Source organism: Colias eurytheme, chromosome 2 (assembly GCF_061535395.1).
Source record: "Colias eurytheme isolate Ceu_HAF_F1 chromosome 2, ilColEury1 Martin Lab GWU primary, whole genome shotgun sequence".
Classification (NCBI taxonomy): Eukaryota; Metazoa; Arthropoda; class Insecta; order Lepidoptera; family Pieridae; genus Colias; species Colias eurytheme.
Window position 1 is genome coordinate 13,427,876 of NC_142981.1, and position 72,089 is coordinate 13,499,964.

General features: G+C 40.3%; 5 protein-coding genes and 1 long non-coding RNA gene across 6 annotated transcripts; 5 read left to right on the forward strand and 1 right to left on the reverse strand.

Moving 5' to 3' along the window:
* The first annotated feature begins 7,721 nt into the window (after positions 1-7,721).
* LOC149910805 (dynein axonemal intermediate chain 2-like) lies at positions 7,722-12,046 on the forward strand. Its single transcript, XM_090108657.1, has 7 exons — positions 7,722-7,918; positions 8,020-8,167; positions 8,274-9,008; positions 9,136-9,314; positions 9,472-9,604; positions 9,915-10,019; positions 11,766-12,046. Exons 1-7 carry the CDS (start codon positions 7,722-7,724, stop codon positions 11,961-11,963), a joined length of 1,695 nt encoding a protein of 564 aa, XP_089964783.1. The 3' UTR covers positions 11,964-12,046.
* A 2,439-nt stretch (positions 12,047-14,485) lies between these two features.
* Positions 14,486-40,568, forward strand: LOC149910806 (uncharacterized; the record flags this gene model as incomplete). Its single annotated transcript, XM_090109756.1, has 9 exons — positions 14,486-14,768; positions 15,139-15,302; positions 15,502-15,679; positions 20,623-20,774; positions 20,865-20,938; positions 21,015-21,144; positions 22,532-22,815; positions 22,996-23,142; positions 40,478-40,568. Coding segments are annotated over exons 1-9 (1,503 nt in total), but the record flags the coding sequence as incomplete, so codon positions are not given.
* A 13-nt stretch (positions 40,569-40,581) lies between these two features.
* LOC149910807 (uncharacterized) lies at positions 40,582-40,831 on the forward strand. The gene is made up of 2 exons (XR_016458235.1): positions 40,582-40,652; positions 40,724-40,831. It is a non-coding gene; the product is annotated as an uncharacterized LOC149910807 (long non-coding RNA).
* A 1,346-nt stretch (positions 40,832-42,177) lies between these two features.
* LOC149910808 (uncharacterized) lies at positions 42,178-43,044 on the reverse strand. Its single transcript, XM_090109766.1, has one exon. It carries the CDS (start codon positions 43,042-43,044, stop codon positions 42,178-42,180), a length of 867 nt encoding a protein of 288 aa, XP_089965892.1.
* A 10,408-nt stretch (positions 43,045-53,452) lies between these two features.
* On the forward strand, positions 53,453-54,703 carry LOC149910809 (uncharacterized). Its single transcript, XM_090109380.1, has one exon. It carries the CDS (start codon positions 53,453-53,455, stop codon positions 54,701-54,703), a length of 1,251 nt encoding a protein of 416 aa, XP_089965506.1.
* An 11,727-nt stretch (positions 54,704-66,430) lies between these two features.
* LOC149910810 (uncharacterized) lies at positions 66,431-70,103 on the forward strand (the record flags this gene model as incomplete). The annotated part of the gene is made up of 3 exons (XM_090109772.1): positions 66,431-68,260; positions 68,325-69,032; positions 69,213-70,103. Coding segments are annotated over exons 1-3 (3,429 nt in total), but the record flags the coding sequence as incomplete, so codon positions are not given.
* Between the last annotated feature and the right edge of the window lie 1,986 nt (positions 70,104-72,089).

The following is a 72,089-nucleotide window of genomic DNA, read 5'->3' on the forward strand; positions in this document are numbered from 1 at the left end:
TATACACGCGACACAATAGAATTGGGAACACAAGAAAAGTATAACTTCATAGAAAGCATTATTACAAACCAGTTACAATCAATTACAAAAACTAAACAAGAACCTAAAAAGTGGCTATCAACAAGTACTATGAAACTGCTACAAGAAAGAAACCATCTAATCAGCACAAGAAATATACAGGACAGAAGAAAACATATCACAAAAATTAGCAAAGAAATTAGAACCAACATAAGGAAGGATAGAAGGAAAATAAGAATGGAAGCATTTGAAAAGTATATAGCGAAAACAGGTGGAGTAAAAAAGGCCTATAAAGAATTATCCAATTCTCTGGACTGGATCGTTAAAGTAAAAAGCAAAAGGGATAAGTGGAATCATCGTAGAACAGACATATTAGGAGAAGCAACATCTTATTATAAGCAACTTTATGAATGCAATGTTACACAAGGTGAAGTTAAATTAGAAGAACCTTCAGATGTTCCTGCTATCTTGCAATCCGAAGTTAATGCAGCAATTGATACGCAAAAGGAAGATAAAGCACCGGGACCTGATGGAATACAGAACGAAATTCTAAGAAAGAGCAAGGTAATTTTAATACCCATTTTGACAGACATGTTTAACAACATCATACAAACCGAAATTATTCCGCATCAGTGGACAACTACTAATATCACCCTGCTATATAAGAAAGGAGATAAACACGACATAGGGAACTATCGTCCAATTAGTCTTATGTCCAACATCTACAAGATTTTTGCTAAGATAATTCTAAAACGAATCGAAAAAAGGTTAGATGAACAGCAACCTATCGAGCAGGCAGGATTTCGAAAGAACTTTTCAGTTATAGATCATATTCACGTAGTGCGTCAAGTTTTGGAAAAGTACAACGAATATCAACTCACTTATTATATTGCGTTCATAGACTATAGCAAAGCATTCGACTCTCTCCTGCATGTGAAAATATGGGAAGCTCTAGTGGAACAAGGAATTGATCACAAATACATTCGGCTCCTACAAAACGTTTATAGTAAAGGCACAGCGAGGATTCAACTTGAAAAGAAAGGTATTCCATTCAAAATTGAAAAAGGTGTAAGACAAGGAGACCCCCTATCCCCAAAACTCTTTTCTGCCGTATTAGAATCAATCTTCAGAAAGCTTAACTGGGAACATCACGGGATCATGGTGGATGGAGCATCGCTGACGCACTTAAGATTCGCCGACGACATTGTGCTATTCGCCAAAACGTCAGGGAGCCTAAGCATAATGTTAAAAGAACTTGCAATAGAAAGCGAAAAAGTAGGGTTGAAATTGAATCCGGCGAAGACTAGACTGATGACAAACGGAAACAAGAACATGATACAATTAGAGAACACCGAAATAAACTACACCGACGACTTCATCTATCTAGGACAGATCATAACTCAAAAAGAACCTATGTACAAAGAAGTCCAGAGAAGAATCACAAGCGGCTGGAAAAGATACTGGGCCTTAAAAGAAATAATGAAAGATAAAAACTTTCCCATAAGCACTAAAGGTAAATTATTCAACACCTGCATATTACCAATCCTTATGTATGGCTGTCAATCATGGGCTCTCACTCAGGAAACAACAAGCAAGCTCGCTATCTGTCAACACGCCATGGAAAGAAGTATGTTGAATGCTAGGAAATCCGACAGAATGAAGAACCATGACATCAGGAATAAAACTAAGAGCATAGACGTAGTTACTAAAATCAAAAGACTCAAATGGAGGTGGGCGGGACATATGATAAGAGACCAGGACAAGTGGAGTAAAAGAGTGACAAGATGGTATCCTAGAGATGGAAAAAGGAAGAGGGGCAGACCGCTGAAAAGATGGGATGATGATATCAGACAAGTGGCAGGGGTTATGTGGAATAGAGTAGCTCAGGACAGATCGGAATGGAAACGGTTGGAGGAGGCCTTTGCCGATTGGCAAACAGATCTTCAGAAAATAAAGAAACACCAAATATTAAAATAATTAAAATAGTGAATAGTTTGTTAGTTTTTGCAATTGTTTCATTTTCATTATATGTATGTATTAGACTTAAGTTTGATCTGAAATAAAAGGCTATCTTATCTTATCTTATCTTATCTTATCTTATCATCAAAAAAAAAAAAATTTATTTCTCGATTTATTTTTAAAAATTTATTACGGCCATTTTACTCATTAGGTTAAGTACTTTCGATATCAGTTTAAAGTTTTTTGTTATCTGTAATACTTACGGAAAAATCGCCTGTGCACACTTAACGATTACACCCTGTATATGTACGTAGATTTCAATCTATACCAAAAAATTTGCACACAACGGCTTATTTCCTCAAAAACATTCAGCAATCGGAAAATATGATTAGGATCCAATCCATCTCAATATCGGCGCCCCGGGTCCCTGCAGGGGACTGAAGGACCTGCCGTAACCCTTGCCTGCCGGGCTGCCGGGGTCTTCACACAGGTGACAAATTAAATTGCAATTTTCTTGAAAAAAACCCTAACAAAATCGCGTCGTTGTCTGCCATGTAGAGATTTCGGTAGCTATGCATCTATTTTCTCTTGTGGATTTCAATTTTTTTCATTTTTTTTGTTACTTCTGTCTGATAGATTTAGGGGTGTAAGTTTTTTGTCGGTGTGAGAGATAGCTTTGTGCAGAACGGAATCTAAGGTTTTATTGTGAAAGTATGAACGTAAATCATCACTACATAGTATAAAACAAAGTCGCTTTCTCTGTCCCTATTTCCCAATGTCCCTTTGTATGCTTTAAATCTTTAAAACTACGCAACGGATTTTGATGCGGTTTTTTTAATAGATAGAGTGATTCAAGAGGAAGGTTTAAGTATATAATTAATTAGGTTTTAGACAAAGCGGGCGAAGCCGCGGGCGGTAAGCTAGTTAATAATAATTTTACGAAGCAGGTTTTGTATATCGATAATACCCCGTCCTCCTTCGGCTGTAGGTAGCGTCAGACGTTCTATTGCAGATCTTGGAAGGTGTTTCCGGTATTTAGTGCTTAAAGTATTTATAATTCGTTGAAGTTTTTAAATTGTGTTTGAGACCAGTTCCGAGAATTGTTCCGAAAGAGTAAGTGAAGATAGTTATAGCAAAGGAGTTAATAGCTTTGACAATATTTTTTAGCGTTAAGATGTGTATTCAGTATTTTATGTAAGTACTAGCGGTCCGCCCCGGCTTCGCCCGTGGTACATATGAAAAATAGATGTTGGCCGATTCTCAGACTTACCCGATATGCACAGAAAATTTCATGAGAATCGGTCCACCCGTTTCGGAGGAGTATGCAGACTAACATTGTGACACGAGAATTTTAATATAAGATTAAGTAACCTAGCTCTAAAGCATTTTTCAATTTCGATTTTAACCTGTTTATGGAGAATATTTTGATTTTGGTAGAAGCCTAGATATTTATATCCTATTTGGTTGTCATCTGGCTGGAAAACTTCGTCATTATGTAAAGTGTATGAATTCGATTCTAATTTACCTCTTTAAACACTCTGTATCTTACATAATATTATTTTATCAATACCGAAATTCATCTGTAAGTCGGAAGAGAAAACTTGCGTTATATCTGCTAATTTGTTGATTTCAGCTAAATTGGAGGCGTATAATTTTATGTCATCCATGTACATTAAATGTGTAAGTATGAATTGATTATTGTTGTACTTTAAACGGAAACCTACATTATCCTTATTAATTAGAAAGCGGATATACCTAATGCTAAACAAAACCAAAGAGAGCTAAGAGCATCCCCTTGAAATATGAGGTATATTTAGGCGAATACTTATGGGCGCTGTTTCTGTAAATTAAGTTCGTGTGTGGAGTCTTAAAACTGTCTGCCAATTATTATTCATAGTGCTTCGTAAAAAAAGTGTAGGATCAATTTTGTGGTGTTAGAGTATATAATATACTTATTATTTTTAGAGTGGTGAAATTACCCAAAAGTGAATTTCATCAATTATAAATCTATCCTTTACATTAATTATTGTTATGTATTAATAAAGTAAGTAATAAAAAACAACAGAGAGACTACACTATACTTTATATATTTTTTCAATAAATTGGCGCAATAATTTTGACATAAGTAGTTATAACTTATAATAAATCTTAATAAATAAATAATAAAGACGCAAATTCAATTTAGTAGACAGTGATTGATATTTATACCGACCGCAGCTCGCAAGTCAATCCATCTTGATGATTAACATCAAGCGCTGGCGGCGGGCCGTGCGACCGCGGAGTGCAACGCGCTGTGCGTTGCGGTGCGGCGCCGCGCGCCGCAGTTCGTTCGTCAAATTTTTATTGGTTTCTATTTTTTTTTGAGATAAGGTGGGCGGGATTTGCGGAGTTTGTGGAACATGTGGTGCCTGCAGAGTGTGTGCGTCGTGCAGATCATGCGATTTGTGCGGTGTGTGCGAGTTACGCGAGTCGCGTGGTGATGAATGATGTGTGTGTGAATGTGGAACATGCGGTACGCGTGGTGGTGGCACTTGAGGTTGCTAACGAGTGTTTTGAGATTTATTTTGTAGACGCGGTACAGGTGAAGCGTGCGCACCGTCCGGAATATGCGGGCTGACGGGGATAAGAGACTTGTGCAAACTGTGGGGAACTTTCGGAATATGCGGTGGGTGAACATTTGATCTGCGTGACACGCTTGACCCAGATGGAGTGTGTGGAGTAGGAGCGGGATTGGGAGGCGAAGCTGTGAGGTCCAAAAGCACACGATGAAGTCTATCGATATCTTGCTGCTGGAGTGCCACCTCTCTTTGCAATTCCTCAAGAGACAGCTTAACAGCCAACCATTCAGATTTCACATCAAGAGCCTAATACATGCAAGCAAATTAATTTTTATCACGAATTGTATCCACTACCAAACATAATATTTTTTTAAGTGACTTAGATCGGTTCAATTCTTTACAACTGTACATTGAATAAATAAAAAAAAGCACCCTAATAGTCCCACCATACAAAGTGCTTAACTTAAAGACTAAGTAAACGAATTATTACCTTAACTTCCTTGATAGCAGCTTGTCGATTCACCTCAAATATTATGATTAGTGATCCCATAGTAAATATAACTATTTCGCCTAAAACGAAAAGATTAGGAAAGCTTTAAAAAATAGTATAATATTTATATTTCCATTTCGCTCATTATACAAAACTTTTCTACAATTTGTCTGCATTTATTGGTACCTACCAGCTATTATAATATTACTTCACTTTTGTGTGAGTAATAACATTAGTATACATAATGTTGAATAAGCACCGATGAGGTCGCCGCCGAGGTCGATTGCCCGCTGGCGCGGCAGCGGCGCACGCGGCCCCGGGCGCAGGCGCGTGCCGGCCAGCCGCAGCGACCACGCGCGCGCCGCCCACTCACCGCGCCGGAACAGCTCCGCCACGCGCACGCACACCTGCGTGCCGAAGCGCGGATGCGTCTTGGCGAGCGTCTGCAGCGCACACACACCGTCATCTCGATACCGACCCACCCGTCGTAGCCCCGATCTTATCGTATTTGTAACAAGTACCACATCAACTATATCGAACTTCTTTCAATTAAATGACACACATATTCATCACACCAAAAAATAACTAGTTCACATATTTTTTTTTTATTATTATAGGGGATACATTATTGATTAATAACAAATAATGAGCTACCGAAACAATTATAATACAGGCTACAGCACGTCTGTGAACCAAAACATGTAAACTAGATACCCAATTGAAGCATAAGTATAATAACCTTAATTCTGGCGGCTATAGGAGAGCTGAGCTGTCGCGCCAGCAGAGTCGCCAGCTTGAACATTGGGAACTGGTCCGCGACCATCGTGTCGTGGTTCCTTCACATTGCGCGCCTGTACAGCCTGTTACCTGTGTTCATGGTCAGCATAATGTATATTTTACACGACCAATTTCTCCTAAAAGACAGCCTCGTTCTAGCTTTGTCAATGCTTCATTTTATTGACGTATTTTTGACTTTAACATAAACAATGTAATTCCTGTGATCATCCTGTGATCATGTACGCAATCCTTGACGCAATCATAAAAAATAAAAATAGAAACCTTATAGAAACTATCGAATATAATATTTAAGTTCTTTTAGGATGTAGACTAGGAATATCATAATTGAATCATCATTTTAAAAGAGTTTCTTGCCGGTTTTTCTCCGGCAAGCTTTTCGAATCGGTGGTAAATGTTAAAAATAGGTTATGATCACGTTATGATGATTCAAAAGTGCTAGAAGAAGTCTCATAGAATAAGTAAATGTTTGAGTTTGAATTATGCATACTTTAATAATTGCACGCCTCATAAGCGAAGCGTTGAGGTGGGTACTACTGTCACTTCGCGCAAAACATCTGATTTTTCAAACTTAAAATGTCTTTATGTATCATACATTGCACTTGTAAGATAAAACATACACACACATATTAAGAAAAAACACTATTTTTAACGTTCATGATATTTTTGATGTCATTTTTGTTATTTAAACTAGTTAAAAAACAGTTTAAAAAAGTTCTGTCTTGGACGTCCGTGTGTCTGTATGTGCGGATCCTTTTTCTTGTTAACACGATAGCGACCGAAATACTTTACTAATCGAGTCTTTTTTTTTCTCTTACGCTTGAGTATGCTCAGGAATAGAACCCTTTCATTTTTCAGGGTCTGATTCGATGTGGTTTAATTGTTATTAAATAAACAAAAATAATAATTAATAAATATTTATTAAAAAAAAATTATGAGGCGTGCACTTTTGGATTTTCCAAATTATTTAAATCTATACTATATACTATAATATTATAAAGAGGAAAGGTTTGTAATTATGTATGGTTTTCACGCATAAACTACTGGACCGATTTCAAAAATTCTTTCACCATTAGAAAGCTGCATCTTTACTGAGCAACATAGGCTATATTGCATTTTCAAAAAAATTAGAGATCCTTACCAAAAATGCAATAATGTAACCCAAGGTGTAAAAAATTCCTCAATAAAACTTCTGTCATCGCGTGCGCTGCGGAATCTATTGAAGATAGAACAAAAAATTGTTCTAAAGTATTATAGAATGGATCAATATCTACAAGAAAGTCCGCGATACCATATGTCCATCTTCAGTAGTTATGTTACTACAACAACTTTTTTACGTTTTCAAAGTAAATAGAAGTGCCGACAGTAATCAAACCATGTTATCCATACATACATATATGTTAATCCTTATCCAATTAAATGATGTTTTATTATAGATTGTTTCAATACCAGCAAAATACTTTTTAAATATACAAAATTTGAAATTCCATTCAAAAGATATAACGAATTTTTAAAAGTGTTTAATACAATGAGCAGACGTAGTGCGGGACGGGGTAAAGGTGATTTTCATGTGATTAAAAATTAAACCTATAGTAGACTTTTCACTGTCACGATATCGCTATCTATGCGGGCGAAACCGCAGGGCATTGCTAGTATTATATAATATTGTTGATTTGTCGTCTCCAAGGAGTATAAAAACAATTTTTTTTTTTAATATTTTTACACAGTATTTTTCACAGGTATTTTTAACTTCTGAAAGATTGTACTTGTCATGACAAATTATGATCTGTCAATATTTTGTGTTAAATTTATCAACGATCAAGTGATACTTTTTTATTTTTCTTTCTAATAAATAAAATCTACATAATATCTTTATTTTAGCTTTATTGTGTAAAAAAATCATGGAAATAGCGTACGCATACACGAAACGGCGTTGTGACTTCGGGCGGCAGCCGCTGTTCTGCGAGCAAGGCCCCGAGATGTGCGACACCATCGGTACCAACGTGGCGGAGCACAAGCAGTACATCCTGCGCAACCCCGTGCACCAGCCCACGCAAAACACGCCCTGCTTCTCCGAGCATTACATCAACACCATACGGTACGAGACTCGACTGGGGTCGCCCGAAAAGATATTCCCGATTTATCAAACAGTGGTTCGAACGATCGTTATTCTATTTATCGAGTTGTTTCCGATTGCAGGGCAGAATATACTACTACGGGTGCAAACCATGCGGAAGGGGGTTGGCCGAAAGACGTTAATGTTGTGGATCCCGAGGCTACTCAGCGATATCGAAGAAAAATTGAAAAAGATGACAACTACATCCATTGCGTCATGTCATTAGCACCTGTTAGTTATAATTTTGTATACTTAATACTTTTTTTCATTCAGTATTGCATAAATTCCGTCTTTATATCATAAGAAATAAATATTTAAAATATAAAAACATTGGCAGGGAATGGACCACTACGTGATGCAAAATAATGCTATCGATATGTATCGCACGTACTACGCGGAGATGCCGTCGCTGCCGGCCGTGGAGCGCAACAGCTGCCGCACGGTGAACGTGTACCGCGACGCGAGCGGCCCGCGTCCCGTCAGCTCCATCAGCTGGCAGCCGGATGGGGGCCAGCGTTTTGCTGTCACCTACTGTGATGTCGATTTCAATCGCAACCCGCGTTCCTCTGTCGTGTCCTATATTTGGGACATCGAGAACGCTAATAACCCTGAAGTTATATTCACTCCGACGTGCCCGCTCCTAGACTTGCAATTTAACCCGCGCGATCGAAATATGCTCGCCGGAGGACTAATAAATGGTCAAGTGGGAGTGTGGGACAGGCGACACGACGGCGACGCCAGCGTCAAGTGCGCGCCCCATGTGGCACATCGCGAGCTGGTCCGCAATGTCCTCTTCATTAATTCCAAGTCTGGGCAGGAGTTCTTCTCGTCCGGCCCGGACGGCGCCTGCAAGTGGTGGGATATTCGCAACATGAGCGAGCCAACTGAAGAAATGATAATAGACGTTGTAAAATCTTCCTTTGACGTCCAATCGATGGCCAACTCTAATGGAGTTAGCACACTCGAATACGAGCCGACCATCCCCACGCGTTTTATGGTCGGAACTGAAAACGGCTTTGTGATAGGCGGAAATCGAAAAGGGAAAACGCCAATGGAAAAATTACCAGCAAAGGTAACGCTTACAATTATTGTATTAACATTTATATTTTATACTATCACAACTTACAATACAATCAACGCAAAGAGTGATCATCTGTTTTATATTAGTTTCTGCACTTTATCGAATTCTTTGTTTTTAGTTCGAAGCCCATCTTGGCCCCGTGTGGTCCTTGGAGCGCAACCCAAACTTCCTGAAAAACTTTCTAACGGTGGGCGACTGGACGGTGCGCGTGTGGAGCGAGGACTGCCGCGAGTCCGCCGTTGTTTGGTCTCCTCCTCACCGCCACAAGATCACCGCAGCCACTTGGAGCCCTACTAGGTTATAAGTTTTTATAAGAACTCAGTATACTTTGAACTTTTCTATGAATGTCAGATCTGAAAAGAATTGCATAAGTAGCTGATGGAGACAATTTAATTTATCCGTTTATAGTTGTTGTATGTTTGGATAATCATACTTACAACGGTTAAAACGTTAGATTATCACTGATGCTGGTGACACAGTGGAACGGGCTGCTGGCGACGTGGGACCTGCTGCGGCGGCAGCACGAGCCCGTGCTCACCATGCAGGTGTGCGAGGAGCCGCTGCTGCGCGTGCGCATGCACGAGGGGGTAAGCGCGCTCTTCCTATAATGCTAACATATTCAGTCTCCAAATTATCAGAATAAGAAAAAATTCAAATGGAGAAGAAAATGTTTAAAATCGGCACTATTATTGTTTAATAATAAAAGCACTATTACAGGCAAATCGAATACTAACCGTGGATTCTCGTCAAGCGCTTTAAAAAAAATAATAGTTACTGATGATAATGTGGCGTCACAATTTAAATTTTAATTTCTTATAAAATATTATTGTCTAAAAATTTATTGTGTGTAGGTACGTTATATATACGTTGAATTTTATTTTTGTCGTATGTATGAAGGGTACTCTTGCGGCTTGCGGCAGCCGAAAGGGCAACATCTACATGACAGAGTTGTCACAGAACATGGCGCACTCGGACAAAAACGATAAAGTCCTGCTCACTGCTGTAAGTTCCCTTCCCTACTGTCCCACTACCTCAGCCATATTATAATAATATACAGGGTGTACCAAAAAGTAGTGATGAACGGAAGCTGAGAGGTAGAGGACCTAGAGGGCTATCCGAATCACCCCCATGTATGTTATGCGATTTTTCGTATTTTCGGAGTTATGACGTTTTTTTTCAATTTTTCACCTATCGCCGAGTACGATGATATTTTCACTCATGCTGACGTCAATGATTGCGCAAGATGCTTGATTTTTTTTGTGTGCTAAGCTGAAAGATAGGCCAATTCAGTATGGTAACATTTACTATCGTTAGATCTTTGAATGGAATAAAAAAAAGAATTAAATGGCAAGAAAGATAAAATTACCCAGTATGTTCACCACTTCAAGGGCCCGTAAAAAAATAAAATCACATAAAAAAAGTTTTCCGTTTGACTTTTAAAAACTTGCTCTATCTATCAGATAGCTACCCTGAAAATTTCATTTTATTATTCAGAAGGCTTCAATCGAAAAATTTAAATCTAAATGTGGTAAGTGCAAAAATTGAATTAACATTATGATCATTAAAACCAATAAATAGGTGTTTAATTACCAGAAATTTTTAAAATAACCCCGCTGTTGCTCAATGCAAGTGCGACATCACCGTAAAAAGTTGTCTTTTAAATGTCTGAATGCCCTTTTATCATTTTTAATGGTTTCTTCTGCTACTATGAATTTCCGGGTTATTTCGTCCAAATTGTGGCATTCTCTCAAGTAGCCGAGGTCTTTTTAGTATTCCCATTGAAACAAATCAATGGGGTTTAGGTCGAGGGACCGTAGAGGCCAGGCTTTAAGGCAGGCGTCACCGGCGCATGCGCAGGCTGCAACGATCAATCCATCTTTCAGGGTATCTTTGCCCTTTAGCCTGGCCTGCACGGTCTCCGGACATAAACCCTATTGATTTTTTTCCGTGGGTATACTACAAGGCGAGAGACTGCCACAATTTGGACGAAATAACCCGGAAATTCATAGTAGCAGAAGAAACCATTAAAAATGATAAAAGGGCATTCAGACATTTAAAAGACAACTTTTTACGGTGATGTCGCACTTGCATTGAGCAACAGCGGGGTTATTTTAAAAATTTCTGGTAATTAAACACCTATTTATTGGTTTTAATGATCATAATGTTAATTCAATTTTTGCACTTACCACATTTAGATTTAAATTTTTCGATTGAAGCCTTCTGAATAATAAAATGAAATTTTCAGGGTAGCTATCTGATAGATAGAGCAAGTTTTTAAAAGTCAAACGGAAAACTTTTTTTATGTGATTTTATTTTTTTACGGGCCCTTGAAGTGGTGAACATACTGGGTAATTTTATCTTTCTTGCCATTTAATTCTTTTTTTTATTCCATTCAAAGATCTAACGATAGTAAATGTTACCATACTGAATTGGCCTATCTTTCAGCTTAGCACACAAAAAAAAATCAAGCATCTTCCGCAATCATTGACGTCAGCACGAGTGAAAATATCATCGTACTCGGCGATAGGTGAAAAATTGAAAAAAACGTCATAACTCCGAAAATACGAAAAATCGCATAACATACATGGGGGTGATTCGGATAGCCCTCTAGGTCCTCTACCTCTCAGCTTCCGTTCATCACTACTTTTTGGTACACCCTGTATTTCTTAATAGTGCAATTTATTGCATCCATAGTTATAAAATGTATTGTGTATTATTCATAACGTGAAGTATAACGTGTCGGTACAGATATTCGAGCGCGAAGCAAAGCGTGAGCGCATCCTGGAGGCGCGCATGCGGGAGATCCGGCTGAAGCTGCGGCAGGCGGAGGAGGGCAGCCCGGCCGCGTCCGTGTCTGACTTCGACCCGGCGGCTGGCGACCGCGACCTCGCCGAGGCCACTGCTGACTATATGCAGGCCGTCAAGAAGGAGCTCGCCGCCATGTAGCCGAACCTCCCCCCCCCTCCCGGCCCCGCCTGACTCTTGTTATACAATACAGGGTATCCCAAGAAGTATAGGTATACTGAAGACCTAGAGGGCTATCCGATTGAGAGGGTTGCAATTTTTCGTATTTTCGGAGTTATGACAGTACGATGAGATTTTTATTTAGTGGCGTGATTTATTGCGCTAGATGCTTGATTTTTTTTGTGTGCTTACCTTATTATTTAGTATTCTTGGGACACCCTGTATATTATAACATCGTTGCGTTGCACGTTCTTAGATAATATTTCTTCGCGTTAACACTTATTACGTAATGTTACTTACGACGTTGTTTAAAAAAAATGTTATTATTACTTTACGAGTTACGCTATTACGCATAATAGTAATAAATAATATTTTAAAAGTAAAATCAAGTATTTGGAATAAAAAAATTGTTTATATTTTAACAAAATTAACGATAAAAATGTGACAATGAAATGATATATTATGTAATATTCAAACCTTATATAATGTAATCCCACCACTTGTAGGTACTTATTGTAATAAACTAATAAGCCATCTAGTCACTACTAATTAGAGCACTACATTGTAATGCAGTAATTAATAAAATATCCAATTTTAAAATTACCCTACTGTTTGCAGTCACTCTTATTTTTTACCATACTTGATAGACTTAGGTACTCATTTTTATTTTTCAATGTAGGTTACTATATGAATATAATTGCAAAATGATAAAATACTAAACATATCACTTAAGTAATTTTTGAAGTGAAACTTCTTTATCGGGGGTGGACAAAAATTTTGTGTAACATTTTTGCGTTACGCCGCGCGCGTGACATTTTTGCGTTACGCCGTACTCGTGACATTTTTGCGTTACGCCGTACTCGTGACTATATACATTATACATGTTATATTAAAGTGATCAGCAAAATCAAAGGGTTTGTTTTAATTCTAATTCCAGTGAATTTCTAAAAAAAGTAAATAAGTAATTACATCTATTTTTCTAATACTTAGGTGTAATAATGGTATTTATTTTTCTAAGTTATTTATGATTAACCTCACTTTTTGATTGTATTTTTCAATACACTAACACGTGGGTGGAATTATGGTATCAATTTTTTCTAATACTTGAATGTTGATTGTGGTATTTATTTTTCTAAAATTGTATTTAAAGTTAACCTCAGTTTTTGATTGAATTTTTTAAAACACCAACACGTGGGCGAGATCATGTTATTTATTTTTCAAGTTATTTAAGCTTAACCTCTGTCATAATATGTATATACTATGTGCGTCATTAATTTCTGACTGTTTCGAGATTTCGACATTAGGAATTTATATTTATTACCTCTATTGTTCGAACAAAAATAAGTTACCGCCTTTAAGAACTTGCCGACAATGTAAGTACAGTATTGTTTCTTAGAAAACATTTTAGGAGTATACGATAATAAATCTATGACTCACGTTAACACGTGTTTGCTTGATTGGTGTTCAATTATGATTTTGTGAATTCAATATTTATAAGAATAAACCTCAAACTCTTTATGTCCAATCAAAATCCGCCTAAGTCGAAATCCTTTATAAGTTGAAAACTCTATATAACTCGAATTTTTTGGCGTCTCCCTTGGTCTTTTGAACTACCGCACGAGCTGAGCGAGCGAAGCGAGCGAGTCGCGGCAGTGGCCGGCGTAAATATTCAAATAGGTAGCGAGGAGCGAAGCGACGAGCATCTTAGGTTAACTTTTGAACTACCGCACGAGCCGAGCGAGCGAAGCGAGCGAGTTGCAGTAGCGGCCGGTGTAAATATTTAAATAGGTAGCGAGGAGCAAAGCGACGAGCATCTTAGGTTAACTTTTGATTTTTGAACTACCGCACGAGCCGAGCGAGCGAAGCGAGCGAGTTGCAGCAGCGGCTGGTGTAAATATTTAAATAGGTAGCAAGGAGCGAAACGACGAGCGTGTTAGACTAACGTATTTCTGTAATATTGTATACAAGCTGTGCCGCGCGGTTTCACCCGCGTGGCTATGCTCCTGTTGGTCTTAGCGTGATAATATATAGCCTATATTACTCGTGGATAATGTAGCTTTCGAATGGTGAAAGAATTTTTAAAATCGGTCCAGTAGTTTATGAGCCTATTCATTACAATCAATCAAACAAACAAACAAACAAAGTTTTCCTCTTTATAATATTACTGTAGATAGTAAATTATTTTTTTGAAAAATAAGGTCATAAAGAAGTTTCACTTCTTACGTGTGTACTCTAGTACACGCACACATTTTTTTTCCTTTCGAATGTTCACCAAATAATATATGTATAATTGAAAAAGAAATTGATCATCGATTTTATTTCTCAAGAATGCTAAGTGAGTATATAAAAAATTGTCGATATCGCCGTATTTTATACGCGAGAAACGTGAACCGGCACCGCGACCAAAATAGATCAGCGCCACACGCGTGCGCTCTCGTCCGCGCGTACGCAATAAGAACAGTGTCAGAAAGCGACCGCTCGGATCGTCTCTCATCTGTTACACAATGTTCGCGGATAGATCAAAGCTCGCCGACAACCCCTGGCAGGGCGAGGCCGGGTGCACTCGCGTTGCTTTGGATTGTGTGTTCGAGAGGCTGGCGCCGCGCGAGCTGCTGCGCTGCGGCGGCGTGTGTCGCGCGTGGCGGCGCGTGGCCCGTGCGGGCCCGCTGTGGCGCCGCGCGCTGCTTCCGCGCGCCGGGCCGCGCCTCCTGCGCGCAATCGCCGATACCGCGCGCGCTAACCGCGACACACTTGTCCCGCCCGATGCTCGACCTGATTGCACGAAGCGTAATCTATTCTTATTAAACCCGAAATTTGGAAAACGACCTAAACCCGAAATTTGGAGACGTCAAAAATGGCACTGAAAAGCTAAAAATAAAATAACATAATTATTATTGTTAGCGCTACATCGACGACCTAATTTTAAAGATTTTCTTGATATACTCTCCATAGTTCACAATCCAATTTAATTTATATGGGGCCACCTGTGAAGTGTGAAATAATATTATAATTTAGAACAAAAAAAATCTGATACCCCAATCATGTAAACTGACGCTTTCCCTGCTTCAATATTTTTGTTATTATATTACTATTTGGATAATAATGAATAATGAAAAAAAATCCATATCAATAGCGCGTATTCAAATTTATATTTCAGAATCATGGGCGTCATGGAACTGGGTCTACGAGGGTATGCTGTCAATGGCCCGGTGGGGACGCAGCGAGAGCCTTGCGCCCGCTGCCGGCGCCCCGCTCGTGCACATGGCCCTCAACTCCAGCGACACACGCCTCGCTGTTCTAGCCGAAGACGGACAACTATCGGTAGAAGTCATAAACTAAACAAATTATACACTTCCTTATCTTTCCTCGAGAATTGCTCTATCTATTAAAAATACTGCAACAGAATCCGTTGAGTAATTTTAAAGATCTGAGCATACATAGGGACAATGAACGGAAAGCAGCAAGCAACTTCGTTTTATAGTGTGTACCGATATAAGATAAGATTTAAATTTTTGTTTAGATTTGGGCGCGCAGTAGGGCGGGAGAGACGGGGCATTGGCGCGAGCACTGGAGTGGCTTGGCGAGCGCTGAGTGGCGCGAGGCGTGCAGCGTGCAGTGGGCCCCGCGCGCGCCGCGCCTGCTGGCCGCCGGCGCGATGCTGCTGGCTGACCGCTGGGAAGTTCTAGTGTTCGACGTCGGTACGAACTTGCACACTATTTTAGAATTAGAATTGGGCGCGAAGAAGCAGGGGAGCGGCGGGGCGAGCGCAGAGTGGCGCGAGTTTATTTAACAAACATAATAATATGTATATTATTCGCCGAATCCCTACAAATACAAAAGTCATGTCAATTTATATGTTACACCCTGAACCAGTCAATATCCTTATTATCTGATAAAATTAGTTAATAAGGATATTGACCGGCACCCTTAGTCAATAACCTTATTAACTGACTAGCTGTGCCCGCGACTTCGTCCGTGTGGAATAGTGACTGTATAGTAGCTTTACTACTTAACTTTTATTGAGTAAACACGTACTACCATAAATAATTAAAAGAACTGTTAGTAAAATTTATGACTAAACTGAGCTAAAAAATAAAAAAGAAATGCCTAGTTAATTTTTTACGTAAAATTTCTTTTAAATTATGTCATATTATTTTTTAGGCACCAGGGTCGAGGGGAGCAAATTTATTTACCTTCCTTTCTTGTTAAACTATGAATTTAAAATTTTCAAAATTTGTCGACTTTGACGGCCCCTCCTTTAAAAAAAATGTACTAGAGTGCCTTGGCAAGTGCCACTAAAAGTTGGCGCATTTAATCAGGATTGTAAAATAGTACAATATGTACTTGTTAGTTTCATACTAAAATAAATGAATGAAAAAATAAAAACGTCAAGTAACCCGATTTTTGCTAACCCATTTTATTCAGTTAAAATGTTTTTTATTCGCACAAACTCTTGGTAGGTTCTTAGTTTTACGGCAAAATGATGAGAGAGATGGATAGTGGACATGTTTGCCATGAGTGAGCGAAACAGATAGTGACGTCATTTTTACCAAAGTCAACAAGTATTGTACTATTTTACAATCCTGATTAAATGCGCCAACTTTTAATGGCACTTGCCAAGGCACTCTAGTACATTTTTTTTAAAGGAGGGGCCGTCAAAATCGACAAATTTTGAAAATTTTAAATTCATAGTTTAACAAATAGTCTTCAATTCAAGGAAACTTGGGGCAATTGTGTCATTATTTTTGACTGTGATTCTAGAAATTTTATTTAGGGTTACGGTTCCAAAGTTTAAATAAACAAAACTAATAAAAATTAACCACAATAACCGAAAAATAGTTACAGGTTGACAAAATTTATAGGTTTTTCTTAAATGCCCTTAATTTTCAAAATGCATGGGATAGATTTTTTTTCAGATTTTTCTCATGATGGTTACAATCAATCCTGTCGCCCCGTTTTGGCTTGACGATGAGTTTTAGGACACCCTGTATATTATCACGCTAAGACCAACATGAGCGGAGCCACGCAGGTGAAACCGCGCTAAACCCAGCTTGTATACAATATTACAGAAATACGTTAGTCTAACACGCTCGTCGCTTCGCTCCTCGCTACCTATTTAAATATTTACACCAGCCGCTGCTGCAACTCGCTCGCTTCGCTCGCTCGGCTCGTGCGGTAGTTCAAAATCAAAAGTTAACCTAAGATGCTCGTCGCTTCGCTCCTCGCTACCTATTTGAATATTTACGCCGGCCACTGCCGCGACTCGCTCGCTTCGCTCGTGCGGTAGTTCAAAAGACCAAGGGAGACGCCAAAAATTCGAGTTATAATATAGAGTTTTCAACTTATAAAGGATTTCGATTTAGGCGGATTTTGATTGGACATAAAGAGTTTGAGGTTTATTCTTATAAATTTTGAATTCACAAAATCATAATTAAACACCAATTATGCAAACACGTGTTTACGTGAGTCATAGATTTATTATCGTATACTCCTAAAATGTTTTCTAAGAAACAATACTGTACTTACATTGTCGGCAAGTTCTTAAAGGCGGTAACTTATTTTTGTTCGAACAATAGAGGTAATAAATTCCTAATGATCAAGTTATAAAGGTTGTAAAATAAAATAAAACGTTGCTATGTTCGACATACAGAGGGTAGAGACTAGAGATTTCAAGTAATGGAGGTTTTGGTTTTTGAAGGGAAGGGAACAAAACATTTTTTCGAGATTTGGAGGTTTTTAACTTATCGAGGTTCGACTTAACGGGGTTCTACCGTATATAAATATAATAGGTACAGTGAAATTAGTCTCGAGAAATTTTTGCATATGTAGTGGTGTGTATATTACTCAGATCTTAGAGCGCGTTTCCATTATATCGTTCTAGCCTATACAAAAATGTTTCGATATCCTAACATTACTATTTAATTTTATACTTATCCCTAGCAATACTCTGATTTATGTTTTAAAGAAAATGGTTTTGACTTTATAAAAAAAATAATATATCATTCAATTTTACGTCCTTGAGCCAATGACAAGGCGAATACCGTGAAACAATAAAATATCGTGTTCATAATAATTTGTTTCGTAATTAATATTTGACCATAATAATTACGAAACAAAACAAATAAATAAATCGTCACTTGATAGTGGAAAGTGGAAACACACACAAAACCAGAATAAACCAGTTTACGCTGTCCGCAGGTGCCTCTCCGGCGTCAGTCGCTTGGTACCGTTAGAACATAAAGCACACATTAATTCATTCGAAAATTATAATTATTACGTAGTTTAATTGTTAAATTTTGTATTTGTTGATTGTTGTTATTGTTTGTTATTGTTGTTATTGTTTGTTATTAAAGTGAAACTTTTATTACATCGTCTCAAACTTTTTGGTCTGTGTAGCGCATGTCGCGTGTATCGCGGCTGCCGAGTAGGTATACCTACTCGGCAGCCGACCGGCACGCGACATGCGCTACACAAAGCAGTGTTCGGAACCGTTCGAACAGTTTCACTTTTACCGTGGTTTACATTTTTGGCCGGAGAACACCTAATTCATACACGTCTTCACTGAAGTAAAAATCGGCACTGCTTGTAATGTTTGGAACTAATAAAATATTAATAATACTAATATTATACCGGGTGTCCCACTGTTGGTATACTAAGCTCAAAGGAGGTTATAGTTTTGCATACGCTGAGTACGTAAAAAATACTTAAAAAATTTCAAACGCATTTTTTTTCAAATAGATGAATTCTTAAAACTCTATGTGTACACCCCTATACTCGGATTTTTAATTAGATAAAGTAAACTGACGTTTTCTGTGTTGACAGTTTTTGATGAAATAAAAATAGAGTTGTCACAAAGTGAATGGTTCAAAATCGGGAATGAATGAAATTGAATCGATCGTCTAGTGAATATTTAGTGTGTAACAATATAACACCAAATAAACACAACAATGACAACAAACACAACGTAATTAGTTACAATTAACGAAAAAATTAAGAAAACAGTAACGTAAACATCGTAAAAATAAAAATAAAAAAAATGATTATAATTACATTATACTAGTAACTTATATCTTATATAGCTTTATATATTACAATTAGAAATAATGTTATTTTATAGTTTGAAATGATGAACTATTCACACTCATTGTTCATTCATCTGATTGAATGAGAACTGAATTCCTCACTATTACTTTAAATGTGGCAACATTATTTTACAAAGTGACATTAGCTGCTGTCAGTTTACTTTATCTAAGGGCGTATTCAGAAAGAAAGCTTGAAACTTATAAGCGCTTATCGGCGCTTATAAGCGCTGGTAACCCGCGCAGGAAAATATATGAACATGCGCTTATAAGCGCTGATAGGCGCCGACAAGTTTCAACAAGTTTCAACAAACTTGTCGGCGCCTATCAGCGCTTATAAGCGCATGTTCATATATTTTCCTGCGCGGGTTACCAGCGCTTATAAGCGCCGATAAGCGCTTATAAGCGCTTATAAGTTTCAAGCTTTCTTTCTGAATACGCCCTAATTAAAAATCCGAGTATAATAAGCAACCCGCCTAACTGCCACCCGCACGTGAGCTATCTTTTAAAATTATGTTTTCATAGACAAAATGCTCACATTAGCGAGGCGGTATATGCCGCCTGCACGAAGTTAGAGAAGAAAACATGGATTTTTAGGAAAACAGTAGCAAAAAAAATTTAACGTAATTTTTTTTAAAGTATTTTTTATGTGATCAGTGTATGCTAAACTACAAATCCCTTCGCGCTTAGTATACCGATAGTGGGACACCCTGTATACTTGAATAAAAACTAAAAATAAAATGTTGTTTTTTTTTATTTGCTGACCATACACTACTACAAACGCAAAAATTTCTCCAAGCTAATTTACCTTTATATGCGTAATTAATTTCTGACTGTTTCAATATTTGGTGGAAAAGAAATAGTGTGTAAATAAAATTTGTAAAATTAAATGTAATTAAATGAACTAATGAAGGAAAATAAATGAATAATAGTAAAAAAAAAGCATAAAATAAAATATTCTATATTAAAAATGTGTATCGATAAAAAATCCGTAAAAATAAAAATCCGTGTAAATTAAGAGGCAAATATAAAAAGTGAATAAATAAAGATCAATAAAATTAAACAATTGAGTAAAGTTATATATTTAAAGGCAATACAGGGAACTTCTCAACGTGTTATCTAAAAATGAAATTATACTTTTACTCAATTGTTTAATTTTATTTACACACTATTTTATTTTGCACCAAATCTCGAAACAGTCAGAAATGTCACGAGTACGGCGTAACGCAAAAATGTCACGCGTACGGCGTAACGCAAAAATGTTACAGTAAATTTTTGTCCACCCCCGATAAAGAAGTTTCACTTCAAAAATTAAAATCTATTCAAACCTATATTGACTGAATGTCTGCTCTTTAAATCAGTTAATAAGGTTATGGACTAAGGGCGTCGATTAATATCCTTTTTGAGTGATTTTATCAGATAAAATCAGTCAATAAGGATATTAACCGACGCCCTTAGTCAATAAGGGCTTAATAACCGTCAATAAGGATATTGAGTGGTTCAGGGTTTTGACTGTAGCATATACATAAATGTGAAGTCTTACATTAAATACTTTTCCTTAGACGATTTTCGTGGAAAAATAATATGTAGAGCCGCCTGCTCTGCGGGCACGTCCTGCTGCTGGATGGACGACGACAGCTTCTTGACGCTGCGCGTGCAGCTGCTCGGGCCGGGCCAGGCGTGCACCACAGTGTGGCTTAATGCCGCTGCGCAAGTATTTCTTATCATGTTATAATAACATTTTGACTACTTTTTTGTTATGATATTCTTCGACTGATATCACACGTTTTATTATTTCTCACAGGAGACGTACTCCGAACACGCTGGAGTTGTAATGCCTCTGCTACGAATTTATAATGAAGCTGCCGCGAATATCACGTGAGTAGTTTATGGTAATTTTTAGTATTAGAGGAACATATCGGCTTATTACAATGAGTCTTGAAATTATTTTTAGACATATTCTTATTGCAGATGCTCCTTTTAAACTTGACGAAAAATATGCGTCAGTAGAAGAAGAAAATATGGAAGAAGGCGAGTGCGAAGACAATATGCCTCAAGCTGCTTACTTTCGCTGCCTTCGTAAGGTGAGGATCAGTTTGGACCAATTAAAATATGATAATATCATAATAATAGACATGTCGACACTAAAATATAATAATCGATAAATGATCAATCATCATAATATTATAAATGATTGATTTAGTGTTTTTAAGGGAAAATGTGTATATTAAACAAATTACGTCGTTTGAGTGTATCCGCGCGAGCTTTATGAAAGAATTTCTTTTTATTTTCTTGTATGAAACATTAACAAAAACTTAGTTGGGCAGTCTTATTTATGTGGATTCACGCTGCAGTCACAGTATTACCATTATTTCCTACAGTAGTGCGACGAATGTACTTGTGCAGAGAAACGGAGGGGAACTGGCGGGGGTCGGGCGACGCGGGCCGCGTAAAGCAAACACGCTTAGTTTGCTTTACCTAGCGCGAAAGGATGACGCAGTCGTATTTTTTGTGTAATAATTTTATTATACATTACATATTCTATTATGGCGCGCACAAACTGTTCGGTTTACGGATGTAAATCTACATTGAAATCCCAGAAGGAAACAATATTTCAGAAAGATTGTATTAATTGTATCTGTTGAATTAAAATCAAAGCTATGTATATGCTGTCCTCATTATTTTCTAATCAGATTGTACATCCCAATGCGAATGCATTACTTAGTTAAATGTTATAATATACAATTAAGAACATCCAAAAATAAAGTGTCCACGTAAATAATATTTAGCAGTGCAATATCTGTAATTATATATTTATGAACAAATAATTACATCAGATTTAATAATCGCAATTATTTTGAATGTACATATGAATAAAGATTTCATCATAATATTAATAATCACAATTGTTTTATTTCCCATTTGTTGCAACCCTAGCGTATTTTCGTGTTGCAGCGTAATTACCTACGCTGGCGGCGGCATCGCGCGACATCAAAGGCGATTCCTTACTGTAGGAAATAATGGTAATACTGTGCTGCAGTACTGCACATCATGTCTTATAAACTTTTAGCTTTTTTAATTTAAAGATAAATAAACCACCACGTTTCATAAGCTTTGGAATGCATTTCTTTAACACGAATTAATTAAATAATTTGTTTATTTTCTTTGCGCTGCATAGAGACAATAATTACATGTTACCTAGGCATGACGTCAGTACGACGCCATGACATCTGCGAGCAGTTAGAAAAATAAGAAAAATTGCATTATCATTGCTAAAGTCAAATTTAGTAACGAAATAAAGTCATGCCTATAATTATTGTAAAGTATGTATTCTTCTTCGAGTTAATTATGTATTTAATTCATGTCCTCTAGATGGCATGCCTAACAAATGCAATAGTTGTCGTCTTTGTGTAGTATGAGTATCGACACAAACTAGACAACCATCTCTCATCATGAAAACCATGTTGGCAGGATGATCGCAGTCAGTCAGTGAGAATGCTGATAGCGGCGGGCGGGTGTCCGGGCGGGGTGCGCGGGCAGGCGCGGGCGCTGCACGGCTGGAGCGTGCCGGCGCAGCTACGCGTGCCGCCCATCCGCGTGCGCGAGGAGCTGCGCGAGCGCGTGCGGCTGCGGCGGGAGCGCGCCGACTCGCCGCCGCAGGACCTGCCCGAGTCCGCCGTGCGCGCGCTCTGCACGCCGCCCGCCGCCCTCTGCCCGCTCGCGGAGACCGTGTTGGGGATCGTCGCTCACCCCACGTAAACTACGATCGATTCAATTGTACAATAGGATAAATCAAATGGACAATGCGAACAAAGACCCACGACTTAGAAAGAAAGTAATCACTTTCTAGTGACAAATGACGCAGAAACATGCGCAAAAATGGTAGGAATAAACAAGACGCAATAGAAATAAAAAAATAATTTTGTCTGATTCAGAGGTGCCTGCGTGTGGGTGAGCAGCACGGCGGGGCTGACGTGCGTGTCGCTGCCGGCGCTGCGCCGCGTGCTGCACCTCCCCGTGCCGAACCGCGCCGCGCCGCTCTACCGCGTGCAACCCGCCGTTAGCGATGACTACATTGCAGCGTAAATATCATATTACTGTTCCTCGTATCATTGTTTAATTTTAAATTAAAATGTGCCTACACATTATTGTATTGATGTGAAAAATAGGCGCACATAAAATCAATTTCTGGAGTGGCGACGTATGCCGTGGTGGTAGATATACGTCAATAGTGTGTACGGTGTTTCATATCTGCCAGGCGTCCCTTGATGGCTCATATTGTTTTCAGGTAAATTAGCTTTTGCTTCCAAAAATTAAGGACTGTGATTATGAGGACTGTAAAATTATTATGAAACAGTGTGAATTCTATATGTATGTCCCATAATTCAAACAAATAAATATTTTTTTTGTTAATATAGGTACATGTTACACGTCTTGATCGATGATATACAATATACACTTGATATAGGCTGACTAACCTGGCGCGTTCACAGTACTCACTGTACGGGCTAGCCGTACATCCTGACTCAGCGCTTTACACGATCCTATTTCATTATGGTGACAAGAACATCTTCACCCAGTTGGTCTGCGCTCGCGGCTCGTGTAAAGCGCTCGGGGTGTACGCGCTATATCAATTAATCTCATTATCAATCAACTATCAAATATATCAATATCATATTATCATCATTAGTTTATAGCAACCAACAATAAAGTGATCAAAGGCAATAACTTGTTTTACATCATCAGTAGAAACTATCAAACTATCAATTTATCAACTAAAGGAGTGTATGGGATATCATATCATATCAATCAGCAGCCCATACATCTCTCTTTTTGGTTCTTCGAGCGAAAAATAAATATCATTTTAATCATCATAAGGACTATCTTTTTGGTCCTTCGCAGCCTTGGACCTCGCGTGTGGACATATTGTGTGTGTGATCAGTGTTGTGTTAGTGTTCACAAGTGAGGATTAGTATCAAGCAGTGAGTCTTTAAATTTTTTATCATGTCTAACGCCGAAGATTTGCTTCAAAATCAACAACAACTATCAAATACCATCGAAAACATTTATAGTAATTTTAAAAAGGATGGCGCGGAAAGGAAAACCTTCGATTACATAAAAAGAAGGTTGGATGTGCTAGATAGACACTGGCACGAATATCAAGAGAATCATAATGCTTTATGTAATATCGAGGTCATAAGATCTCATAGTTATTTTGAAAATAATGAGTTTGAGTTAGCGCAAGATAGATATAAATATATCAGGGGAGTAATTTCTAATTATAATCAAGGCAAAGAGGAAAGGCCTAAGACACCGTTATTACAACCTGCTAAACCTCTCGGTGTCCCAGGGACCTCTCAATCTCAGTCATCTTCTAAGGTACTAACTGATCAAATAATAAGTAGCAAAACTGACGAAATGATTCGTAGACAGATAAGTTATTTTAAGGCTTTTGATCATACAATATCAAATATCATTTTGGATGATGTTAACGAAAAGTGGGAATTCGATCATTTATTAAAATCAATACAGTCGCGCTGGTCTCTAATAGACTCTCTCCATTGGGAGTTGGACAGTGAGCTTGGGGGTAGAAACTCGGAATACGAGAATACCTTTTTATCATATGAACAAAAATATAACGATATCATCAAATCGCTTAACAAAAAATTATGGTCTATATCGCATAGGGAACAATCTACACCACATATAGAAATACCAGTATTTAGTGGTAATTATCATCAGTGGTGCTCTTTTAAAGATGTATTTAAAGAAACAATTCACGACAATCCATCATTATCATCGGCGCAAAAAATGCAATTCTTGAAAACAAAAGTTAGAGGAGAAGCTGAAAGGCTTATTCAGCATCTACCAATAACCTCGGATAATTATTTAATATGCTGGGATATACTTAATAATCGCTACAATAACAAATCATTAATTTTCCGTTCGCATATTGATATTTTATTGAATATACCTGTCGCTCAACAAACATCATTAAATCATATCAAACGGATACATGATACGACCATAGAAACTATCAACGCTATCAAAAACTTAGGTGTCGACGTAGGATCGTGGGATCCATTAATCGTACATTTAATCGCCCAGAAATTGGACTCCGAGACGCATAACGCATATATCAATACTTTAAAACAGCCTCGAGAATTAGCAACATTAAAAGAGTTTTTAACATTTCTGGAGAACAAATTTACATCATTAGAGTCATTAAAAAAGAAACCTGAGATCAAGAATTCATATCAACCATTTTATAAATTAAACAAAAATTTTATCAAGACATCGTTTCCCACAAGCAATAAATTTATTTCCCATTCCCATCAAAATCGCAAACAAGAAGACCCATCAGTTCCCATCAGTTCGCAGAAACATCATAAATGCGAACTTTGCAAAACCAACGAGCATTGTCTGTTTTACTGTAATAAGTTTTTGAATATGACACCGCCAACAAGACGCGGCACGGTTACAAGATTGGGTGTATGCGAAAGTTGCCTCTATTCACACAATGGTAAACCATGTTTTTCTGAAAAAAGATGTTTGAAATGCCATGGGAAGCATAATACTATCATACACGAGGCGTATGAGATTTCCATTCCTAGTTCTTCGAAAATAGCAAGCCAGGGTTATCAAAAACATGAGCCGCAACAGGTGCAGAGGAATGCTCACGTTTCGATGCAACGTGAAACACCTGAGATTCTTTTAGCGACAGCCATATTAAAAGTACAAGCAAACGACGGGTCATTTATCAAAATGCGGGCTTTAATTGATCAAGGTTCTCAAACCTCACTTATCACAGAACACGCTGCTCAAATTTTAGGACAACCTCGACAACAATGCCGTGGTGTAATATCAGGTGTCGGTATCAAGGAGAGCAATTGCAAGGGTGTCATATCAATCACATGTGCATCAATTAACAATCATTTTCAATTTGAAACGGAAGCATATTATATCATGAAAAACCTAGTGAATAACCTGCCTAATAGCACTTTTTCGAAGCCATTTTGGCCGTATATCAACAATATCAAATTAGCCGATCCCGACTTCAATATAAGTCGCCCGGTGGACTTGCTATTAGGGGCAGATATTTATTCATTAATTGTTATGGAAGGAATTTGTAAAGGTAATAATAATATGCCTATAGCACAAAACACACAGTTGGGTTGGATTTTGATAGGTAGCGTGAAAACTTTACAATGCAACGTCGTCATCAATAATTTGGAAGAAATTCAAAAATTTTGGGAAATCGAGGATATCATTGAGGAGTCGCAATTATCAACCGAAGATCAACAATGTATCAACTACTACAAAAATACAACAACAAGGCGGGAAGATGGCCGTTACGAGGTTCGTCTTCCAATGCATAACAATTATTCGGAAAAATTAGGAGAGTCAAAATTCAAGGCTGTAGCGCAATTTAAATCGTTAGAAAAGAGATTTATCAAAAACAATAACATTCATACACAATATAAATTATTTATGCAAGATTATCACTCAATGGGTCATATGATACCGGCCTCTAATACGTCTAAGCCAGAGTGTTTCAATACTCATCATTGCGTGCGTACAGATAGCGACATAAATTCGAAATTTCGAGTTGTGTTCAATGCATCATGCAAAACTTCTTCAGGATACAGTTTAAATGACCTTATGCAAAAAGGTCCGAATCTTCAACAACATTTACAGTCTTTAATCATTAAATGGAGACAATATCAATTTGCTTTTACTGCGGACATAGAAAAAATGTTTCGTCAAATTTGGCTACACCCGGAAGATCAGAAATTATTAAAAATAGTATGGCGGGACTCTACTTCGGAACCTATTCGTGAATATCAACTCACGACGGTTACTTATGGTACGAAAGCAGCTCCATTCCTAGCTATGATGACCTTAAAACAGCTGGCTAGTGATGAGAGAAATAATTACTTACATAGCTCCGCAATTGAAGTCTTGGAGAACTCATTTTATATGGATGACGTCATACACGGTTGTCATTCCATAGAGGAAGCTAAGATATTACAAAACGATTTAATTAAGTTATTGCAATCAAGTGGCTTTAACTTACGTAAGTGGAAATCAAATACTACGGAATTATCACAAAATATAAAAGAATCCAATATCAATTCTAGTGATTTTAGTTTTAAACAATCAGAAACAACAAAAACGCTAGGATTAGGCTGGAATCCCGAAGAAGATATTTTTACATTTCATTCGCAACTAGAACCCTTGAAATCATCAAAAATAACAAAAAGAATGCTTTTATCAGACATATCAAAATTATTCGACCCTATCGGATGGCTATCACCGTTATCAACAAAATTAAAAATTATTTTTCAACAAGTATGGGCGGCGCATATAGGATGGGATGATCAAATACCAGAAGAAATATATAAGGAATGGATCAAAGTTAGAAACGATATTAGCGTGATCAAAGATATAAAACTACCACGCTGGATTCACACCCGTAATTGCGATAGTATCGAGTTACATGGGTTCTGTGACTCGTCTATGAAAGCATATGCATGTGTTATATATTGCCGTGTAAATAAAGGTGAAGATTCACATATAACATTATTGGTTGGAAAAACGAGACTTGTGCCCACTAGCAAGGTCGTTACATTACCTAGATTAGAATTAAGTGGAGCATTACTTTTATCAAAATTAATGAATAAGGTTAAGGAATATTTTAAGCATCATGATATCAAAATGTATGGATGGGTTGACAGTACAGTAGTTTTAGGTTGGTTAAATGGAGATGCAGCTAGATGGAAAACGTTTGTGGCAAACAGAGTGCAGCAAATAACGAAGGTCATGCCTCCAGATTGCTGGCGGTATGTCAAATCAGAAGAAAATCCTGCTGACTGTGCAAGTCGAGGTTTATCAGCATCACAATTGAAGGATCATTCTTTGTGGTGGCAAGGCCCCAAGTGGCTATCAACATTTAGTGATCAAAATAATAAGGTCACAATATATTCAACAGATCAAGAGTTGAAAGTATCAAAACAAGTTACCGCTGCGGTAACAAATCATCATAATAATTCTATCATACTAGATATATTATCAAAACACAGCACATTCCGTAAGGCTGTGCGAATTGTTGCATGGATGTGTAGATTCACCAACAACAAAAATAAATATCAAAGTTATTTATCAGTGGAGGAATTGAAACGTGCAACATTGCTTATTATCAGAAATATTCAACAGTTATCATTTGAAAGGGAAATATCAGATTTAAGAAGTGGTAATAATATACATAGGAAAAGTAAATTGTGTGAATTAAATCCTTATATCGATCAACAACAAATCATCAGAGTAGGGGGAAGGCTGCGACATGCTTACCTTGACCCTGACATGAAAAATCCTATCATCATACCGAATAACAGTCGTCTCTCGAAATTATTAATTAATGAAGCACACCAATCTACTTATCATGGAGGTGCTAGGCTAACATCATCATATTTGAGGCAGAAATATTGGATTATGGGTGGTTATAGGGCTGTTAAAAAGATAGTACGACAATGTATCAAATGTAGGAGGCATAATCCCACCAAGCATCATCAAATTATGGGAGATTTACCAGCTGCTAGAGTAAACCCATCAAGACCCTTCTACAACGTGGGAGTCGACTATACAGGTCATGTATTTATCAAATCAAACGCTGGAAGAGGTATCAAGACAACAAAAGGTTACATTGCAGTATTTACTTGTATGGCCACCAAGGCTGTACACCTGGAACTGGTATCAGATTTATCAAGTGCAAGTTTTATATCAGCCCTGCGTAGAATGTCAGCTCGCAGGGGTAAGCCTGGTCACATCTACAGTGATAACGGCACTAATTTCATAGGAGCAAATAAAATATTACAGCAAGAATACGATGAAATACTCAAAATATTTAACACACAATTTCAATCAGAGGTGGCGGATATGGGCATAACATGGCATTTTAATGCCCCATCTTGGCCTTCAGCGAGCGGTCTTAGTGAAGCAGCCGTCAAAAGTCTCAAATTTCACCTTAAGAGGGTGGTTGGCGAGCAACGATTAACATACGAAGAATATAGTACAATACTAGCTCAGCTGGAGGCTTGCTTAAATTCAAGGCCACTCAGTGCTTTAACAGAAGACTCCGAGGAGCTCGATTATTTGACACCATCACATTTTCTAGCCAGCGGTCCAGTATTATCAATATATGAAACAGAGAGAGATCTACGAACAAGATTACATTTAGCACAAAAAATATTTCAAGACATATGGAAGAGGTGGCAACATGAATATTTAACAAATTTATCAACGAGAAGCAAGTGGAGACAATCAAAAGATAATATCAAATTAAATGACATTGTAATCATTCACGACAGCAATCTTCCCGCAGGAAAATGGCCTTTAGGGCGAGTGGTGGAGTTGCATCCTGGTAGTGATGGCTACGTGCGTGTGGTCACATTAAAAACTAAAAATGGATATATCAAAAGACCTATCATAAAGTTATCAATTTTACCCGTCAATCAAGAAGAAACAGTATCAAACAATCATACAACCACGAGAAGGAGAAATCAAAAATACAATTTTGCAACCGTCGCAACAACAATTCTTCTATTTTTTATGACATTATTTACAAACACAATCGCCTCATATAATATCACTCCGCTACAAAATAATACAAGTTTATTTTTCGACGACATTGCAAAAATGCATTTAATAACAGATGACTGGAGACTCATTGTTTACTACGACATGAACCCGTATTGGCATGGCGACATGGCGTCTCGCAAGTATTTAGAATACTTAGAAACCATCTGTGTTAAGATAAAACAACATTCACAGTGCGAAGGTATCATGTATCAATTAAATCACGAGTACTCCGAGCTACAACATTACAATAGATTGTTGCTAGATCAGCGTCTGGACGGGCACGCGCGCAGACGGCGCGGCCTTATCAACGGTGTAGGTTACGTCGCTAATCAGTTGTTTGGAATACTCGATAGTAACTTTGCCGAACAGTACGAGAAAGATATCGAATTAATTAAAGTAAATCAGCGGCACATGGCTAGTTTATGGAAAAATCAAACTTCCGTTGTAGAAGCGGAATTTAATCTTATCAAAAGAATTGAATCAGTTATGCAAAATCATCATAAAAGCGTTACCAAAAAGTTAAATGAAATCGACATTGCAATGGGCGTATTGCAGTCGGAGATGCAAAACAACACCTATATCAGTGAATTTACTATGACAGCGATAATCGTTAATAATATTTTAATTAAACTTAAAAGCATTCAAGGTTATCTATTAGAAACTATCACAGATATATTTAAGGGCTTGGTCTAGTAGTGCAAACAAATGAATCCTGTCATCCTATATGTAAATAATACAAATGTACTAAGGGAAAGTTGCTCCACTTAATTTTTAAAAATTAAATCATTCGTATAATTTAATATTCGTAATAAGTACCAAAAATGACAATTTGAAACAATTTTCGTGAAAATTACACCGGGTGATTTTTTTTATCAGTACACAAAATTTGCGAATACTTTCTATTGATATCTTCAACTTCATGTTTATATAACTGATCAACTTTTACAAAGAAATTTGGACGAAATATAAAAAAAATAAGCTTTCCATACAAAATGCATAACTCTATACATTTTTTTCGACCTAAGTTTCTTAGTGAAAGTTGTTCAGTTTAACTAATAAAACGGATAAACAAATTTTGTATTTAATAAAAAAAATGTAATGTTTGTGTTAAAAAATTATAAAATAGAAAAATACGCAAATGAAAACAAAAGATATTTATTTATGACTAGCTTCCGCCCGCGACTCCGTCCGCGCGGATGTCAGTCTTCGCGTCTTCTACAGATTTATTATATTATGTATAATATATAGATTTATATTGATAAACCTAATAAATCTTTTGCTAGCATTCTGATGCTTTATCGGTTGCACTGGATTTATCTCTTTTTTTTCAATCGCTTGAATGATATAGGATGGGTCCTTGATGGGCATCGAATGCTGAAGTCTCGAATCAATCAATTCTGACAGTAGGCAGTTTATGTAAAATCCAATAATGGTCCATCATTTTATTTTGCCTAAACGTTACATACTTTTTTATATATTCTATTTTATATATTCTATTTTTAACGAATGATTCACTCCAGTCCAAACAGCAAATAAGCAGACTTCTGCTTCTGCAACGTTTAGTTGTCCCTGAATTTGGAAAAAATAGTCATGATTCTTATCTATGACAAAAGTGTTATTTTTTGCATTGTATTTCAAATATTAAATTTTTTTTTAACCGCATCTTCCGCATTCATGTCTTTTGCCGGAATTAGACATTTAACTTCTACTAGTCCCATTTTCCCTTTTGGGAGTGTATAAAGTAAATTTTTTAGATATTTCTCGTTATACTTTTAAAAAGTTATTATTGACGACGTGGTTGGCGCAGTGGTAAAGTAACTGTCTACTGAGCCGACGGTCCCGGGTTCGATCCCCGGTCAGGGCAAATATTTGTGTGATGAACTCAATTATTTGTTCTTGGGTCTGGGTGTTATTATCTATATATGTATTTATTAAATTAAATATTATATTTATCGTCGCCTAGTACCCACAACACAAGCCTTAATTGAGCTTACTGTGGGACTAGGTCGATTTGTGTAATAATGTCCTATAATATTTATTATATTATTTATTATTGTCATTTTGCTCATTAGGTAAAGTAATTTCGATATCAGTTTTAAGTTTTTTGATACCTGTAATAATAACGTCATAATCGCCTGCACATACTTATCGATTACACCCTGTATACAATCCACCATCCACATTCATAATGTTTTCCTGTCCTCCTCTCCTTTACGCTGTTCACCGATACATTTTAAATGAGTAAATCTGCTACCACTGAAGGATGTTTCATTGTGATCAGCAAATTTTCACCACTGTTGTCGATTATTTGTTTTTCATTTTTAATCAGCAATTGGGAATCATCAGTTTTGTTTTTTGCAGATTGGTGATGTACCCTAACAATACGTCGAAAAGGGAAAGCATCAACGAATTATCGTTTTCGTCCTCTTTTTTTATTCTTCACGTCTCTGTTACTTCTGTTTGTTTAGTTCTCAACCCCACTGAATTTTGATGATGTGATGATAATCCATTCGTTTTAATATTGGTACTTAGAGTTTTTTGGTAGTTTTGTAGTTAGACTAAACTAGAAATGGTGGACTAAATTTGTCAGCGCGTCTGTAAGATCAGAATATAAAACCAACATCCTGTATTTAAGTTACAAAATTAATAATCAAACAACATGCCGCTACGTTGAAAATGACTAGAAGAAAAAATTAAAATACCTCGGATCAATTTTGGAGTAAACAAATCATTTTCCCCGTATGGGGATTTCCCCGGATGAACTTGGGAAGTTCAAGTTCTCAATACAAGTTTATATTATATTTCGTATTTCTCAAACGAAAAATAAACATTTTTGGAACTTCAAAAAAATTATATTATAAGAAAATTTATGAGCTTACTTTAGTTTTAAAGAAATATACATCCCTTTACTGACACCCCGTAAAATAAAGAAATTGTTGCCAATCACCTTTGCAATCTATTTGGTTTCATTAACTTTATGTTCGAAGATAATTTTTTTTCTAGTAATTACACGCGTATTTTTTTCGTTTATTTTCCATATCGAAATCAAATGTTTAAAAATACGAATATTTGCACAAAACTAAGATAAAAATAATCAATTAACAAAAATATTAAATTTAATGAAGTAGAGCAACTTTCACTTCGGTATGAAGGAAAATCGAGCGTAGAGCACACGTCAGAACGCTCCGGCCCAAGGAGCGCGACTAAAGAAATTCGCTAGGATTTTTACTTATTATTTTAAATATTTTTTTAATATTTAAAGAGTTATCAAAATTCAAAAAAAATTTTTTTAAAGGATTAATACTCATTGGTCTTCAACCAACTCGAATAAATTAATGGAAAAAATAACTTTTAGCAGTATTTATCAATCGATTTTGTAAGGCAAAAAATGGGAAATTTAATGAATTTATAACGCTCTAATTAAGAAAATCATAAGTTTTTCGGCAATTGTATTCAGCAGTTTTTAATAACGACTATATAAGGATAATAATGCGCTGATCAGATTATGTAAATTGTAATCGGTTGCAACGTAGTGAGTGCACAAACTTAGCTCGAAATGATTTTGGGGGAAAGAGACTTATCTTGAAGGCCTGATTAAGGTAACATAAAGTAACTTTATAAATGTGAAAAAATTCACGCGCATTGCGTATATAACACTAATTGATAAACAAGAAAAAAAAATTCAGTTTATCATTTCATTAGCCGGGAAAAAATTGTCAAATAACTTGTTGAAAACGCAATTTTGCTAGACTGCAGCCTTAATGGAAAATATAACATTCACTTTTTAACCCCCAAGCAACTGCAGGAAGAGTTGAACATAATATCATCCCAATTATCAAAAGATTTATCACTACCCACTGACCCCACGAATCCATCAAGTATTTATAAATTGCTAAAGATCAAAGCTAGATTATCAAAAAAGTTTCTCATATTCGAAATATCAATACCTCTAGTCACTAGAGATACATATGATTTGCTCAAGGTCATTGCTATTCCAAAACAATTTGAAAAAAATATGATCAGTATAGTACCTATTAGCGAATACCTGGCGCTAAATATAAAGAAAGACTCATTCATAATGCTATCAGAGATCGAATTACATGTTTGTGAGAATCAAAACATAGAGACAATGTTGTGTCGCATTAACAAGCCTATTTATCATTTTAATAGCGAAAAAGACTTATGTGAGAAAGCAGAAAACTCCAACAGCTGTCTAACTGTTATGAATAAATGCAAGAATATTTTAGTTTCAATCAACAAGCCCAATAAATACTTTTATTTTTGCTGCAACAATTGCCAGTACAAGATATTATGTGAACAAAAACTTATGGCCATCCAATTAAATAACACCGGAATCATATCAATTGATCAAAATTGTTTGATAAAATCATCGGAATTTTATATTCAAACTTATAGAAAGAAGAACAATATATTGCAAATAACACCTGATATGAACACATCATGGTTATCACCTATCAATAATTTAGTAAATTTATCATTAACGGACCTGCCAGCCGATGAGAGTACAAATAATATCACATCAAATATTATCAAGATGGAAGAGCAAATTAACAACATCAAAAAGATTGATCCAGTCATCGATGGTATATCTTATCACGATATACATCATTATGCGATGATTTATCTCGCCATGGTCACCATACTGGTTATCGGTGGCATCTTATTCTGGCGGGCAAGGCGGCGAGCACGGGGCTCACCGTCTCAACAACAGCAGCAGGGGTCTCCCGCGCGAGCCAGAGGCTCGCCTCTCCAGCGGCCGCTGGGGCCGGTGGCGCGAGCTAAGGGCTCGCCATTGCAGCAACAAGTGTTAGTGAAAAGTGATAGTGAAAGTGCAAAAAGCAAAAAGTGTGATCGGTCCACTTCCCCAAACAACACTCTATCAATGTTCAATGTATAATCTCCCCCTGTGTTTAGCATTTAAGATCATATATTGTAATATCATCATCATTAGATATAAGTTCTTATTGTTTATCACCTTGTTTAGTTTTAGATCATTATCATATCATCAATATCATCTTTTTGGCCTGGGAGCATGTACGGGCTAGCCGTACATCCTGACTCAGCGCTTTACACGATCCTATTTCATTATGGTGACAAGAACATCTTCACCCAGTTGGTCTGCGCTCGCGGCTCGTGTAAAGCGCTCGGGGTGTACGCGCTATATCAATTAATCTCATTATCAATCAACTATCAAATATATCAATATCATATTATCATCATTAGTTTATAGCAATCAACAATAAAGTGATCAAAGGCAATAACTTGTTTTACATCATCAGTAGAAACTATCAAACTATCAATTTATCAGCTAAAGGAGTGTATGGGATATCATACCATATCAATCAGCAGCCCATACACTCACACTTGCAATTTCATTATACAGTAAGTTCAAAAATAAATGATTTTGATTCAAATTGTCCGTATTTAAGCAAAAAGGAACCACCCAGCAAAAACGCACTTCTGAGATATTAAAGGATTTACAAAAACATTTGCAGCTCTGTCAGATGAAGTAAAATTAAAATTTATTTTATTTAAATTCATTGATAAATTACTTATTTAAGTATGTGTATATAAATTTGCTCTGAATATTCTTAAACTTTCTAGATAATTAAGAAAATGTGCATGTGGTTCCTTTTAACATTTATCAATTGATAGGTTTTCTCTTATACAAAAAGGAACCACATCCCAGGGATTTAATGATATAAATGAAACTATGTATTTATAATATCGTAATTAAAGCTTTTATTAATAAAATATATAAAATAATACTTATATAGGACGTTTACTCGACGTTATCATCAAATTGGATTTCGAAATCCACCGTGTCTAGTCCATCTATGTGGTCTTCTTTTGCATCATCACTAATGAGACCGTTATAAAAACTGTGCATCTTGTGGAATGAGTTGTAATATGGACTGAATATCGCTAGAAGGTGAAGAAAGCTTCTCCAGAGGCAGCGACGTATAAGGTTCTTCGTTATCTTCTGTAATAAAAAGAAAAAAAGCTTTAAATCAAAACAATAAAGCCGCGTGGCTTTTATACGTAGGTATATGGCGACAGCAAAATATTATTAGTTCTTATAAAGCCGTGTCCCTACTAGACGACTAAGTATGTTGTATGTACATGCGCCATGTACAAAAAACTGGCTAAGTGCGAGTCGGACTCGCGCAACGAAGAGTTCCGTACCATTATCTATAAAAACGGCAAAAAAATCACGGCTTATTGTATGGGAGCTTCTTAAATATTTATTAAGCTATTGCATAGCTTCTATCGCGGGCCTTGAGCGCGGGGACTGAATCGAGAAATTTCGTAACGAAAAAACCTCACTCCGACGGGCTCGGAGGTGTGGCTTGAAGGCATGCTATGCAATAGCTTTACCGCGGCAGTCCCCGAGTGCCACACGTCTTTTTTTATTCTGTTTTTTAGTATTTGTTGTTACAGCGGCATCAGAAATACATCTAAACGTATTTTACCAAAATAGTAGGTAGGTACCTAGATCATCGACAGTTATTTTTAAAACAGGGTTTAGACTTTAGTAGTTTCATCTCACAATGACAGATGAATCGTAACAAAATGATCTCTTAATTCTACTCGCCGCGCCTTCGTGAACAACGACATTGTCGTTAAAATACGTAAATCCACAGAGGATTCCTCTTGTACTTACTTAATGAACTATCTTCTTAAAATCACACCACAATCGGGAATGAATCAAAAGTGGATAAAGCGTACCTGCATCTCAGATTCAATAAGTACTTAAATGCATTAAATAAAACTACTTACCCGTTGTATCTTCATTATTATCTTCGGTGTTCGTCTCCAATGCTTTTCTTACCCATTGCTTGCTTATTTATTTATTACTAAACATTTTCACATTTAATTTTAAAGGTAATTAACAAAAACAATAGAACTTACTTCGCGGAGGAAAAAAACACCGTCACGTATTCGAACTACTTCGCTGAATGTCACCTATATTGACAGATGTTCGACGTTTTACTTTAAAAATTGGAGTTTTGCACTTTGAGCTATTTAAGTAATGAAATACGTTGTTTAAAGATGAGAAGCATTGTAACAAGTCAAGGCATTTGGTTCCATATAGCGATGATGGGTTTCAGAATGTTTTACAATATTTATTTATGCATAATAGAACCAAATGCTTGTGGTTTTATTTTGCAATAAAAAATTACAATTAAATTATGTATTTATTTTACGCATAACCATACCACAGAAACCTGGTTCCATTTTGTGTATTAAAAATAATTGTTATTAATAGAAATATGTGTAATGTATAATGGTACCAAGTAGGTGTGGATCTGTTTTGTATAAAATGACATGATAGTAATATCGTTTATTTGTTTGAACAAAGCAGTCCCGTGGTGCTGTGGTTCGGTTTTGCTTAATATGGTATTATTCGTTGTTGCTGGTGGTTCCTTTCTGCTTTTAGTATACCTTGTTTCCAACGTAAAAATCATGTGGTTCTTGTTTGTATAAGAATTTAGACCACTTTTGAATGAGTATTCTTCAATAAAAGCAAAAAACGAAATTTGTCGAGTGGTTCCATTTTGCATAAATACGGACAATTCGACTCTAGTATAAGTGTAGACTTGAATTGTAAACTGGGTGCGTTGAAGATAAATATATGTTACCGGAAATGTATGAAATCAAGGAATTGTATACAATTCCTAGGAAATGTGTACAATTCCGATACCATTTAGGAAATGTATAAAATATTGTTTAAAAAACTATTTAATGCATGTGTTACCGGAAATGTATGTAATCCGTCATTGTATACAATTCCTAGGAAATGTATGTAATTCCTAAAATCGCACGGAAATGTGTGAAATAAATTATATTATACACATTTCCTAGGAAATCTATACATTTCCTAAATAGCTATCAGAAATGTAAAACATTCAAGATATTGATATGTCGCAGAAAAATTGTATATAATCTGGCCGTTTACAAACGGTCGGCATTTTGTAGTAACTATGCCGATAATTCGTAATCAGAAATTTTTGGTTTGGATAAGGGGGTGGGTTAGGTTAGGTTCGTGTTTTAAAAACTACACAGAAATAGGAGCCCCACGAAGTGGGGCTCCGTCGGCTCGCGACCGTCTTTTTGTAGAATTTTGGAAAAAGACGAATTTTCGGCATATTAAAACAGCTAGCCGTAATGTAATACGGCGGATTGAATATACGCGGGGACAGCGGGACGAGGGGACTGATTACTTGCCAAATGAAAATTTGATTTTAAAAGAATAAATATAAGTTGATTTTGTGATATTTACGTTAAAAGTTAGATAGTTGATTTTTAAAATGTTAATTAGTAAGATAATAATATGAACATAATATTATTACAATTTTACGGTATGACTGTTACCCGATTGTATCAATAAGAGCTATAATAAAAAAAAATAACAACGTGTTCTATTACAGAAAGCATTTACTTTACACATTTCCTAATACGATATTGGAATTGTATATAATTATATACAATTCCAATATCGTATTTTTATATTATAAATATATTAAATACTGTATTTCGTATATTATAAATATCTTAAATACTGCAAAGGAAATTGTTAAAACTTTTAAAACATTAAACTTAAAAAAAACATGTGATCTCTGGGGAATGTCTGTAAATTTAGTAAATAATATTATAGAAAACATTGCCAACCATTTAGCGTTTATATTTAATCAATGTTGTGACTGTGGTATATTCCCTGATTTATTAAAGTTTAGTAAAGTTATTCCTTTATTTAAAAGTGGTGACCAAGAAGACTGTAATAACTATAGGCCAATTTCTATTTTACCAACTTTGAGCAAAGTCTTCGAGAAATTAATTTTAAACCAATTATGTAGTCATTTTGTATCAAATGGTTTACTGCACGCCAAACAGTTTGGTTTCACAAAGGGGCGCTCTACCTCTGATGCGGGAATAGCTCTTTTGTCACATATATATAAAGCATGGGAAAATTCAAAGAATGCTTTAGGGATATTCTGCGACCTTTCTAAGGCTTTTGACTGTGTAGAACATTCCACTCTATTACGGAAACTAAATTTTTATGGTATTAAAGGTTTAGCTCAGGACCTCATAGCTTCATATCTTCAGAACAGGGTACAAACCGTTGTCGTTAATGGAGAGAAATCTCGCGGTGCGCCGATTAACATAGGTGTTCCGCAGGGATCTATCTTAGGACCGTTTTTGTTCTTAGTGTATATTAATGACCTACCTTATTATTTGCAGGATATGTGTGAAATAGTACTGTTTGCAGATGATACCTCATTAATATTTAATGTGGATAGACATGACACAAATGTTGACGAAGTAAACTCTGCTCTTTTACGCATATCCAATTGGTTCAATGCTAATAAATTATTAAATGCAAAAAAAAAACAAATTGTGTAGAATTTATCCTTCCAAATGTAAAAAAGGTGAAAGGGGATATTATTTTAAACGGGGAGGTATTATACCCTGTGGATTCCACTGTTTTTCTTGGTTTGACCCTAAATGAGAAGCTACAATGGGGGGCCCATGTTGCTACCACCGCTGCTAAGCTTAGTTCAGCTGCATATGCAGTTCGAAGAATAAGGCATCTCACCGATGAAGACACGGCTAGATTGGTTTATTTTAGCTACTTTCATAGCATTATGTCCTATGGAATTCTGCTATGGGGCAGGGCTGCAGATATAGAAACTATATTTATATTACAGAAAAGAGCCATACGCTCTATATATAATTTACGTGCTAGGGACTCACTAAGAGATCTCTTTAAGAATACTGGTATCCTCACTGTACCATCACAGTATATATTTAATAACATTTTATATGTACACAAAAACGCAGACTTACACACAAGAGTAGGAGATAGACACTGTTATGACACAAGGAACAGAAATAAAATTGAAATGCCATTTTATCGTCTAGCTAAAGTTAAAAATTCATTTATGGGCCAAGGTATACTTTTTTACAACAGAATTCCTCATAGTATCAAAGAGTTTAGTAGTGCTAAATTTAAAAATTATGTAAAAAACGTATTAGTTCAGAGAGCCTATTACAGCATTAAGGAATATATGGAAGATAAAAACCCATGGAGGGTTATCGCGTAAAAACCACAGGACAGTTCTCTGGCATATTATGATAATATACAGTTACATATTTTATAAAATTAAATTGTAATACTGATATGATTTAAAAGAGCAACTATGGAGTTTCTTGCCGGTTCTTCTCCATAGATACTGCTTTCCGAATCGGTGGTAAATGTAAAAAATATGTATTGACGTTTCAAAAGTGCTTCTCCGAGAAGTCTAATTGAATAAATAAATGTTTGAGTTTGAGTTTAAATGTTTTACATTTCCGATAGCTATTTAGGAAATGTATAGATTTCCTAGGAAATGTGTATAAAATAATTTATTTCACACATTTCCGTGCTATTTTAGGAATTATATACATTTCCTAGGAATTGTATACAATGACGGATTACATACATTTCCGGTAACATATATACTTACAAATCTAATTATGATAGCTCTCATAATTTAACTGTAAAATTATAATTTAAAAGTAAATCAATAATTGATTATCTTAACTATTTATTCTGATAATAATCAATTGGATAAAAGTAAAATATATCGAACTAAACATCGAACAAGAATAATTGTGGTGCGGCTAAAATTTATTATCTTCTAGGTTTAACGTGTATCTTTTCGTATGGGAATAATAACAAATGAAATGAGTAATTGTTAGCTAAATTGAACGTAGGCCCTTGGGTGACGGCAGCGATGAGGTGTGCGTGTGGACGGCGCGCGCGGCGCAGCGCGTGGCGCGCGGGCTGCAGCACGGCCGCGCCGGCTGCGCGCTGCTGGCGCTGCTGCCCGCGTCCGCCGCCGCCGACGCGCCGCGCGAGCTGCTCGCCCTCACCAGTGACGCTGTTCATGTCAGTTTTATTTTTAAGTTCACTCTTTATATAGATTGTATTGAGCGATTCAAAAATGATTCAGTTTACAGGTATGGCGCAGCTGGGTACCAGAAGTGGAAGATATCGAGCCCTGTGAAAATATAATTAATTTAGAGTAAAACTTTTGTATGTACATTCAATAAATAATTTTGAAAATGTTTTTTTTTTGTTCGTCCTAAAAAGATATTAATATCATTATAGATTTTGTCAATGGCCAGTTTTAAAGTAAATTGAACCACCTAGATTCTTCGTAACCATCCTAATTAGTGTTCAATCTCAAACATTATCGATACACACGGGTATGGCGCTAATTCAGACGAAATATCGGACTTTTGCACATATTCTCAAAATCGTAAGTTTTAACTTCTATAAAAAAATAAGTACCAACATGATAATAATATGTAACTATAATTCACAAAAATAATAACATTTGATTCATCCATACTAATATTATAAATGCGAAAGGAACTCTGTCTGTCTGTCTGTTACTTAATCACGCCTAAACTACTGAACCAATTTGAATGAAATTTGGTATGGAGATATTTTGATACCCGAGAAAGGACATAGGCTACCTTTTATTGCGAAATATGTACCACGGGCGAAGCCGGGGCGGACCACTAGTAGGAAATATAATTTAAGGAGTCATATTATTTAGAGATAATACCTAATAAATACTTACGTATGTAAAGACTAGAGGCGCGTTTCTGGATTTAGAATCGATTTGAGTTAGGTTTGAGAATACAACAAATATTTGAGCAGCATTAAAGCTTGGTTTGAAACGTCAAGTGATCGTTCGCGGCGTCAGTTGGTATTTACAAAAATGCTATCTCTGTTTCGCACTTCTCGGCCACCCCGGAGACACGGACGACACAGAAAATATATGCCCTGGAGTCTACGCGCATGCACTCTACGCGCCGCCCGCCAGAGCGGCTCGGCGGCGCGGGCGGCGCGGGCGTGCGAGCATGAGTTTTGATAATATTATGTTACGTACATTTTTACATCTTGACTTTCTTGACATTCCTCATAATGTTATTCGCGGTAAAGATGTAGCTTTCTCATAGTAAAATAATTTTTAGGTTTAGGAAACGCTTAATAATTAGCGTTTGAAGCGATACCAAAGTCGCTGATTGTTTTTGAATATTTATTTATTTTATTTATTTATTTACACTTTATTGTGCTGGCATACAAATTAATCCTTAAAATTAAAACTTAAAAACTAGTCCAGCACAGAAGGCGGCCTTATCACTTAAGAGTGATCTCTTCCAGGCAACCTACTGTGTGGAGTAATATTATGAAAGAGGAGGTAGGTAGGAAGTACAAAATATATATATAGCTATATATGTTCTATAATAAATACATACATATAAAATATTATATATATTACATATAATATAATATAATACACATTCAAATAATAAATATAATATATATATACATAAACTCATACTGTAGTTTAGATAGAAAAAATAAAGTAAAACACAAATAAATAAATTAATTAATCTTACTAATCCGAGTTAAATGCCAAGTTCAAGTAGTGGTTTCGGACTTGTTTGGCAAAGGTGGACAGCGTTTGAGCTTGTCGGATGCTAACTGGCAGGGAGTTCCATAATCTGGTAGCCCTTACGGAAAAAGAGCCACCGTAGAACTGTGTGTGGTGCGGAGGCATAGATAGCACTAACCTGTCCACCGATCGCAGAGAATAGTTATCACAGTGCAGGAATTGGAACTGGTCTTTTAGGTAAGAAGGAGTTTTGGGATTGAAGAGGATTCGATACAGGAGTTGCAGGTAATGAACATTCCGGCGAAGGCGGATCGGGAGCCACTTGAGCTTCTTACGAAAATGAGAAACGTGGTCATATTTACGGAGACCGTAAACAAACCGAATACAATAGTTCTGAAGTCGCTCAAGTTTATCCAATTGCTCAGATGTTAAGTCTAGAAAGCAAGCATCAGCGTAGTCAAGAATAGGAAGGAGAAGGGACTGTGCTAACATAATTTTGGTCGGTATGGGTAAAAAGTTACGGAGGCGTCGTAAGGAGTTAGATGCAGCGTATAATTTACGACTGATATGCTGGAGATGCTGCGACCAAGAAAGCGTTTGGTCCATAATTACACCTAAATTCTTTACTTGATTGCTGAAAGGAATACCCTCGCACCCAATTTTAACACTCGGCAGAATTCCCCAGTCAATCTCTGATATAAGATACTGACTTCCAACAACAATCACTTGGCTTTTGGAAGGATTAATCTTAAGTCCAAATTCATCGCACCATTTTACTATTGTTGCAAGTTCAGCGTTAATAGTGTTAATAGAATCGGGTAGATTACTAGGTGTAGAGTGAAGGTAGATCTGTACGTCGTCAGCAAACATATGGTAGAGAGAAGTTATACGAGAGGAGAGATTATTTATGAAAATGGCGAATAGGAGAGGTGATAAGACGCCACCCTGAGGTACACCAGCGGGGACAGCACACCAAGAAGAATGTTTACCATCCAACAAGATACGCTGCCGCCGATCACCCAGGTAATTTTGAAACCATTCGAGTACTGTAGGGGAGAAGTTAATTAGGCGTAACAAACCCAGTAAAATATCATGATTAACAGTGTTGAATGCGTTACTAAAGTCGAGAAGACACAATATGGTGAGTTGTTTATTGTCCATAGCTGAACGGATGTCATCTGTGACCTTAACGAGAGCAGTAGTCGTGCTATGACCAGGACGGAAACCGGATTGAAAAGGAGAAAGTATGCTATGAGTGTTTAAGTATGAACTTAATTGAGCATGGATGATGCGTTCGAGGACCTTGGAAAGGAAAGGTAAAATAGAGATAGGACGGAAATCGGAAAAACAGTTTGGATTAGATTTTTTAGGGAGAGGAATAACCTGAGCATCTTTCCAAGCATTTGGAAATTTGCCGGAGGTAAGTGAGAAATTAAGGATATGGGTAATGACAGGAGCAATAATATCAAGGATAGGAAGGATCATATTACGACTTACAAGGTCAGCACCGACTGCGTTCGAAGATATGGACAATATCGTCTTCTTAACTTCCGCTACAGTGCATCGTTTAAAATAGAACGGGGGAAAAACAGGAGCTGAAGTGGTAGAGAGAGAATTAAGTGTCTGTTGTATAGTAGAAACATTAAGGTTAGATGATGATGAAAAATGAGCGTTTAAAGCGTCAATATTAAAGTTATTAAGTGAACAAGCGTGAGATGATTTACCAACTCCTAAGGATTTTAGAAACTTCCATATTGAAGAGGGGTCGCCGTTCTCGACCGAGTTATGGATATGGCGTCTTTGTGCATCTCTACACAGTATGTTGCAACGATTACGGATGTTCCTATATTTTTCACGCACTTGATCCGTTTTTGCTGTCTTCATTTTAGCCTTTGCACGATTTTTCCTATTCATAAAAGATTTGATTTCAGGTGAGAGCCAGGGCGCAGGCGTATGTTTCTTTTTGACAAGTTTAAGGGGTGCATGTTTGTCATATAGCGCAGTGACTAAATGGTTAAAAGTACTTACTTTTAGGTCGATGGATTCTGCACTTATAACAGTCTCCCAGTCAGTGTCGTGTGCATCAGCCAAAAGGAACTCATTATCCATACCGGCAAAATTACGAAGCAGTACAGAGGAAGGTTTAAATTTGGGAGGACGGAGTTTATAGGATACGTAAATAAGATCGTGAAAGGAAAAAGCATCAGCAGAGCACTGACCGTGCTTGGATACGGAATTGGGAGAGGAAACAATTATAAGATCAAGAAGGGAAGGGGAACATCCGGGGAAGAAGTGGGTTGGGTTAAGAGGAAGTGTGAGAAGATTGTGAGAGTGAAGGAGAGACAGTAGTTTTCTACTTCGGTTATCACCTTTCCGTAAACACGTGTTGAAATCACCCATGAAGATAAGGTGGCTGTAAAGTGGGGACAATTCATCAAGAAGGATTTCTAAGGAGGAAAAATAGTTAATTGTTAGGGAAGGACTATAGAAGACTCCGAGAAGGATTTTTGAATTAGAAAGTAGGATTTCTATAAGGAGATGCTCGGTACCGTTATTGGATGAAGGTTGAGGGGAACAGCGTATAATATTATAGGAGATATGAGAACGAAGATAAATTGCCACACCACCCCCACCTTTACCAATGCGATCGTTACGGATAAGGTGAAAGCCAGGAAGCAGATAGTTTTGGGAAGGGAGTGTAGGTTTAAGCCATGACTCGGATACTAGGATAGCATGGATGTTTCTTGATACAAACGATGCAAGCATTTCTGGGAAGTGAGCCGGAATGCTCTGAGCATTAATATGGACAGCATTAAAGTTTTTATGTGAATCACTAAATAGAGAAGAAAGAGTAAGGTCGAGAGGAGGGGAAGAAGCACTATGAAAACTATTCTCATCACTATCTGTTGAATCTAAAGAGCACGAAAGACTATCTAAAAACTCAGTGTTTAGGTCTGACATAATTAAAACAATGTATAAATAAGAAGATAATAATATATAAAGATAAATAAATATCTAAAAATAAATATATATATATAGGTATGTATAGTTAATAAGTGTATTTAATATAATAAAAATAAATTTACTTTAATCGATACTTCATGACCGTACTCTCCGGACTAAATTACAATACAATTTTTAAGTAATTCAAGAATACTACGAAATAGAGATAAAAACATAACAAAATTAAAATAGAAACGCAAAATTAATAATACGAAAAAATATTATGCACATAACATCCCCAAACAGAAATGTGAGAATTACAAATATAACAATTTTACTATGGCAATAATTTTGGCTGACGTAAACGTAGACATGACAGATGACAGCTCACACTTGACAGATAAAATTGAGTTTCAAAAATATGTAGGTAAACATTGGGTAAACAAAATAGTTATGACGGTAATACGATAACAATTGAGTAAAATAAAAACTTAGATTACAAAATAAAATGCAGATGGAGCATGTCAATCGTCCGTCGCCCTTGTCAAAGAAAATACGAAATCAAAAGCAAATACGCCGCTGCTCCAGTGCTATAGCGCATATAGTGTCATGCAATACGTCAAAAAGGGTTTGCAATTTTACTAAAAAAATGCTGTCTTGTGATAATAAAACGCTGTAATATTTGTTCCCGAAAACAAAAAAAAAGATAAAACATCGTTTCACAGGTTTTCTGTAGATTATTTGGCTGATTTATTTCCTTATACGAATAATAATTTTACAGATATGAAGGAATACAAAACTTCAACGTAAGTTGCCAGTATTTTGAAAATGAATTTGCCATTTTTATTGGTAAAACGGTAAAACGGTTAAAAGATCTTCAGGGTGATGCTGTTGGATTTTTCGATCGTGAATGTGATTATTTGTAAAGTGCACTAAAGGTTCATGATCATTATAAGATTATTTTAATAAGCATAATACATTATTTTGTTACTTTTATAAAGCTTAAAAACGCCATAGTCGTTTTCGCTAGCGATTTAATTTATGTGAACTCCATGATGTATATGATGAAAATAAAATGTCCCGTATTCTCGACTAAAAACTACCGCTATTTGCATTCATATATTTTGAAAAATAAAAAATAATATAATTATTATAGTTAATATTGAAAATTTTTGGAGTGAAACTTCTTTATCGGGTATGGAAAAAAATTTAGTGTAACATTTTTTCGTTTCGTTACGTGCCATCTTTTTCTTGTCCCTACCACGCGTGATTCGACGTATTTCTGTAAAGTTGCAAATTATTTTTTGAAAAATAAGGTCATAAAGAAGTTTTACTTCTTACGTGTGTACACTAGTACACGCACACATTTTTTTATGTAATTTATTTAATTAAAAATTGAATACAATTATTTTGTCCATATATAACTTTAGTAGGCAGGTACTTTATATAATAAAAGAATTTTTACAATATTATAAAAAAAAAATATCAACAAACCCGAAATAATATTAAAATAAAAATTAAAACTTGACTGCTAATTTATGTATATAGCCTACGTCACTACCGCCACTAACATAATAATTCAGCTGATTGCAATGAAACCTCACAACTCAAAATCGGTCCAACGGTTTATATTGCAGGGCGTGTCAAAGAAATATTATACATACATAGTACATAAACTCGAAAAACATAACCCTCTTTTTTCCGTAGTCGGGGAAAAATTTGGGAAATTTTTCAATATCTGGTAACATTACACGCACACAGAAGCACCGTGTACGTACAGTGCAGCGGCGAAATGACAGCACACATAGCTTTATTGAAAATGACGATAAATCATTCGGTTTAGTTCGGCAACGCTCCATCTGTCTTTTATTTTGTAATCTAAGAATAAAAATATAAAATCTGAAGGTGACTGGAAATAAATAATAATACAGTTTTATGATACATTTACATAGAAAAACATCGATGGAATGTTTATACTCGCTAACTAAATACGAACATAGTACATAGTTTAGAATAAAGTCGTTGTCGCTGTCCCTATGTATGCTGACATCTTAAAAACTACGCCACGGATTTTGAAACATATATTTTATAGTGGAATGATTAAAGAGAAGGGTCTTAGTATATAACATGTTAAGTTTAACACCACGCGGGCGAAGCCGCGGGCTGTAAGCTAGTACATAATAAAATATAGTGAGTGTTTGACGCGTCGACTACTTGACTTTCACCACTCTCTTGGAGCGAGCAACTACTTTGGGATCTTTTGAAGAATTACTTGTAGGAGCGGCAGTACCTGGATTAGGTTTCTCTGATGGGGCAGCAGCGATAGCCTTTAAGTCAGCCAAATCCTCAATGCGATGCCGAACACCACCTGAGCCAATCACGAAGATATTACCATCTCTAGTCCAACATTTAGAGACACCGAACTGACTCCGAGCGGCCATAAAGATATTATGCCTATTCTTTGTTAGAAATTCTGATAAGGTGATTCCCGTGCCTTTCAAATTGGTTTTAGATGACCAGATCTGTTCCTTATTCGAGATGTCACGGACTTTAATAAGAATAGGCCTAGGCTTATTGTCTTTGGAGATTCCCAATCTGTGGCATTGAGTTATACTGTCCGCAGACAGATTGCAGTTCTTCAAATGCTGAGTGACTATGTTTAGTGCGGTGGTGGTAGGGTTTTCATCCTTGCATTCTTGGACACCATGCAGTAGTAGAATCTTCCTCCGCTTCCTCATCTCAAGATTGTCATAAAGCTTAAAAAGACAGTCCATCTGAGTTTGCAAGCACTGTAAAGATGTGATGACAAACGAGCGAAAAGCGCTAAAATCAGATGCTAGCCGAGATGGAGGACTAGCTAAGGTTGAGGTTGTCGAGGTCTTCTGCAGGTCTTGCTGGAACTCTGTCATCTTCTTATTGAACATGTCTGACATCTGCGCCATGGACTCCCTTAGTGATAACAATTCCATTTTCTAAGTTGTAATAAAGTTGACAGCCAATCCAAACAGTGCCAAACAAAAGGTTTGTTATTCAAGAATTACTAGTATAATTATAGAATATGCAATGGAATATATTCCGGTGAGTACGTAGGTGTTTTATAGCATTATTTACTATAAAATCAGATTTAAATTAATAATTTACTTTAGAGCAAAAATAAACGCGTGTTGTACTTTTGACACCTACCCTCGAAAAAATAGCGATATTTTTTGTTGATTAGATAATATAATATATTATATATACCTAGGAGTATTTGTGTCTGTATCTGTAATATTTGAAAGGTGAAAGTAAATAAATTAGTATACACTATTGACTATACTTACAGTATAATTTGGAAAATCCAAAAGTGCACGCCTCATAATATTTTTTTAATAAATATTTATTAATTATTATTTTTGTTTATTTAATAACAATTAAACCACATCGAATCAGACCCTGAAAAATGAAAGGGTTCTATTCCTGAGCATACTCAAGCGTAAGAGAAAAAAAAAGACTCGATTAGTAAAGTATTTCGGTCCCTATCGTGTTAACAAGAAAAAGGATCCGCACATACAGACACACGGACGTCCAAGACAGAACTTTTTTAAACTGTTTTTTAACTAGTTTAAATAACAAAAATGACATCAAAAATATCATGAACGTTAAAAATAGTGTTTTTTCTTAATATGTGTGTGTATGTATTATCTTACAAGTGCAATGTATGATACATAAAGACATTTTAAGTTTGAAAAATCAGATGTTTTGCGCGAAGTGACAGTAGTACCCACCTCAACGCTTCGCTTATGAGGCGTGCAATAATATTTTGAGTTAAATTGAAAACCTTCTTTTTTATTTAATTATTTATTACCAACGGAAACAGGTAGGTTCTATTTATAATATCTCTGAAAATTCATAATCGGTCGAAATCACTTTTATATACGTGTAATAAAAAATGTATTCAAAATGGGTTTGCCGTAAAAATCCTGCAAAGGATTCTTTTAATGAATTATTTAAAAACCTTTTTTTTAATTTTGCAGTATCGAGATAATAAAACAATTTTATAATAAAACTGCGCTCATGCTGATAATTTTTTTTTTCTATTATCCCATCAAGTGAACAAAACTGGTACCGATTTGGATTTGGACCTATTTATACCTGCCAACCTAGCAATTTGTCCAGGTAAATATTAGAAAACTCTATGACTGCACATTCTGTATGTTTCATACTTCATGCATCAAGTCTATTATAATTTATTTTTACTTAATATTGCAATTAATTAAAAAAAATATTTTTTAATAATTAACCCTCTACTACCTGACCCTAATTTCTTATACGTAACTACCTACTTGGAGTCTCTCAGACTCCCATACTTTGAACTCTTAATAAACAAAAACATATTATAAATGAAAATAAATTAAAAGAAACATGTTATAGCTTGAACACTTCTTTATTTCTTAAAAGTAAAAACAATACATATAACCTTATGGCTTATATACTTAAAAACTACACTTTTTTTTAAAGTAAGCAAAATTTTTTCAAAAATTTTACACTTTTAATAAATGATATCTTTAAAAAAACTAACAAAAATTAGGAACTCTCTTCATAAATTGTTTAAAGTTTAGTAACTAATCAACATAATGTAACACAAATTTTTGGCAAAAAAGATTTTTTTTTATAAAATTGCAAGGCTCAAACTTTACAATTTTTCCCGGCATATTGAGCACGCCGTTTAGGAGCACTGCAGGCATGTAGGCTTCTTATATATGAAACACAAGTACTGCGTCTTAAGTTTTTTTTTTCGGGTCACATGTGAAGCAGTACTTGCGTATTGCCAACTTTTCAGGTGCTTCATAACTACATCCTGCATCTGCATCTCTGTATCAGATGCAGAATCACAGGGAAGAACACAATTTTCTTCAATATCTTCCTCGTGTCCACTGCACAGTTCATCAAAACATTCTTCTTAGTTCGAGGAAAGGTCCTCCTCCAACCAACGATCAATATTTTTCTCATTCGAGTTCATTTTGAACTAAAACAGAAAAAAAAAGTTTCATGAAAAAGTCACGTAACTACCTACCTGGAGTCTCTCAGACTCCACCACATAGTTTTTTTCTCACCAAAACACAGCGCGCGCGCGTATGACCTCGACAAGTTCAGGGGCGGTACTGCAGGCAGAGGGGCGAAGGTACACGGACGCACACCGTTCAAATACATTTGCTTGTAAAGATATAGACAAAAATAAGACTGCTGGAGTCTGAGAGACTCCGGTCAGGTAGTTGAGGGTTAATTAAAAATATCCTTTCCAGGATTTTACCAGCAAACCCATTATTAATACAATTTGAAAAGACTAAATTTATTATAAAACTAGCTGTGCCCGCGACTTCGTCCGCGTGAAATAGTAGTTACTACAATAATTATTGAGTAAACACGTACTACGATAAACAATTAAATTATAAGCACTCACAGATTATTTTACAGTCAAGAAATAAATAAAATCTATACTAATCTATATTAATATTATAAAGTTGAAGAGTTTGTTTGTTTGTCTGTTTGAACGCGCTAATCTCAGGAACTACTGGTCCGATTTGAAAAATTCTTTCGGTGTTAGATAGCCTGTTTATCGAGAATGGCTATATTATAATATCATCACGCTAAGAGCAACAGGAGCGGAGCAATGCGGGTGAAACCGCGCGGCACAGCTAGTAAATAATAACACAAAAGAACCGTTAGTAAAATTTATTGCAAACTGAACTAAAAAACTTAGGTACAAAAGAGTTCAAAATTCCCGGGGTATGGCTATCCTCGCGCTCCCATATCCTTCTACTTTCACAGACTTTCAACTTTTCCCTTTCACCCTTAGTAGGTAAATGGCAGAACCGATTTTGATGTAAGCCGTATCTAATTGTACCTATATGCTCACGTCATATCCTTTGCATTTGGATTATGTATTCCCACAGCTATCACCCTTAAGGTGCCTTATCTATATCTATACATATAATAAATCTGTAGAAGGGTCAATTCTGTACATTGAAAATATTGAAAAAATAAATAGCAGGGGGTGTTACTGGATCGAAACCAAACCCAAATATTTGATTAAAAAAATTTTTGTCTGTCTGTCTGTCTGTCTGTCTGTCTGTATGTGAAGACATCACGTGAAAACTAACGGTTCGATTTCCATGAAACTTGGTATAATTATACCTTATTATCCTGGGCGTAAAATAGGATACTTTTTATCCTGGAAAAATACGTAGAAAAAAAAAATCTTAATTTTTCAGTTTTATCCATAGACGTTGTTCTGTAGAACCGCGAACACACGTTGGGTATTATAAATTATTATAGGCATAGCCGTATTTGGGTCCAATAGATATTTGTAATGAAATAACATTTCATCCATATTCAAATTTGCCGCGCTTCGCGCGTTCATATGATTTTCGGATTGACGTAGCGGTAAGACAAAATGGCGAGAAAGGATTAAAGTATTGTGTGTTGGTGTGCAATAATGTGCAAGGGATATAATTGGGGATTTATTATTATATGTGGACTTTAAATGTCGTTTCTTTGTATTTTCAGGTGAGAATAGTTGTTGTAGTAACAAACTGCTTGTATTTTAAAATTGTGAAACTATTAAAATAAAAACTTTGTATTTTCAGAGAAACAAATTGGTTTTCATTGAAAATCCTCAATAATATATCTTATATATTTATAAGATGTTATTGTCAGAGTTACTCAAAATGGAGAAATAAACCATCCACGCGAAGACCGACATCTGCGCGGACGGAGTCGCGGGCGGAAGCTAGTATGTAATAAACAGATGAAGCGATTTTGATAAAACATGACTAATAGTAATTCACACGTCATGCCCTTTCATTTGATATGCCGCTTGAGTATATTATTTGACCACATTCGATTATTCATTCCCACTTTAACTGCTATAATCCAATAAATGGATAAACCGAATTGGATAAAAAAGACTAACCGTACTTCACACGTTGTGCACTTTCGTTTGATATGTTATATTATATTGTATACAACTGACAACATTCGTTTTTTTTTCATTAACACTTTTACCCACAGCTTTTACCCCTATATATACCTAATATCTAAATGGGTGAACCGATTTTGATATCTAAGGACGAGCGTCGGAAAATATGCTGTCTCAAAAAAAAACCGCATCTAACTCGTATAACCCCGCGGTGGCATAGAAAGACACACAAACACATAGCGGTCATAATACCCTATACCCCCTTGGGGACTTTCGACATGATCATCTGGACATGTCAAGGAATAACTGTAGCATATAACTTACGTAATAAAATTATTCGTGTATTTTTGTCGTACACTGTACAATAGAATGCCTTGGCATATTATGTTCGCCGTGATTACTTAAATGGTCATAACTTTTTTATTAAATATAAAACGATTGACATGAACTAAACACTAAAATATGTTAAATTAAGCTTACCACAATATATTAGTGAAATCCGCATCTAAATCGGATAAGCCGTTTCTGAGATTAGCGTGCACAAACATACAGACAAACAGACAATTTTTTTTTAACTAGGTAGTAGGTACAGTTTTAGGTTCGGGAACGATTTAATAATAACACCTGCTAATTCTTTTTTACATATTTTCATTGTACAGACATCACTTTTCTACAATTTTATGATAGGTATGAGATCATCAATAGATGTTGATGATGATGATTGGTCTCATTATATTATCACGGTCGTGTAGTGAAGGTCGACTTAGATTCGGATCGACAAGAAAGTCATTTGGACGAAAGTTTGGGTTTAATCCTTGATATTAATTATTAATATCTTTTTCAGGAACGCGTCCTAAATGCACCCCAGTGGAGATTAAAGTCGCAGGAGCGGATGCCGCGCGATTCTTGTACGCCTCAGCCGATGGAGCCGTGCGCGCCGTGCGAGCCGCGGCCCGCGCCGCCGTGCCGCCGGCCCGCGCGCGCCTGCCCGCGCGCCCTGCGTGTCACGTGCTGTGCGCCGCCGGCCGGCCAGCGCCCACCCTGCCCGCCGCCCCGCCCCTCCTGTCCTCTCAGCTGTGATAACGCTACGATATCGACGACCGTAATCTGTCAATAAATTCTAATATTTCTTCTAGAAACCATAAAAAATACTTAAATTGAAAGTCGCTCGACGACTTTGAATTATTTATTTTTTTAATTTGATGGCTGGTTTTCACACCTCTGGTCCTATTTAAATAATTAATGGTCTAATTCAGAAAATACTTTTAATGGTTATTTAGTGTTTAGTTTAAAATTTATATAATTATAATTGTACTTAATCAATTTATTTCATGGCAGAATACGACGATACGTACTAAGAAAACATGCAGATCAACTATGAGTAAATGTGGTTCTGAACTGGATCATGTAGCGCAACGCCTCGCGCTCGCTGAGCGGGCGCGGCGCGAGGACTACGAGCGCGAGGCGAGCGAGCGCGCCCCCGCGCCCCGTCCCCCGCCCGCCTCCTACTGCCTGGCGGCCGAGCGACAGTGCGTGCGAGCCACCGATGGACAAGATTATATGTTCTCCAAATCCAATATCGAATGTGACAAGCAGGTTTGTGGACCGAACCGTACGTCTCCACCGCCGCAGCCCATAAAGCTTATGTCTTCTGAGGGTTGTGAAATGAAATCTAGGGGTAATCTAGACCCTTGCTCTCATCGGCCGCGCGTCATTGTTGAAATAGATCGCAGCAAGTCTAAAGAAAATACTGGGACGAGTCGATCGATCGACGATCAATTTAAAGAAAGCATAACGTCGAAACTTATTGATAGCTTAAGCTTTAAAAAAAAATCAAATCCATCATGTCCACGACAAAAATGCAACAAATCAGAAAGTTGGTGCATATCTCCACCTACGCTAGCATCTGCCCCGACGCGTTGCAAGGAACCTAATCTTGCAGATAGATTACGGCAACGATCAAAAAGCCTCCACAATAACCAACAGCGAAAGCTCCACTGCAGTGTTTCGACGTCTGCTTGTGTTACCAAATCATCCACGCGCTCAACAAACAAGGCAGAAACTGATTCAGATATAGGAAAAAAATCAAGCATTGATAAATTAAATCTAATACTGGAAGAAAAGAAGAAGTTAAGAGAGTCTGGACAAGGGCGAGTAGTAAGAGAACCATGTGGTGAACGGAAATCTGATCCATCAAATTCAGGCTCAATCGAATTGCGAGTGCCACCAGACACGGAGGCTGTCAAAGTTCGCGTCACTTTAGATTTCGACCGTACCAACCGTGAGCACAACTCAATATCGTCAGCTGAGTTGGCTCCACATTGTGTTAAGTCACAGGGAAACAGGAGTGATACGTGGTTGTCTATAAGAAATATTCAGAAAAGAATATCTGCGTGTACAAAGAAAACAGATTCTCACGAACCTAGTAAGAAAAAGGATTCCTCCCCGAAAGAACAGTCATGTCCGGTTCCCACAAACCCTTGCATCCGTCCGAAGCCACCGGCCGATCGACTGCCAAGCCCCGGGAAGCCGCCCCGCCCCGGCAGCTCCAAGCCCTGCACGCCTCGGAACGATCGTTCGCACTTTTCTTCTGACGTTGAGCCGGCCAAGTTGCTACTACTGCTATAATACCACGCAATGCTATTAGGCTAATACCTGTGTGTGTCTTTAAAAATATAATAAAAAATATTCCAGAATTTTTCTATACTTATTCAGTCAACCTCCTCCTTATCAGTTTACTTGAACTTAGTGAAATGAACGCTGTCAGCGATAAGGGTGCTTTTTGTGCGGGGTTGTAATTTTGTAGCGAGGAAAGTGTCTGTACTCGATGACTTAATTGAAATGTAGCAAGTAACTTTGATTCACTTCCCGGTAACCGATTGAGCTGAAATTTTGTATACTTATGTAAATTGGATAGCGATGAAACATTATCATAACATAGAGCTGATTTGATGATGGAATCGGAAGGTGGCCTTAGGAACTCAGTTATTACTGATCAATCTCGATATAATTGAGTCAATATATTTATTGACTCAATTATATTGAGATTGGGCTCGTTTGATTCATGTTCAAAAATACACTAAAAAGTATTAAATAAAAATAACTGCGTTAAAACCAACCGACTTCAAAAACAGAAAAGTAAAAAATAAAAAAGATTTGATTAATAAATTAACTAATTACTACATATTATTTGGATGTGCTATTTATTAAATAGGTTTGAAGTCGGTGCCTATTTAATAAATAGCACATCCAAATAATATGTAGTAATTAGTTAATTTATTAATCAAATCTTTTTTATTTTTTACTTTTCTATTTTTGAAGTCGGTTGTTTTTTTTGCAGTTATTTTCATTAGATTAAAGAATAAAATCATATTATAAAATTTAAAATCTACTCATGTGCCCAAGTTCGTTATTTTATAATAATAAGTTCGCCGCCCCATATAATATGAGGTTGCAATGGTTGCATCCTCTTTTTTCGAGTCATCTTGATTATATTATTATATTTAATAAATTTTTGTCGCGACCAATACGGCAAAGGCACAGAACTTTAAAATTTGTTTTTACTGTTCTCATGTTCTGTGGGCAATTGGGAACATTCTTACAAATAATAAATTAATAAATAACTTTGCGATGGACGCTATTTTATATTAGCCTAAAATAAAATACTAATAGAGTCCATCCAATGTTCTTGGATGCTCGGTCTGAACTAAAATGTAGACCGAGCATCCAAAAACAAGTAACATCAAAAGAACCGAACAACCGAACTGCGAACAACCGAACAACCAAACAACCAAACAACCGAACAACCGAACAACCGAACAACCGAACAACCGAACAACCGAACAACCGAACAACCGAACAACCGAACAACCGAACAACCATAGAACCAACCCATGAAGGGTAATTATAGCTACTACTCGGGTCTTCCACGCAAGCCTTCACAGGCTTCGGGGTAACTGTTCGGGGCGATGGCCCCTTTCAGTGATAGCAACGCCGCCTGCTACTACAGGCGGGGCACTGGGTGGGACCGGATGGTCCAAGGTGTCATATCCGGGAGGTATCCTGCTGCAGTGCGATCGAGTCCGCGGGGTATCGCGAGCGATCTGCGACCTGCTGCAGGGGGGAATGTCCGTGTGTGCTTCACACGCCGCTCAGCGAGGTCGAGCTCGCCGGCAGTGTGCCGGTGAGCGCCCGTCAGCCAGCGGCGAGGAAGCGGTCGTGTCCTAGGAGATTAGGTCACGTGGTAGGCCTCTTTTGTCCGGCGGTCGTCGATGGTATGGCGCGATGCCGTGCAAATGCTGGGATCGCGCTCCGTCGGCGCGCGCGAACATTGAGGAACTCAGGCGGCGAACGAAGTCGTCCAGGCTCTCCATGCGCAGGTCCCTGGAGATGACCTGATTCCGTACGAAGCGTGGTGCTCCGGAGATGGTGCGGAGCGCTAGCGACTGCTGCGCTCGCAGAGACTTGCGGTCCGTCTCGTTGGTCAGTGCGAACCACGCAGGGGCCGCGTAGGTAAGTCGCGTGCGAATGTACGCCTTGTATATGCACAGCTTCGTACGGAGAGGCAGGTGAGACGCCAGCATGGGGTGGAGTATATTCCGCACAGCTCGCGTCTGGGCGACCACGTTTTTCACATGGGGCCGCATCGAGAGTGTCTTGTCAATGGTCACACCAAGGTACTTGGCCGTCGGTGACCATTCGACGTTCTCGCCCATGAGAGACACCGGGGGCGGCAAAAGGCGCGCCCGCCCGATGGAAATCGCCTGAGTTTTACCCACGTTGACCTTGAGTCTCCAGTCCTCCAGCCATGAGGGAAGTGCATCCAGTGCTCGCTGCATCTTTACCGATGCGTGCTTGGCGTTCAGCGAGGTGGTAATGAACGCAGCGTCGTCGGCATACAACGCTAAAATGGCTCCGCCAGCGACTGGAATGTCGTCCGTGTATCTGCTATAGCAGACGGGCGACAGGCAGCTTCCCTGGGGCACACCGGCTCGGATGGGGCGCTCTGAGGACAAAGCATCTTCAACCGCCACTTGAAAACGCCTGTCTTGCAGGAAGGTGGCCACAGTCTTAACTACTCGACGTGGAGTAGTGGACGTGGACAGCTTGTAGATGAGTCCGGTGTGCCAAACGCGATCGAACGCCTTCTCCATATCAAGGAATACTGCAACTGATTGTTCTCGCTTGTTATAGGCGGTAGCGAGGTGGTGCAGTACTCTCGTTACTTGTAAAGTGGTGGAGTGTTCGGCGCGGAAACCGAACTGTTCGTCGCGTGGCTGAAGGTGGGGCGTAATGTGCAGCAGCAGTAGTTTCTCAAAGACTTTCGAGATAGAGGACAGAAGAGTGATGGGGCGATAGCTCTCAGGCAGCATGATGTTCTTGCCTTGCTTGGGAATCAGGATGACTCGGCCGAGCTTCCACGGGGATGGAAAGTGCCCGGTACGGAGGATTCCATTGAAGAGCCGCGTCAGCGTCGCGATGGCTCGCGGGGGTAGGTGACGCAGCGCTTCGTTGGTGACTCGGTCGGGACCGGGGGCTTTGCGCAGTTTAGTTCGTCGAATCATCCTTTGGACTTGACCAGGGGAGAACACGACGGGATCTTCTGTCGGCGGTATCGGCAATTCTAAGTAGTCCATCACATGTCGCTCGATAGTCTCTACGTGCTGCACATTCGCAGTCCGGTTAGGCGTAAACTGCGTCTCCAGGAAGTCTGCAAAAATCTCCGCTCGATCCTCGGCGCGGTAACGTGGGGTTCCGTCACCGGCCATGAGGGGTCTAATCGGAGAGGGCTTCCTGGAGAGCTGGCGGCAAAGGCGGTGCATGCCGGACCAGTCATCGCCGGCTCGCTCGATGGCGGTGTGCCAAGATTCGACTGCTACCGTTTCCAGTGCGTCTGAAATCTTGGCTGCCAGAGCGTTCAGCCGCGTCTTCATGGTCGGGCATCGCAGGTTTTGCCATAATCTTCGCAGCTTCCTCTTCTCCTCTAACATCGCTTGTATGTAGGCAGGGAGCTGGGGTTTCTTGCGAGTGGATGCAGCGTCGAGTCTGGACTCGCGAAGCGCGTTGGACAAGACTGCGCTGAAGTCCGTGGCGAGTCGGTCGACGTCTGCAGGGCTCTCGACTCTAAAGGACGGAGAATGTTCAGCCATGTGTTCGGCGAAGATTCTCCAGTCCTGGCGATGTTTCGGAGAAGGCAGTGATGTTGTCATAGGAGTCAGTGTCAGCGTCATGAGGACGGCTTGGTGGTCGGAAATGAGGTGGTCATCCAGGACGTCAAGCGACGGTGCGGCGACGAGGCCACGAGCAACTGCTATGTCGATGACGTCCGGGGTGTGTGCTGCACAGTACGGGTAGTGCGTTGGGACCTCTGGTCCTAGCACTTCGTAGCCGTGGCGGTCTGCGTCGTCCAGGAGGCGTCTGCCGTCCGGGCTTACGGTGTTGGAGTTCCACGCCGTGTGTTTCGCATTGAAGTCGCCAGCGAGGATCGTGGGCAGCGGCGAGTCCAGCAAGGTTCGGACATCAGCCACTGCGAGTCGATTCTGCGGCGGCTTGTAAAAGGCGAACACACGGATGGGCTGGCGATCTACACATATTTCTACGCCGAGGGCGTACGACGATTGCAACTGAGGTACTGGCAGCAGTTGGTGGATGAGATTCCGACGGACCAGGACTACTAATCCCCTATAAGCAGTCCCGATTGGCGAGGTGTGGTCCTCCCGGTAGACATAGTATCCGGAAACCTTCAACTTGTCTACTGGTCTGAGGTGCGTCTCGTTAACCAGGCCGATGTCCACTTGACGCTGGGAGAGCAGGGTTTTGAAGAGACGGGCTTTTTGCGCTGAGAGCCCGTCGGCGTTCCAAAAAGCAATGCGAAGCTCAGCCATAAGAGGCGCAGAGCTCCGCGATACAGCCCAGGATCAGCGGTATTGGGTCACGCTGTTCCTGGATGGCCACCAGTACCTGATTAAGGGTGCTGATGACCTTAGTCAATCGAGGGTCCAGCGGCATCACTCGCTTCGCCTTCGTCCCCCGTGCGGGGGCAGCGACCACGGTGGGCTTGGACGTCTTGGTTGGCTGCGGCGCGACTTGCGGTGCAGGGCGCGGCCTGGCGGTAGATGCGACAGGCGGTACAGTGGCTGGTGCAGGTGGTACATTGAGCGGCGCGCAGGGCTTCGCAACTGGCGGTGCTGCTTGCCGCGGTTGGGTGCGGGTGCGCTTGCCACGCCTACGGCGGCGTTTACCTGTCGGTCCTGGCTGGTTGGCAGCAGCCATGAGCGAGCCAGGTGCGTCGACTTCAGCTGCGGGCGCGCGCGCACTTGTAGTAGTGCGGGCGATAGTGCCGGCCCTGCGGTTGCGCATCTCCTTGCGGTAGACCGGACAATTCGCATTATTGGCCGTATGGGCGCCGCCACAGTTGGCGCACGTCGGTGGTTCCTCACGCGGACGTTGGCACTCCTTCGCCGGGTGGTTCCCACCACACCGCACACAGGCTAATGGCCTGTGGCAGTTTTGGGAGGAGTGCCTAAATTGTTGGCAGCGATGGCATTGCGCGGGCCCCTTCCTGCCGCGCCATGCCTCGATAATGATCCCAGGCATACAGAGCAGTTCGCTGACCTCGTAAATGCCTGGGATGAGGTCCGGAGTCCGCTGCAATTGCGCGAACATCAAACAGCCCGGCCTACCCGGGCGAGCTGGGATTGCGCGCACGTGCTCCGGGGTGAACCCGAGCTCGCGCAGCTCTGCCTCCACAAGTGCCGGTTCTGTGTTAGCCGGCAGGCCGCGGATCGCTACTTTCACGCTTCTTTCAGCGGGTAGCGAGTAGCAGAACCAGGAGATTCCGGTGTTGCTCTCCAGCTGCGTAAGATAGCGCTGGATGACACGGAACTCCTGGTCCGTCTTTGGCATGAATCTGACGCCCTTACCAAACGGACGTCCGTTCGGGGTGTGCCCGAGGACCTTCTTTAATTCTTTGAAGTGAGTTGGCCAGTCGGGCAGCGTCTCTACGATGAGCGGAGGGTAGCGGTTGGGCTGTTTGGTGGGAGGCGCGGCGCTTGCAGTGCCGGCGGAAGCTACAGTGTCGGTCGCAGTCACAGTCTTGTTAGTTGGGGCGGGCGCAACGGCAGCGGAGGAGGTGGAGGGTATGGGCACAGGAGATTTTGGAGACGCGACCATGGCCGCGTATGTTGGGCCGGTTGTCCCGGTCTCCATAGGAGAGCCCGGTGACATCGTCGGCATGTTCAGAGGAGGAGGCGGGGACGCTGTGAGAGTTTTCTCCCCTACTCTATGGGGAGGGGAGGGAAAGCGTCCCACGGGAATACCCGGTAAGGGGGCGGGAAAGCGCGGAGTACGTGGTAGAGGTGCCTGTGCGGCGCGTTTTAAAGTGCCCGGCGTTGGCGTGGCGGCGAATGCCGGGGCCTGTTGACGAGCAATTGAGGACACGGATTCGGTGGATTGGGCCGGCGACAACGTCAGTGGACTCGCCAGGAACGATTCATCGCCGGCTCCTGACTGGGGTTCCGACACCAACACAGGGAGCCGGCCAGTTGCCGTTGAACGGGCCACAATTGCGGCCTGGCCGGAAGCGGCAATGGCGTCCAGGCCCATTTCAAGTGCGGCAACCGACCGGCTATAGACCCTGCGGCCCAGTGCACGCGGACGAGTCGCACGTCGCTGCGGCAGCGGCGGCACGCTCGGCGGCGGCATGATTGCAGGATGTACTTATTTACATCTGGAATCGCAATCGCAATTTTTTAAAATTTCATAATTCAGAGAAAAACCAATAAATTATTTATCTCTGAATTACCAAATTATACAGTTAATTAATTGACTGATTTTAATTAATCAGTCTATTAATCAATTTATTAATTGATCAGCGAGCAGAACGCTGAGATACGACCAAACGACCAAACGACCAAGAACGACAACGAACCGCGATCAACCAAAGTCAACCTCCATATCGCCACACCAATTATAGCCACACTGACCCTACAATATATGGACTCGAGAAAAAATAATTATAGTGCGATACAGAAATAATAAAAATAAATTACCGCCATCTATTATCACCTTACTCAAGTAATATTAATTATATCGAACGATCTGTCGTGAACACTCCATTACTTTTATTACGCCATTTTTAGGACAGTACTATAGAAATGATGATTAAAATAAATTCTACATTAAATTAATTTTTATCTATTTATGCGTATTATTATGATTACCGATAGATAATATAATGAAAATGTTTATATTTGGAAACAAGGCCATCTATGCGACGGATGAAAAACTTTAATAAACGCAGCAGCACTCTGTAATTAAAGCCCACCCAAAAGGTCCGAGGTTCGAGCCCGGGTGGGCATGCTAATTATTATTTTTTAGTTTATCTGCGAATTATCGACATCAGATGATATTATAATTTATATACCCTATTTAGATGTATTGTGTGGATTCGTAGTGTTTTTTTTATCTTTTAGATACACTTAAGACATATAATATTTAAAAATTAATTATTATTATTCTTTATTCTTGTAAATGACTGCTTGCGGAGGATAGTAGTTATAAAAGGTAGTTAAAAATTATTTTTTTTACATTTCTATATTATAATATAATAGGTACATTTAACTACATAATATTATAACAAATTTAAAACAGCATTACTTTATTTTATTATATTTGTGTACGTTAAGTTTTTGTTGTTTTTACCCAAAATACTTCAAAGATGGTGTTAGACAGGGTGTCTAAAATAAAAATAAAAGTAAATAACAAAATAACTACATAATAATTATTGTTCAACCGAGGTTTATAGTGCGGATTAGCGTTAAAATCTTATCTCGAATATTTTATTAACCGTTTGTTCAATTTCATTAAATTTGGTATGTATAGATGCGCATCGATAAGAACTTTTATTTGAAACTAATATTGTGAAAATTTATCAACCCGCTGAGGAGTAGTAGGGGAAAATCACTTCCAAAAGCGCTAAATCTCTCCCTCGAATAATTAATCAACCAGTAAATAAATATTATCGATTTTGCTGTCTACGGATGCGCAATAACGAGATCTATCGTTTGATAAAAATTTCAGGAGGATTATCTTACATGTTTAGGAGAAAACGAGGAAAATCACGTTGGGAGCCACCTCTCATATCTATTGAACTGGGCTATGTACCCCATTCAATTTGGTGTCCAGGGATGCGGACCAAAAAAACTTTTCATTTGATACCAAATTTGTAAAAATCGGCCCACCGGTTTAGGAGAAATCGGCGAAAAACGAAACGCAGCGCCCACCCACCCTCCCAGTCCACATCTCTTAGGCACATCAACTCGGTTCGCACAATTTTATACCTATTTTTTTTTTATTTTTTTTTTTCTAATAGAAAAATGATAACTGAAGAAGAATATTTGAAAATTTTTGAATTTGGACTTCTACAAAGGGCTACAGAAATATTTTAAGTTCCTGTTTTAACCATTCACAAAACTAACGTTTCTACAAAAGTTAGGTTAGGTTAGGTTAGGTTAGGTTAGGTTAGGTTAGGTTAGGTTAGGTTAGGTTAGGTTAGGTTAGGTTAGGTTAGGTTAGGTTAGGTTAGGTTAGGTTAGGTTAGGTTAGGTTGTCTTGTTGGGGTGGCCGGGGCACTTGGAAGTCTGCTCCCGAATCTAAGAGGGGCTGGGGGTGCGTGTCGTCGTCTATACACCGGCGTCATTCGCTCCATGGCCCTCTATGGTGCGCCCATTTGGGCCGACTCTTTGAGCGTCCGTACCAGACCATACTTGCGTAGACCGCAGCGGGTCATGGCGCTCAGAGTCGTGAGGGCATATCGCACAGTGTCCTTCGAGGCCGCGTGTGTCATGGCTGGGACGCCCCCGTGGGACCTGGATGCCGAGATGCTGGCGGACGTTTATCGCCGCGTCGCCGCGTCCAGATCGCATGGAATTAATCCATATCTGGAGCAAGTCCAGCAATGGAGGGCTGATGCTCTCGAGCGGCGGTTCAGGGAGTGGGAACGCCGGCTCGAGAGGCCCAGCGCAGGAGCGAGGACGGTCGAAGCTATCCGACCGGTCCTACGCGAGTGGTGCGACAGGCGGCATGGGGCAATTACCTTCCGCCTGACACAGGTGCTGTCCGGACACGGCTGTTTCGGGTGGTACTTGTGCAAAGTCGCCAGGCGGGAGCCGCAAATGGCTTGCCATTGGTGTGACAGTCCGGAGGACACGGCAGACCACACTCTCGCCGTGTGCCCCGCGTGGTCCGAGCCCCGTGCTCACCTAGTCGCAGTCGTCGGCCCTGATCTCTCCCTGCCTTCCATAGCTCGCGCAATGGTTGGCAGCGACAGATCGTGGCGCGCGGCTATCACATTCTGTGAAGATGTGATGTCGCAGAAGGAGGAAGCAGAGCGGGTCCGCGAGGGAGATCCCAACGCGGATCCTATTCGGCGGCGACGTCTTATTGGGCGCAGTCGCCGAGTCGCGACCGCTGTACACGGTCGCGACTTGCTTCCCTAATGTTGGGTGCCGGACGGTGGAACGGGGACATAATCCATCGTCCGGTGCGGTGAGGCGGCGTGAGACGTGTTCCGTTCACGCCGCCCCCCAGGAAGGAGGAACTGGCGAACACTAGCCAGGTCTTAATCACGATGGGCCTATATAAAAAATAGGCTGCCGCTGACGGGGTTACGGAAGCGGTTACACCAAATACCCGCGACCCTGCCAATATAGCGGAGAGACGGAACACAGTGGAGTTTAGTCGGTAGTCGCCGCATTCTGCGGTGTGAGTCCGACATAACCCAGGGCCCTTTCCCCGAGCGCTCTGGGTATGCCTAAATGCATTCTCCACTATAAAAAAAAAAAAAAAAAAAAAAAAAAAAAAAAGGTTAGGTTAGGTTAGGTTAGGTTAGGTTAGGTTAGGTTAGGTTAGGTTAGGTTAGGTTAGGTTAGGTTAGGTTAGGTTAGGTTAGGTTAGGTTAGGTTAGGTTAGGTTAGGTTAGGTTAGGTTAGGTTAGGTTAGGTTAGGTTAGGTTAGGTTAGGTTAGGTTAGGTTAGGTTAGGTTAGGTTAGGTTAGGTTAGGTTAGGTTAGGTTAGGTTAGGTTAGGTTAGGTTAGGTTAGGTTAGGTTAGGTTAGGTTAGGTTAGGTTAGGTTCCCGTGTGGAGTTTCTGGTCTCCCATCGGGCGCGTCCTCAGGTGGCGGATAGGGGAAGGCCTCCCAGATATGGGGGGTACCGGTGGTCTTGCCGGCGCGGACCAAAATCAGCGTGGAGGAACTCGAGGGCTACCACGTCCTCGTTGCAATCTCTGCTTTGCAGAGAAATTGCTGGGTTTGTTTTCGAACAGTGCTGCTTTTGCGGCGAGGTATGGCGACCAGTGGTTGCGGACGATTTAGTATAGACCTATCTCGATTTTACCAACATTAAGTAAGGTATTCGAAAAGTTAATATTAAACCAATTGACTAGTCACTTTGCATCTAATAATTTGCTGCACACCAAACAGTTTGGTTTCACAAAGGGGCGCTCAACCACAGATGCTGGAGTTGCACTACTAACACATATATATAAGGCATGGGAAAACTCAAAAAATGCTTTGGGGATATTTTGTGACCTCTCCAAGGCATTTGACTGCGTTGAACATTGTACCTTATTGCGTAAACTTAATCACTATGGGATTAAAGGACAAGCTCAGAACCTCATAGCCTCATACCTGCATGATAGGATACAAACTGTAGTTGTTAATGGAGAACGTTCTAGCGGTGCGTCAATTAACATTGGTGTTCCACAGGGATCTATTTTAGGACCCTTCTTGTTCTTGGTATATATCAATGATCTACCTTATTATTTACAGGATAGGTGTGAAATAGTTCTGTTTGCAGATGATACCTCATTAATATTTAATGTGGATAGGCATGACCCAAATGTTGACGAAGTGAACAGTGCTCTTTTACACATATCCGACTGGTTTACTGCTAATAATTTATTATTAAATGCCAAAAAAACAACTTGTGTTGAATTTTTACTACCAAACGTTAAAAAGTTAAGCAGAAATATTACCTTGAACGGGGAGGTATTACACCCTACAGAATCGACTGTATTTCTTGGGTTAACATTGGACGAGAAACTACAGTGGGGAGCCCATGTCAACACCGCTGCAGGTAAGCTCAGTTCAGCAGCATATGCAGTCCGAAAGGTAAGGCATCTCACCGATGAAGATACAGCTAGATTGGTTTATTTCAGCTACTTTCATAGTATTATGTCCTATGGAATTCTACTATGGGGCAGGGCAGCAGATATAGAAACTATATTTATCTTACAGAAAAGAGCCATTCGTTCTATATATAATTTACGTGCTCGGGACTCACTAAGAGATCTCTTTAAGAATACTGGTATCCTTACTGTACCATCACAGTATATATTTAATAATATTTTGCATGTACACAAAAACGCCGACTTACACACAAGAGTAGGAGATAGACACTGTTATGGCACAAGGAACAGAAATAGAATTGAAATGCCATTTTTCCGATTAGCTAAAGTTAAAAATTCATTTATGGGTCAAGGTATACGCTTTTACAATAGAATTCCTCATAATATTAAAGAGTTTAGTAGTTCTAAATTTAAAACTTATATAAAAAATGTACTAGTTCAGAGAGCGTACTACAGTATTCAGGAATATATGGACGATAAAAACCCATGGAGGGTTGTCGCGTAAAAACCACAGGACAGTTCTTTGGCATGTTATTACAATACTTATATGTTGTTACATATGTATTTTGTAAAATTGTAAAACTGACATGATTTAAAAGAGCAACTATGGAGTTTCTTGCCGGTTCTTCTCCGTAGATACTGCTTTCCGAATCGGTGGTAAATTTTAAAATATGTAATGACGTTTCAAAAGTGCTTCTTTAAGAAGTCTAATTGAATAAATAAATGTTTGAGTTTGAGTTTGAGTTTAGTCCTACTGGACGACGGGCTGCTTTGCAGCGATGGATGGCGGTTGTATCAATCGCGGCGCGGCGGGCTGGGCGGCAGGCTTTTCTGTCGCCTGGTTAGAGGCTTCGGCCTCCCGTCGGGCAACCTGTTATCCGTCGTAGTGTTGTTGTCACGTCTAGCAGCTACGACGGACCAGGAGGCTTGCCTTAATCGGCTGGCCTGAGAGGAAGGACACCTCATCAAAAACCCTCAAATCCGCGTTGTAGTCCAGCGACGTGGATTTCCTGTCCTTCCTGGACAGTTTGGCTCGGGAGAGCGTGAGCTTTTAGCTGTGTACACCCATGGATACCGCCCGACCTCCATGGTGTAAAAGGGTTATCCGGGTGCAGGGGGCACCGCCCGGATGGACGTTTTATATCCCCCATACTCGTGGGAACAAAAATGTCCTTTAACTCCGAACCGATTAACGACGACTTTAGCAAACACACAATTATGGACACTGAAAACTTCTATGACTTGGAAGACACTGACGGAAGTATGTCTCCGGCGCGTGTCGAGACAAGGCGGGGCAGGGCTGTGCTGCGTTCAAGCTCCAGCTCTGTCAACAGCATCATAGAAATGGATGGAAAAGACAGGCTGTGGCGGAAGCGGACGCTGGACACCAGCTGTTCTGGTTCCGACACAGAAGATGGCACAGGGGTTTTTACATCCCCATTTATTAAGACCACCTCAAAAAGAGGGAAGGGCCGCCCATCGGGTTCAGGCGCCGCTCGGCGCGAGGCCACATTCGATATGACGAGGTTGCGTAAGAGGGAGTTGGAAGCGCAGGCCGAGAAGGAGGTTGCTGAATGCGCCGAGCGCATTGAAGTGGCGCAAGCTAGCGCTCCTCTCCCTCCCATTCCAGCAAAGACAAACACGTCCGAGGCTCTCAGTCGCCGCATTGCCGATGACCTGGCTGCAATCCTGAAGGTGATGACCAAGTCGTCAAATCTCAAGGGCACTTTCAAAAAGGCCTTGAAATTGGCCCACGATGACATTGAGCAGTCGGTAGCTCTATTAGAGAAGCACACTGTCTCTGAGGAGACGAAATTGTTGCAGGCAGCCAATTCCCCCCTACAGGCGGAGCTCGACTCCCTGAAAAGGGAACTCCAAGAGGTGAAGGCCTCTCAGGGCTCGTCGCTGCCTGCTCAGCCCCAAGATTCGGATATCTTGCGCCAGGTCGGAGCAATGATTAACGCGAGATTTGAGGCTCTAGAGGAGCGTCTGCTGCCGGAAAAGCGCATAAGACCTCCGCTGGCGGCAGATAGCAGGAAAGCGGCAAAGGCGGCTGAACAAGCGATGGCTGATGACCTCGCACCGCCCCCTCCATCAAAGGCGAGGACATATGCAGGTGTTGCGGCTTCATCGCAACCGGGTAGATCGGTGTCTGGGCCCGCAATTAAGAAAACCGCAAAGCAGACGGCGGTCCCAGCTTTGGAGATCGAGGCAACCTCGAAGAAGAGGAAAAAGAAATTGGCGAAGGGGAAGGAAAGGGTCCCCGTGCAGCCTGATCCGGCGGGTTCAAAGCCCCCCAGAAAAGATACGCTGGCCACGTCATCCGGCCTCCCGCAGCAGCCGTCAAAGGACGGAGAGTGGACTGTGGTCGGAAAGCGAGGAAAAGAAAATAAGGGGAAAGGGAAGAAGCCTGCGGCTAAGTCCCGCAAGAAGAAGTCGCGAAAGCTCCACGCTCCGAATTCCTCGGCTGTCGTCCTTACCCTGCAGCCGAGTGCGAAGGAGCGTGGCGTAACCTACGCCGGTGTTTTGACGGAGGCGCGGCGTGGAATTGACCTCGCCGAAATTGGCATCAGTGCAATGCGTTTTAAGCGCGCTGTCACTGGTGCCAGGATACTAGAGATCCCCGGTGCTTCCAGCACCAAGGAAGCGGACTCCCTTGCCGCCAAATTGCGGGAGGTCCTTGGTGAGGATAACGTTAAGGTGTCCAGGCCGGTCAAGTGCGCAGACCTGCGAATCACTGGCCTGGATGATTCGGCCACAGTCGAGAACATTGCGGCTGCGGTATCGCGCGCAGGGGAGTGTACCGCGGAGCATGTGAAGTGTGGTGGCCTGCGCACGGGCCCCCGAGGTGCTGTATCAGCCTGGGTTAGTTGCCCGGTGACTGCGGCGAAGAAGCTGGCGCAGGCGGGGCGCGTAATGGTTGGGTGGGCTTCGGCGAAAGTCTCTCTCACCGAGCAGAAGCCCCTGCGCTGTTACCGCTGCCTGGAGGTGGGCCATGTCAGCGCCACGTGCTCCTCGCCGACGGACAGGAGTGCCACTTGCTTCCGCTGCAGTGAAACAGGCCATAAAGCTGGTGGATGCGATGCCGCCTCCGCTCGCTGCGCCCTATGCACGGAGGCAAAGCTACCGGCAGAGCATCGGCTTGGAAGCGCAGCCTGTATGCGTCTCGGCGGTTGTCAATGGCTTCACCGTTGTGGGGGCGTACTTCTCGCCGAACCGCTGCCTCGCCGATTTCGAGCAGTTCTTGGTTGAGCTGAGGGATCTGCTAGACTTCGCACAACCTCAATCTGTACTTCTGGCCGGGGACCTGAACGCCAAGTCGGTGTCTTGGGGCTGCGTGGCAAGTGATATACGTGGCTCGACACTCGCTGACTGGGCAGTTGCGTCGGGACTGACGGTTGTTAACCGTGGAGCAGAATTAACGTGTGTTCGGCAGAGGGGTGGATCCATTGTGGATGTCACGTTTGCGAGCCCCCCTCTCGCTCGTCGTATACAAGACTGGAGGGTTCTTCTGGACGTGGAGACGCTCTCGGATCACCGTTATATCCGGTTTAGCGTCTCCACGCCCTCGACGGCTCCCAGTCAATTCCCCCCTGGCGATTGTCGTCCGCGCTGGGCACTTGGTAGCCTCGATAGGGAGCTCCTCATTGAGGCTGCCTTAGTGCAGGCTTGGCTCCCGTCGCAGCAGAATGGCGGCGAAAACGTAGAGGAGGAGGCCACTTGGCTTGCCGAAGCTATGTCTCAGGTGTGCGACGCGAGCATGCGGAGGGTGCGGTCGGTTCCACGTAGGCGCCAAATGTACTGGTGGTCCGCCGATGTTGCCCAGCTGCGTGCTTCATGCGTGGCTGCGAGGCGGGCGTACACCAGGCACAGGCGCCGTAGGCGGCGTGACGAAGAGGAGGAAGCGCGGTTATACGCCGTCTATAGGGACTGCATTGTGTCTCTGCAGCACGCCATCAGCAGCGCTAAGACCCGTGCATGGGAAGAGATGCTCGAGAGTTTGAACCGCGAACCTTGGGGTCGGCCGTATAAGAGGGTGAGGCAAAAGCTTCGCCCTTGGGCCCCGCCCTTGTCTCAAAGTCTCGAGCCACGATTTCTGGAGCAAGTGGTGACGTCCTTGTTTCCAAGTCGGGGAAGACATTCTCCCCCACCGATGGCACCCACGATGACTGCGCAGGAGGAGCTCAACAACGAAAATGTCCCTCCAGTCACTCGCAACGAGCTCGCTGTGGCAGTAGAGCGCCTTAAGGCGAAGAATGCCGCCCCCGGCCCTGACGGTGTTCCCGGGCGGGCCTGGGTGCTGGCGCTAGAATCTCTTGGACCTAGGGTGGAACAGCTGTTCACAAAATGCCTCCAACAGGGCCAATTTCCCCGTAGGTGGAAGACCGGGAACTTGGTCCTGTTGCAGAAGGAGGGACGCCCGCGCGACTCGCCCTCGGCTTATAGGCCGATCGTGCTGCTCGATGAGGTGAGCAAGCTCTTTGAGCGCGTCTTCGCAGCTCGCCTCATCGACCATCTGGAGGGAGTGGGGCCGGACCTAAGCGAGAACCAATTTGGATTTCGCCGGGGAAGGTCCACTATCGATGCGATTGCTGAATTGCGGAACCTCGCTGATCATGCAGATAATGAAGGCGGAGTGCTTTTGGCGGTGTCCCTTGACATCGCCAACGCATTCAACACTCTGCCGTGGAGTTGCGTGATCGAAGCGCTCCGCTATCACAACGTGCCCGGGTATATGGTGCGCTTGTTGCAGTCCTACTTATCGGAGAGGGCTGTGGCGTACCCCGCGCGTAGTGGGTGGCTAGAAAAGGAAGTGACGTGCGGTGTTCCACAGGGCTCGGTTCTTGGGCCCCTTCTGTGGAACATCGGCTACGACTGGGTCCTGCGTGCCACTTATCTACCGGGTGTCAGCGTGCTTTGCTACGCGGATGACACCCTGGTAACTGCACGCGGGGCCTCGTACAGGGAGGCAGCCCTCATTGCGACCGCTGGTGTGGCGGATGTTGTGCGCCGAATCAAACGACTTGGCTTAGAGGTCGCTCTGAACAAGTCAGAGGCAATTTTGTTTCGCGGCCGTCGAAGGGCGCCGGCTGCTGGTTCAGCTATCCAGGTGGGTGGCACGTCCATCGGCGTCGGTTCCACTTTGCGCTACCTGGGCATCGTGCTGGACAGCCGGTGGACATTTGTGGAGCACTTTCGTCGCCTCGCCCCCCGTCTTGTTGGGGTGGCCGGGGCACTTGGAAGTCTGCTCCCGAATCTAAGAGGGGCTGGGGGTGCGTGTCGTCGTCTATACACCGGCGTCATTCGCTCCATGGCCCTCTATGGTGCGCCCATTTGGGCCGACTCTTTGAGCGTCCGTACCAGACCATACTTGCGTAGACCGCAGCGGGTCATGGCGCTCAGAGTCGTGAGGGCATATCGCACAGTGTCCTTCGAGGCCGCGTGTGTCATGGCTGGGACGCCCCCGTGGGATCTGGATGCCGAGATGCTGGCGGACGTTTATCGCCGCGTCACCGCGTCCAGATCGCATGGAATTAATCCATATCTGGAGCAAGTCCAGCAATGGAGGGCTGATGCTCTCGAGCGGCGGTTCAGGGAGTGGGAACGCCGGCTCGAGAGGCCCAGCGCAGGAGCGAGGACGGTCGAAGCTATCCGACCGGTCCTACGCGAGTGGTGCGACAGGCGGCATGGGGCAATTACCTTCCGCCTGACACAGGTGCTATCCGGACACGGCTGTTTCGGGTGGTACTTGTGCAAAGTCGCCAGGCGGGAGCCGCAAATGGCTTGCCATTGGTGTGACAGTCCGGAGGACACGGCAGACCACACTCTCGCCGTGTGCCCCGCGTGGTCCGAGCCCCGTGCTCACCTAGTCGCAGTCGTCGGCCCTGATCTCTCCCTGCCTTCCATAGCTCGCGCAATGGTTGGCAGCGACAGAACGTGGCGCGCGGCTATCACATTCTGTGAAGATGTGATGTCGCAGAAGGAGGAAGCAGAGCGGGTCCGCGAGGGAGATCCCAACGCGGATCCTATTCGGCGGCGACGTCTTATTGGGCGCAGTCGCCGAGTCGCGACCGCTGTACACGGTCGCGACTTGCTTCCCTAATGTTGGGTGCCGGACGGTGGAACGGGGACATAATCCATCGTCCGGTGCGGTGAGGCGGCGTGAGACGTGTTCCGTTCACGCCGCCCCCCAGGAAGGAGGAACTGGCGAACACTAGCCAGGTCTTAATCGCGATGGGCCTATATAAAAAATAGGCTGCCGCTGACAGGGTTACGGAAGCGGTTACACCAAATACCCGCGACCCTGCCAATATAGCGGAGCGACGGAACACAGTGGAGTTTAGTCGGTAGTCGCCGCATTCTGCGGTGTGAGTCCGACATAACCCAGGGCCCTTTCCCCGAGCGCTCTGGGTATGCCTAAATGCATTCTCCACTATAAAAAAAAAAAAAAAAAAAAAAAAAGGTTAGGTTAGGTTAGGTTAGGTTAGGTTAGGTTAGGTTAGGTTAGGTTAGGTTAGGTTAGGTTAGGTTAGGTTAGGTTAGGTTAGGTTAGGTTAGGTTAGGTTAGGTTAGGTTAGGTTAGGTTAGGTTAGGTTAGGTTAGGTTAGGTTAGGTTAGGTTAGGTTAGGTTAGGTTAGGTTAGGTTAGGTTAGGTTAGGTTAGGTTAGGTTAGGTTAGGTTAGGTTAGGTTAGGTTAGGTTAGGTTAGGTTAGGTTAGGTTAGGTTAGGTTAGGTTAGGTTAGGTTAGGTTAGGTTAGGTTAGGTTAGGTTAGGTTAGGTTAGGTTAGGTTAGGTTAGGTTAGGTTAGGTTAGGTTAGGTTAGGTT

What these genes read in the sequence shown, in the direction of transcription:
- LOC149910809 (XM_090109380.1), top strand. Translation starts at nt 53,453, where the DNA reads ATGAGTAAATGTGGTTCTGAACTGGATCATGTAGCGCAACGCCTCGCG.
- LOC149910805 (XM_090108657.1), top strand. Translation starts at nt 7,722, where the DNA reads ATGGAAATAGCGTACGCATACACGAAACGGCGTTGTGACTTCGGGCGG. An exon ending in GCCACTTGGAGCCCTACTAG is followed by an intron (nt 9,315 to 9,471) that starts GTTATAAGTTTT and finishes TTAAAACGTTAG; the next exon opens with ATTATCACTGATGCTGGTGA. An exon ending in GCGTGCGCATGCACGAGGGG is followed by an intron (nt 9,605 to 9,914) that starts GTAAGCGCGCTC and finishes GTATGTATGAAG; the next exon opens with GGTACTCTTGCGGCTTGCGG.
- LOC149910808 (XM_090109766.1), bottom strand. Translation starts at nt 43,044, where the DNA reads ATGTTTGCTGACGACGTACAGATCTACCTTCACTCTACACCTAGTAAT.